Source organism: Ostrinia nubilalis, chromosome 11 (assembly GCF_963855985.1).
Source record: "Ostrinia nubilalis chromosome 11, ilOstNubi1.1, whole genome shotgun sequence".
In the NCBI taxonomy this organism is placed as follows: Eukaryota; Metazoa; Arthropoda; class Insecta; order Lepidoptera; family Crambidae; genus Ostrinia; species Ostrinia nubilalis.
Genome location: NC_087098.1, coordinates 6,234,338 through 6,306,426, shown reverse-complemented (window position 1 = coordinate 6,306,426; position 72,089 = coordinate 6,234,338). Strand labels below are relative to the sequence as shown.

General features: G+C 35.4%; 3 protein-coding genes across 3 annotated transcripts in view; all 3 read left to right on the top strand.

Annotated features, from left to right (window-relative positions):
• LOC135076136 (protein takeout-like) overlaps nucleotides 1-4,757 on the top strand; it is a 17,207-nt gene extending 12,450 nt beyond the window's left edge. The window contains exons 4-5 of the mRNA XM_063970605.1: nucleotides 419-574; nucleotides 3,726-4,757. Coding sequence (XP_063826675.1) covers nucleotides 419-574; nucleotides 3,726-3,892 — 323 coding nt within the window. The 3' untranslated portion in view covers nucleotides 3,893-4,757. The remainder of the gene's footprint in view (nucleotides 1-418; nucleotides 575-3,725) is intronic.
• A 5,098-nt stretch (nucleotides 4,758-9,855) lies between these two features.
• Nucleotides 9,856-17,870, top strand: LOC135075855 (circadian clock-controlled protein daywake-like). Its single transcript, XM_063970315.1, has 5 exons — nucleotides 9,856-10,079; nucleotides 12,482-12,701; nucleotides 14,698-14,828; nucleotides 15,290-15,445; nucleotides 17,641-17,870. Exons 1-5 carry the CDS (start codon nucleotides 10,001-10,003, stop codon nucleotides 17,802-17,804), a joined length of 750 nt encoding a protein of 249 aa, XP_063826385.1. The 5' UTR covers nucleotides 9,856-10,000; the 3' UTR covers nucleotides 17,805-17,870.
• Nucleotides 17,871-36,230: 18,360 nt separating this feature from the next.
• On the top strand, nucleotides 36,231-71,563 carry LOC135076106 (prominin-1-A). The gene is made up of 18 exons (XM_063970563.1): nucleotides 36,231-37,336; nucleotides 39,150-39,205; nucleotides 40,203-40,426; nucleotides 43,056-43,243; nucleotides 54,717-54,812; nucleotides 58,092-58,294; nucleotides 58,790-58,925; nucleotides 59,458-59,628; nucleotides 60,058-60,157; nucleotides 62,345-62,426; nucleotides 63,004-63,167; nucleotides 63,698-63,919; nucleotides 64,275-64,390; nucleotides 66,220-66,410; nucleotides 67,038-67,196; nucleotides 69,149-69,288; nucleotides 69,855-69,914; nucleotides 71,199-71,563. The coding sequence occupies exons 1-18, from the start codon at nucleotides 36,346-36,348 to the stop codon at nucleotides 71,230-71,232; spliced, it is 3,333 nt and encodes a 1,110-aa protein (XP_063826633.1). The 5' UTR covers nucleotides 36,231-36,345; the 3' UTR covers nucleotides 71,233-71,563.
• The last annotated feature ends 526 nt before the right edge of the window (nucleotides 71,564-72,089 follow it).

Below are 72,089 nucleotides of genomic sequence, written 5' to 3'. Positions count from 1 at the left end.
AATTCACCAAAATGTGCATCTACGATAAAGCGAGCTTGTCCAGATAACGTCTATCAGTAACTTGAAAGCCTTGGGGTTGCATGAATTCGAGAACACTTACGTGGGCAGGGAATTCCATTTCTTGGCTGCACGCATTTTAAATTATTTGGCTGAGCTCTTAGTATCTCCATAAATAAGAGCCCAGGTTTGTGTGATGGTGATAGTGTTTTCCAAGTAGAGTATAATATTAAAACAAATACCATTTTCTGGCGACGAGCTACTCGTAAACTGTTAAAGTTTAGAATCAACTATCATTTTCTCCCCAAAAGTTTTGAAGCAAAACTTTAAAATGAACAACCGCTCTATCTTAGAAACTTTAGTATTTTGGGTGAATTCTTAGGTAGCTGTTATTAAAATATGTGTCGTTTCCTTATTTCAGTAAACTCCGTCATCAAGATTAACATCAAAACGAAGTACTTCAAGGACAATAATGGCCGCGATCACTTCGGCATCAAGAGCTACAAGTACACCTTCGATTATGGAGAAAGAATATTCTATACCATTACCAACCTGTTCAAAGGAAATCCAGAATTAAGTAAGTAGAAACGAGAGAAAGAATTCACATAAATTTTAAGAAACCAATTGCGTGAATTATAAAAACGTTCCCTTCTAAGGAGAGTAGAATGTAAAGGTGCTGAGCCAAAATTCATGTAGTGGAATGGACCGAATTACGTGCCTCAAACAAGCGTTTTCGACTGTGCTTCGCATATTGTCGGTTTTTTGACGAACAGAATATTGCTTCGCGCTCTTCTGTGTTTGAGGAGAGAAGTCAGGACAAATCTTAAATGTTCTTTCGCTTCAATTAAAATATAAAGCAAAATAAGTACCTATCTACGGTACGTTTACGGTTCCAGTTTATCATTATTTGGCACCTCGTATTTAATCGTTTGTTCCTTTTCGGCTAAATTAAATATTACGACTACTTTGTAGTTTGAAAGAGGGTAAATGGACCCGATAGAGACGGCTAATAAGAAAATCCTCATAAATATAAGATACTTGTTAAAATCACTTTTTTTTTTAATTACATCTTTGATTTAAATAGCGTCTTAAATCCTCTTGAGTCTTGAGTCTTTTGTTAGTGATTGTACTGTTACTGGACGGACCAAAACATAATAATTTTCAATAACGCAAAAATTCCAATTAAATTTCTAATATTTTGTAGTTCGTACAAAAGTAATGCAATAAATAAATTAATTATACCAGTTTACACTTAAAACGTAACACGCCCTATTACACAAAAATATATTTTGTGCTCTATATCTCTTATCATCACAGCGAAATTACAATACAGATTTTCTAAAACTTTCCTAAATCACATCACAATTTTTGTGTTTTTGGAGGTGGGTGACCTGCGATAATGATTATTTTAAATAGTTTCCACCCGCATTATATTAATTGGGGTCGAAAATTTTGGTCGGGGTTGGTAACACAACAACATTCCTATAGAAAAGCTAGTATAGGCAATAATATGAAAGCAGAAGACCCGCATCATAGCTGGTATATACCTACCACATTCATGCTGGGATACCATTACAATAAGATATTCAAAACAATTTAAATTCCTCATTAAATATTGAAATGAAAATATTTGAAAAAAGCCTGATAGAGGTATTTAACTAACTCATTCGGTAACATTTCAAACAAACATGGAATTTTACTTAGATTTTTTTATGCGACGTTTAAATTATTTTGTATTGTAGGGTTTTGTTGTATCATTGCAAATTGATTATACCTCATTGAAGTAATATTACTAGCGTAATATTTACTCGTATTTAATTTAAGCTATCGTCTAGATCACCATAAAGTCTAAAATTTGATTAAGTAGGTACAGCATTATAAAAAAAATGGTTTTTAATTTGAATTGAGCGGTTATTTCAATTTAATTGAGCAGGTACGATCCGATCTATTGATATCCAAAACAATCGTAGTGATTGAAACTAGATGATATCAAATGATACGTTACAAATGTAATGAATCATGCATGTACGCATCATCAATCGATTAATTTTCTAATTGCTTGAAGTAATTGAATTACTACACTTTAATTTAAAAACTTAATTATTTATTTTTCATCTTTTATTTTCGTGATTAAGTCCATTGAAGTCGTCGGCTCATAAGAGCCTGGTACTCATTACACATAGACGGAACCAGAAAAGTATAATAACTATTGAATATACTCTTAGGCATGGCTGGTGAATTTCTTCATCAAAGTATTAGTTTGGGCATTTAGCCTTCTAGCTTTTACGATGTTGACTGTATTGGAAAATAGGTACTATACATTTCAAAATAGAAATATTATGTTGCACATCTAGGTATAATATCATTATCGTCTTTTTTTTTCAACTATCAGTCAAACGTCGAGTCTTTCGTCATCGTAGTGCGCACTCGCTAAAATAATGTTTTGTATATCTGAAAGTGTTGTGAATGCTTATACTAAAACGTTTGTTTTTATTTGTATAGAGAACAATAGTGTCTAGACAAACCTAAAGAGGATTTAGGACGCTATTTGGATCAAATATGTAATTGCTCAATAATGAATAATAAATAAATAAAAAATAAATAAATAATAAAACAATTTTAACGGTAGCAACTATTTCGTCACAGATTCGCGATCGTTGCAAACCTGTTTTCGTAGCAATCATCTGGGAGTCTATCTTGCAAAAACATTTCGATATATCATCTCAGCCTTTCTCTTTCACTCGTTAGACAAGTAAGAGACAGATGAAGTCGAAAATATCGAAGTTGTTTCGAGTAGTCGTTCTGTATAACTGCATTTTGCCTCACCAGAAACTGGTTGCTCGTTTGCCAACCTGACTTGCGCGTGCGCAACCAGCTGACCATGACATTTGTTTGCCGGCATGTAAACATTGCGTAAGATGCGCTGTATGAAAGTGAATTCAGATAACCGAAAAGCAAGTTTAAGTCAACAATGGAGTATCAAGGTCATTGTGGTTTAGATGAAAAAGAAAAAGATTTCTTTTTCTTGTATTTTTCTCTAAAATCGTATTGGCCCACACTTTGAAGAGGGCAATTAAACAGTATTGGCAAAAATACTGGAATTGGAATGGATGGAATTATGACATTATTTGGAAGGAAATAATAAAAGCATGAAGGACATACTTTTACAGTACCTATATCTGAACAAAAAAAAATTAAAAAATGCAGGTCTGAAACTGTACTTTGCTGTTTTAAAAAAAATGAAAGGTATTTTATTTAATTGGTTCCTTGCAACGCGTTTGCAATTATTCATGAACTTACTTAAAATTGTTGAGGTATCCATTCAATTGAATACATATTATACGGCAATTAATGCATTTACAAAACTTATGAATTATCAATTTTTCAGTATCCTAATACAAATCCATTACTCAATACTCGAGTTCGGCTACGTAAATGATTAAGTTAACACGGCACGGTACAGCACAATGTTTCTTTGGGATTCCTAATCAAGTTAAATTAATTCGCAGTGTTCTTCTGTAATGTTTCTTCAAGACCTCTCTTGACGTACCTTCCTCTCGCCCGTATTCACAAACGGTGCTTGCTTAAGCGAAGCAGCAAATCGAACGCACAGCGTTGAATAGAGCTCTGTGATTGGTTCGTGTGTCACGCTGTGCGTCCACGCGCACTGTGAGACCTCATAGTAATGTTTGTGATATCTTTATAAAAATACTTATTTCTTATTCCAGGTAACACAGTCTTGAACTTCCTAAACGAAAATTGGAGGATTGTGACTGAAGAGTTTGGCCAGCCTGTCGTGGACTACGCTTTGAACGTCACCATCAGTACTGCCAAGAAGTTCTTTGACGCGGTTCCATACGACGAACTATTATACGTACCCATTCCAAAATACTGACGAATGTCAACATAGATATTTACAGTACAATAGTTAATAGATATGATGAGAATTTGATGAGTGAACAGCATTTTCTTGGAAGATGTAGAGATGACAACGATGATACATAACATAAATAGCTTTTGCTGGATGTAATTTAAGGGACCTCAAACTGTATTCTACGAAACAAATAGCGATCTATCGCTACATTAACCAAATAAAACTGATACAAAAATATCTTTAAACAAAAGAGAATCAATATTTCAGATTCGAATTTGTTTTTGAACGATTTTTTTTTGTTATGAATCATTTTCGAAGTCGAATAATCCCTAAAATATAGACTTTACTTATACGGACTGCGCCTTCTTTTCATCGGAAGAAAGAGAAGATACTTTTTATTCTGATTTCTTATTTGAAGTGTTATGGTTTTTATTTTGTTTGTGTTTATTGGTTGAAGAGCTAAACTTTTTTAAGATTAGGTAATAAAGTATCATCCCAAAATAATTAAAGATAAACTTTTAAGTTTAATGGACAGTACAGATGATGCAAAAGAATTCTATGTAAGTAAGTAAAGTATAGATTTGTGTGGTTTTTGAAATGCTTTATTTTTTAGGTTATCTAGTAGGTGTGATTTCAAATTATTGTTGGTTAAGAGTAGTGTAGATAGATACAAGTACCTTATAATATTTTAATATTTTTTCTAGCTGCTGATGTTTTGTAATAAAAGTAAAAGAATTTGGTATAAAACATAGGTACCTCAAGGATCATTCTAGAGCTGTATTAAATATTATTCTTGTAACAGATCTCAAGAAAACCCTTTCAATACAGTTTCATTTCAGTAATTCCGTATATCGAGATGTTTACAAATAAAAATAGATTATTATTATTATTGTTTATTATTTCACCTTGCGTTTCGAAAAAATCTCATCTTCTACGTAGGAAATCGGAAACAGCAATTATTTTTTGTGTTTAATTCTCACTTAGATACCTACCTCATTTTATTCAGTCTGATCTCATCATACCTTGAAATTACAAAATTAAGGCAAAGTGGAAAAAAACATTTGTCTGTGTTTTTTTTATTCTCAATTCTAGAGTCGTTACACATCAGAAGCACTAAAAGTCACTTAAGGCTATTTTATGGGAAGTGAAGTTTCATTTCACAAAAAGGGCAAAGTCGCCAAGTTTCGGCCGCGTTTTCAACAATCGAACAATTACTTAGCTGGATTATTACGACCCACCTTTTTTACGGTTCAAGTAGTCCTTTTTAAAACTAACAGACCCGCTCCCTTGGGTCTGCTCGATAATGCTAAGCGAGCAATTCTTGTTGAAAGCCAAGCACAAGGGGGTAATGACCGTATTATATTTTTCTTTCTTCTTTCTTTTCGGCTGTGATCAAATCAGAGGCTATGCAGTTGGAAATACGCACACTTTTCGAGATTGGCCCTATTTCAATCAGCAGTTATTTTGCTTTGGTGAGTATCATTGCTAATTAAGTTTGGTAAGTAATAGATGCTGTTTTGTTACAAAAATAGTCTGATGTACTTTACTGTATTTTTACTAAATTTTAAAACGGCTATCTGAAAATACTCGACAAGGTTAATATACACGTTATTTCGAGTAACAGGCATTATTTCATACTTTGAGCAGTTTTATTAGTTACAGATAGATGTCGCTACCAATTAACTATTAGATATAGTAGAATCAGATTCAACAACAAATCGTTAGTGTTTTTCTGTATTTTTTTAATCTCTACTCTGGATTATAACATTGCGTAACATTTACCAGGCCATAAAAATATTTTTTCGAAATGTATACGCAACGTTTTATAATGTTTATATGCTTAACCCTGGACTTATTAATTAATAGTTGCTAAATACTAGCCTGATTTGTAATCAAAAATGGAAATTAAAGTTCATAGTAATAAAAGTAGAGACCTACAGCAGTATAGATGACGGGGGAGCGATGAGCGAATGGCAGAGCGTCGTATTGTAACTTGACAGATAGTTACCCGGAAATAAAAATGTAAATGTCACAGACCAAATGGAAGAATTCTGTGCACAGCTGATAATGCAATGGCTATAGATGCAACTATTTGTTTGTATGTTTTACTTTAAGGTTATGTTCCGTTTTTATTTTATTAATTTATTAATTTTGACATTTAATTTCAAATTTTATTTCATTATTATTAATTAATATTGTTTTAATTTAAATTGATTTAATTTTTTTTTTTTTTTTTTTTTTTTGTTTGTGACACTGACATTGAATCTTTATTGTTTATTATGTTGTACGCTTTGGAGCTCACTATTATTATTGTTTTATTTTATTTTTTATTTTTTTCGTTCTATTGATTAGTTTTATAACACAGCATGCCCATACGCCCAAGGCGTCCACTGAAAATCAGTGTCCAGCCATGCATTTAGCTGGCTGGATATACTGAGTGGGCGTCCTTTTTGGCACATCGCCTTTATATACATTTATAAGTATTATTATTGTTATTGTAATTTTTTTTTTTATTTCCATATTAATGTCCTGATTTATTGTTTCTTTTTTGTGTGCCAAATAAATCATTCTTTCTTTCTTTCTTTTCTTTCTTTCAGTAACCGCTGAGCATTTATTCGTTTTTATCGGGTAGGCGAATCATGATAACCGCATACGTTAATTACGATTGGCCTTCACCCAAAACACTTGAGGGGCTTCAGCGGTGAAACAACTCAAAACTTTTACCATTTAGGGCAATATTCGTCGGCAGGTTTCGTTGGTTTATTCCCGTGTCCCCCACCAGACTTGTGCCCAATGCTGGAAAATGAAATAATAATTAAAATTTAATGAAATAATAATAAAAACATCTTTTTTTTTCTATTTCTGTTGTCCCCATCAGCTGGAGGAGTGGCGACAACGTGAATAAAAAATATATTAAATTTTTATTATTTGATGAAAATCCCGTTGTCTTCACTAGTAGGGACAAGCCTGGTGGGGACAGTGGTAATAAACTGTTTGACTTTGACTCTTTTTTCTTCTATTGAGTAGCTTGTAATAAGTAAATCACATTACTGATGTTAATTTTTGAGTACCTAATCGTATGTGCTTGTCGTAGTCAGTATAATTCTATTTCTTATCAGATAATCATATTATTATTGATTCAGCCTTCGGCCTAATTAACTGTGCAAACAATTATGTGATGTTTTTGTTTGTGTTGCTAATCTGGGATTTGAAGCCTCGAGCATTGGGATCGAGAGAGACCAACTCTATCATTTCTTGTCATTTACACCTATTGGAGGATTCATGATAAGTAGTGGATAATATGCATTCATAATAAGGTCTATAGGAAAACGTAGTGTGGGACGTCCGCCCACTAGGTGGACTGATGACATCATAATGGTAGCAGGTAGGCGCTCTGGACGCAGGCCGCTACCAACTAGGCAACATGGAAAGCATTAGGGGAGGCCTATGTTCATCTCATCAGTGGACGTCCTATGACTGAGATGATGATGATGATAAATAAGCTCTACAATTTAACTCTTAATGAAACCCTACTAATGATGGTTCAAAAGTCCTGAAATAGCTAATCGTCCTGCAATCAGAATTAATGTATTTGATTGATGTAGTAAGAAATACACTCGCGAGCAAAAGTATGGAATCACTTACATGAAGTTGTTTCCACGCGATCTTGTGTACTAACGAATTTGTTAGGAACAAAAAAAGTGGCACCATTTTAAAGATTAAACTTTTATCTTTAAATTGATACCAAATTTATTTCAATCACACCAGTATTTAAAAAGATATCCCGGCTGATGTGAAGAAGTAACGAAAAAGACATATATGAACTGTTTGATACGTCGCGAGTTGCGGCCTATTTACCCCCTATAAAAGCACGCGTTTTCGGATTTTGCTTTCACACGTTGATTCATACACATCTCCGCTTCTTTTGACACTTTACCTGGGATGCTACACCTTCAGAAGCAGCACAAATCGTTGCACTATTGCAAGAAGGGCTCAGCCAGCGGGCTGTCGCACGTCAGCGCCACATAAGCCAGTCCGGGGTTTCGAAAGTTTTAAGACGCTTTCGGGAGACTGGTGGCTTTATCCCGAGACCAAGTTCTGAACAGCGCCGGCGCACATCGCAGAGAGAAGACCGTTTTTTCATGTCAACCTCTCTATGAAATCGTCATTTGACTGGAATCGACGTCCAGTAAGAGCTCAGAAATGTTCGTAGGATAGCTGTTAGCGAGTAGACAGTTTGTCTAAGACATAAGCAATATAATTTAACTCCAAAAAGGCCTGCCACAGGCTCGAAACTGACGGCAGGTCACCGATAAGCACGCTTTCAATTTGCTCGTACACATCTCGATGTTAAGTCGAGCAAGCCACCCCCATAAGCCACTGTTTCAGCGAACCAGCACTGCACAAATCGCTCCTCAGGCCGCCTATAAACCCGACCTCTTCGACTGCTGCCCTGCAAACACAGTTTGCATTCATCGGAGAACAGAACTCGCCTCCATTACTCGCCTTCCCATCGAAATGTGTACGAGCAAATTGAAAGGGTGCTTATCGGTGACCTGCCGTCAGTTTCGAGCCTGTGGCAGGCCTTTTTGGAGTCAAATTCTATTGCTTATATCTTAGACGAACTGTCCACTCGCTAACAGCTATCTTACGAACATTTCTGAGCTCTTGATGGACATCGATTCCAGTCAAATGACGATTTCATAGAGAGGTTGACATGAAATAACGGTCTTCCCTCTGCGATGTGCGCCGGCGCTGTTCAGAACTTGGTCTCAGGATAAAGCCACCAGTCTCCCGAAAGCGTCTTAAAACTTTCGAAACCCAGGACTGGCTTATGTGGCGCTGACGTGCGACAGCCCGCTGGCTGAGCCCTTCTTGCAATAGTGCAACGATTTGTGCTGCTTCTGAAGGTGTAGAATCCCAGGTAAGGTGTCAAAAGAAGCGGAGATGTGTATGAATCAACGTGTGAAAGCAAAAATCCGAAAACGCGTGCTTTTATAGGGGGTAAATAGGCCGCAACTCGCGACGTATCAAACAGTTCATACATGTCTTTTTCGTTACTTCTTCACATCAGCCGGGATATCTTTTTAAATACTGGTGTGATTTAAATAAATTTGGTATCAATTTAAAGATAAAAGTTTAATCTTTAAAATGGTGCCACTTTTTTTGTTACTAACAAATTCGTTAGTACACAAGTTCGCGTGGAAACAACTTCATGTAAGTGATTCCATAGTTTTGCTCGCGAGTGTATATAGCGGGGGAAAATCCTTTTCAGTAATCTGTCCTGTCCTTGACATGAGATTATAACTATGTACAATTTGACACAAGTTAAGTAGACCTTCTAATTTATTACGCGGGTATTACGGTAATCACCGGCAAGTAAAAGGAATAGCAAAATCACCGGATAGTTATAAAGTTTATCCGTTGCTCAGATCAGAAGACTGTCAGCTTAGCTTGTATTAACTAACTAGTGTTTATAAATATTATTAATGTCAATTGATTTTTTTATAATCAAAATTCATTGTTATTTATAGGGGATACTTAATGTAAACAAACAAACGGTACTATTCCCACCTCTCGTTCCCACCACTCTAACTCCTGTGTAGCCAGGATTTACAGCTTGACCGCCTTAAAAACCCAACGAATGAAGGTCAAGTTTGTCCCGGGGGAAAGTTAAACTGTCATTGGACCCGCAACGAAATTACATAAATAATCATAAACTATTTGTTTTTTTTTACAAATAATATAATTTTTATAAACTGATTTGTTGTTACAACATTTTTACACTTCAACCCTGATTATCACCTACAGACAGAGATGCCAAGAGCTTCCTCGTTGTTGATAAAAAAACAAACCCAACGTCAGTTTTCGGTACACCGGCGTTTCATTTCCGAAGTACAGTCGCACGCGCAGCAAATTTTCTCTGCTATGATAATCAGTATAATTGCCTTATATCCTCTGATCTACTCTACACACGAGCCATTCGCTTCTTAACCGATTGCTAAGTAACACCGTCCGTCCACGAAGGTCTAACATCGTCTTACCGTTTGTCGATATAAAGGAGCTGAGCTACTCAGTCGCCACAGTGGCGTAACTGACATTAATTGTTCAACTTGTCTTGTTTTTAATATGGAGTTACGATCTTTTTTGTGTTGTGCAGTTCTTTTGATCGTCTTCTGTTTCGGGAATGGACACGCTAAGCTTGCTCGTAAGTATTGAAAAATAATTAGACTCATATCTGACTCGATTAAGAATTTGATCATAATCGATTATAGATTCGATTTTAATCATCCAAAGGTAACCTAAATAAAGCCGGTGCGTTTTGATACTTTTAAATGGCTCTTAATTAGGAATGTAAATACAAAATGTTATATGATGACAATAATAACAAAATTAGTATAATCGCGCCGGCTGATTCTGGTGTTTAGCTTACCGGATTACGCCGGTTGGGGTTGCAGGTTAGATTCCTGTTGAGGATCCAATGATGGTGATAATCTTATTCATTTAAATCCGGCCTCATGCAAATGCTCGCTGTAATAAACAGCGTTGATTGAATAGAGTCATATCTAGAGTTTATTTGAAAGATTAAAGTTTGAACTTGGTTTTAAGGTAATATTCGGTGGATGAGCCTATAACATGTCAATAAGTACTGAAAATACATACTCGTAGGTATCTAATCTCACACTATACACATTAGTCACATTATTTTAGAAACGTGGGCAAATTAATTCTCAAATTAATCTTATTGAGATTTTTAGCTAAAAATGACAATACAGTAACGGGTTTATTTAACGAATAGACAATTTGTATTAACCGAAACAAAAAAAGATAAATTCAAAGACCAAGCAAAGGGTGTTTTGACACAGAAAAAATAAGAACATGGAAAAAACAAGACAGTTAACTCACTTGAAAAAACCTTTAACACAATCATGAAAATGTCAAGAATGTTGCATGTACTTGAAAAATAATGACATCTCCCAAGTAAGTACAGCAGTAAACCAAATTGTTTACCTTTTGTATTTCGTAATTTTACACTGGTTACACAACGAGTAAAATGCTGACCTTGTACTTGATACAGTGGTTAAGCTTAAAGAAATTTTAACTGTAGTATTATGAATGATAACAGTGATATACGTAGTAAGCCTATTTCACATAATTACTTGGCGTAACGGAATTGTCCATTCTAAAAATGTAAGCTATAATTATCAAACTACATTTTCCATTGCTTATGGGCAACTACCGGCCCATCAAAGTTACATATTGTTGCATCATTGCAGTTTGTAAATAGTAAAAACTATAATCTTGAGTCAGTAATTAATGAAATGTTCACGTGACGTGATTTTCAAACTATGAATCAAATAAGTTACTCAAGTAATTCATATAATGAAATCCACTTCCGCTATTTTTTTCACTAAGTCAAAAAGTAGCCTTGAATAGGTCATTTAAAGTGACAACAAAAAAAAAGAATCGCTGTCATTCTATTATCTCTCTCATGATAAGTTTGAATATTATTCGTAAATGAACCGAAAACAAATAAAACATTCATCGAATGCCATACCATGTCACATGTAGAGTCTCATAGAGTCAAATACCATAAAATTGCTATATCAAAAACCTACGTTACAGTGATCAAAGTTTTTAAACAGACTTATACGTGATTACATAAAAAAAATATCAGTGTCCTCGACATTGTCAAAACCTCAGTCTTATTTACTCTACCAATAAGTTGACGATAACATGTGAAGCAATGTTTATGTGCAAAATCAAATATTTTTATTGAACATTCCAATGCACAGAACAAAAGCTGCTACTAACATGTTAAAAGAAACCGGTAATAAGGAAAATACAACAAAGTTGTAAAAATCAACGTAAATTGATGGTTATGACTACACAAATTATTATTTTTCACTTCAACATTGTAAATAAATACATTGAGTCATTAAAAGCTAATTAATACTTAGCTGTGAACTTCGCACTGTGTTTATAATTATAAAATAAATAATACGTTCTTTCGGCATTGCTTAGCAGCTATAGTGCAAATGATTTGATGAACGAGACAAAATATAAACAGAAATTCAAAATAAACGTTAAAACTAGTTTTACCACTTTTGAATTTTTGGTGACCATGAAAGCCTATAAATAAAAGTTTAAGGAAGTTTACGTCATTCAAATCATGAATAAATTATAATATAAAGTTATATAATTATTGTTATCTATTATGCCTTTAGACTACCTATTATGATATATTTGCTACAATATAACCGAGACTAATGCCCGTTGTCACCGTAAATTTTTCAAAACAAAATTCCTGTTATTTGTTGCCATAGGGGTCACTTAAAAATTAAGGATTGATGGTGAAAACGGGCATTAATGGCTTACACTCTGTGTTTCTAAACATGCATTTCATTTGCTTTCATTGGCTATACTATCAGTCTAAATCTTATAACTAACATTTTCAATGTATCGCTGTTGGTTTCTATAAAATAAATAAATGCATCTTTTAAGTTACTCTGAAAACTTTTTCAACATGTCTAAATCACAAGCTATTTTTGTAAATCATGCAAAGTATTGCCTTACTTAGTATGCTTAAAAGGGCTTTTTTTTTCTCAGCTGACTACATCCACCCATGCAATGATACAACTAGCGAATGCCTTGTGAAAGCTACACAGTTTGCTCTCCCTGAATTTGTGAAGGGCATTCCAGAACTTGGAGTTCCGTCTTTGGACCCTTTTACGATAGACCAGCTGGCCATACCTCTGAGCGGGCTGAAGGTGACCTTTTATAAAGGGAAAGTTTCTGGTTTTAGAAAATGCATCGTCGACAACGTAATGTAAGTTGAAATTTTTTGCATGTTGGTTTCTTCCATCAGTTAGTTTGTAGTTGAAAATGTGGAGGAGAATCTAGTTTTGTGTGTAAACAGGTAGCAAGTACTTCAAAATGTTCAAAAAATACTGCCAAGCGGCTCCATATTGCTTGTATGTGTCATATGCACTACACCATAATAACAGTCAATTGGTGATATACTTTTAACATGAAATACTTATACTGCTCTGGTATTCGAAATGGATTCCTTATCAAATAGTTATGTCTATTATGTCCGCGAAATTTTAAGATACCTACGAAACCTAAAGGGTACAGGGTCGATATAAAAACTATAATTTAAGGTGAACGTTCTTACTGATATTGGACTTACGCAAAATCGGTGAAGGGAGCGGAAAATTTGCAAAAAATACCATCGATTGAGATAACAAAATTTTCGCGACTGTCGCCTGCATTGCGATGGAGATTACAATAAAAATTTTAAAGCTTCAGGCTCAAGATTTTGATGTAATCTTCATAACTTTGTTAACAATCTGATAAGTTATTTTGTGCTAAAAAAATAAAAGCTATAAATTGAATAAAAAGGCATCGGGTCAAGGCACTCAGCATTTCTGCATTCTACAATTTCAGACATGTTTTGGTAATCAATCGGATATTATGATCTGTATCTTACCCAACAATGGTAATGTGCATTATGCATGCAAGCCCCATCCATCACAGCTAGTTAACGTTTGCGAAACAGTCACCGAAAGAATAGATACGAATATCAGTACATCAAGCTTTTTGTCGGCCGATAGCATAGTTTATTCGGGCTGATAAGCAATATGGAAAGTATTGGTAATCAATCAAATTAGAATTAACTAAGCCCAATTATCAGCCCAATAGTACGCGGAACTGACGACCGATGGGGCAACGTACCTACCGGAAAACGCAGCGTGAGACGTCCACCCACAGGTGGACCGACGACATCATAAAGGTAGCAGGAAGGCGCTGGACGCAGGCCGCTACCAACCGGGCAACATGGAAAGCATTGGGGGAGGCCTATGTTCAACAGTAGATGTCCTATGGCTGAGATGATGATGATGAATTATCGGCCTACTTAAAGTCTGTAGTTTGCGAGGTGTCTGACCGTCCATTCATGGTGCTATATTGTGGTTGGTGTTGAATAAAATAATGATAATTAAATAAAATACTCAATAAGATGTGCCAAAATAGCTTATTGATTTTACTTACAATGATGGATGATATGAGATAATCAAGACCTTGATAGTTATAGCTAATAAGTTCTCAGGACGATTATTATCTCATAAACAATGTAACTATGTGACAAAAACCAGTAGGATGTTATCAGTTACTAAAGAATCATTGCATCTTGAATAAATTTCACATTCATTGTTACCTACCAAGAACTGAAAAATTATAGGTACATTTTTCAAATCCAGTCTCAGAATTAACTCGTATTAATAATATAATCCACGATATTGTCTGCCTAATTCAAAATGTCTAATGCAGAAATGAATAGGTATTTTAGTCAAGTCCACTTTTCTCCTGGAAATTATAATAAACCTAAAAATATTTATAATATAAAATCTTGACATGGGAAATATCATGTGATATTATTACAAAACACATGATCTGGATTCGATGTCTCCAATGATAATGGAGGTCGCAACGCATTTGCGTCAACGTTAAGTATTCCATCTAACTTAAGCTAGGCTGCACCATCTTACTTAACTATAACAAACATCAAGTTTGTCAAACTCCATACAAAAGACACCGATTATGGTTATAGTTACGGTTAAAGCTCAGCCTTACAATATTTTAAACGTACAAAGCTCCATCGAAAACAAACAATAGCGGAACACAATTTCTCTGAAACAAAAGAGGGCTCGTATTTTTTCCTAACAGTGAATTTGAACCGTCATATTATATTTAGGTCCTCTCTCTCTCTTTTTCTGCATCTGTCTCGTTATGCATCTCATTAATGTTACGTTTTGATTTTCCAGATCACAGTTAGAGAAACGCTACTTCGGTCTGGAGTTCCACTGTAACCTGACGATCAAAGGCCAATACGGGGCCGTTGGGAAAATATTGCTGTTTCCCATCAACGGGGAGGGGGACGCGAAGGTTAAATTGAGTGAGTATTTTTAATAAAGGATTATCGGCCAATTAAGGTGCAAAGTCGGGATTGCCGTGTGAATATTGGATTTTAATGCAATTTTCAGAGGCTTACTTTACATTAAGTTAAAAAAAAGGTATAAGCGATACGTATCCAAAAAAAATGCAAACACGACTACAATTAAGATAACCTACCTTAAATGTCTTTTGTGTATTTCTCTCTGCTCCTATTTTGTGTGGTGTAAAGTGTTTATCTATTTACCTACTACGAGGAATATCCTTTGAAACACATAAATGTAGATTATCCTTTATGATTTAACGGTCGTTAATAACATTTCTAAGGCAGATTTTTTAATTTTATTAAAGTTAAAGTAAGATGGTGCAATTCAGCCTTATTTGCAAACTTGGCAAAAGAAAAAAGCAAATATTTTGGCAATAAAATAAACACATTTCAATGAAACTTTTTTAAATTATTCACAGCAAACCTCCGAATGAAAGTGGACATCAACACGAAGTACGTGAAAGACGAGAACGCCGTGAACCACTTCGCCGTGAGAAACTACAAGTACTCCTTTGATTACGGTGACCGAGTGTCATTTGACCTGAAGAACCTATTCAAGGGCAGCAAGGAACTGAGTGAGATTGTTTTTCTGATTATAAACCTTTTTTACCGTCAAAAATGTTTAACTGTACAATCGGATTGTACTTTTGGAAAAAAATAATAATATTCATGACGGTTAGGTAAAAACAGTTTTAAGTTAAGTATGCAAACTTTGTTTAGGTCCTAAATCTAATTTTATTTATATTTCATTCATCTAATTTTCTGATCTTGTAAAATCAACAATTAATAATGTTCACTGTTACGTGATCGAATCAGAAATGAGGAGATCCGCAGGAGAACCAAAGTAACCGACATAGCTCGCAGAATTGCTAAAATCAAGTGGCAGTGGGCGGGGCACATAGCTCGTAGAGACGATGGCCGTTGGGGCAGGAAAGTTCTCGAGTGGCGACCACGGGCTGGAAGACGTAGCGTGGGCAGGCCTCCTACTAGGTGGACCGACGATCTGGTGAAGGTCGCGGGAAGAGCCTGGATGCGGGCAGCGCAGGACCGTTCATTGTGGAAAACCTTGGGGGAGGCCTTTGTCCAGCAGTGGACGTCATTTGGCTGAAAACGAACTGTTACGTTAATGTATGTGTCCCACGTGGATCATGAACAATCAATGATCTAGGTTGCCCAACTTCGTAACCACTAGGTCACAGTAACAGCTCACTCTATCTTTGAGTTACATTTAATTCAGAGCTGAGCGTCCGTCTATCACAAAAATTTCAGAAAAAATTATCTCGTATTCTTCAATATTTTAAAAATTTCATTAATTATAGCCAGAAGTGGTACTACCTATAAAGCTTCGAGAGGACATGCTTTCAGTAATGAAACCTCTTCTATTAAAAATATTTTGTGTTCCTTTTCTTTCTGTTATGTTATTTGTTTGGTGTGCAATAAAGTGTATTTATTATTATTATTTGTCAACCACAAGCGACTGAAAAATTGACTGTTTTAAATTGACCTTAAAATACATTGATCAAACGGAACTTATTTAAAAATCTTAATATCGTGACAACACGCACGCGATTCACCAAGGTGTGTGTATTGGCACCAATTGAATTTCAATTATAATTAGCAGGATATCCCTCTTAATTAGCAAAGCCTAAAAGGGACATAGGACAAGGCTACAAACCCAGTAATTTACCCAAATAAGACAGCATGGTTCATTTGTCATCCAAATTGATGCTGAATAAAGAACCTGATAATTATCAAATCATCGAGTTCCTTATCCGCAGGATATAGCTTCGTGCTCACGAGTTGTATATTATTACATCAGATTGCGTTAAAACAATTTGATTCAGTTAAAAGGAAACTCAAGGCACTCGTAAGAAAATCTCATTTGAAATACTGATTAGTGATTTCATTCAACAAGATTATTCAATGATTTTTGTCAGCCTTGTGCCTGTTATTACAATAGAAATGAACTGAATTAACTACATACATTAGTAAACCTTGAATTAATTGATCTTTGTTATCCTTATAGCTATGATTTCTAAGATTAAGACCCTGAGCGTTCCATACCTATATGACTACTATTAATAGTAGTCTACTTTTACAGTTATTATACCTACAGTATTGAAAAAGTATTTTCCTATGTGAATAGGAGTTGGAATCTACAGGCCTAGGATGCGCGCTGCGATAAGCGGTTATCGCGCCATTTTATCGATTTTACCCATACATTTGATTTTGATAAGAGTATACCACGGCGCGAATCCTAGCCCAGCTGGTGTTCCATAAGGAACTAAAATCGAAAACTTAAAAGAAGTACACTACAACAATTTTTATGGGGACAATTTTTAATGACGACCATGGGCAAATTGATAAGCAATTGATGTGTAATTGATTTAGACGTGTATCTTTCTTTCATATACATCCCTTATCCAGTCTCCAAGCTCAGCTTAGTTTGGACTAGGAACAGCTTATCTAATGAGTATGTCCGTGGTACATATTTTTTCATCAAGGTTATTAAACCTTTGTTTGTCACTTGTCATCAGCTTTGCAACGGAGGGAAGTCGATCCTTAACTTGGAACTCCTCCTATGTTCTCCTGATTAATTTGGTTGCGGGTCCAATGACAGTTTAACTTTTCCCCGGGACAAACTTGACCTTTACTGGTTGGGTTTTTATTGGCGGTCAAGCTGTAGATCCTGGCTACACAGGAGCTGCAGCAATGTGAACGAGAGGTGGGAACAGTCCCGTTTATAATGAGTATTTATGTCTTGTTTCAGGTGACACAGTACTAGCATTCCTGAATGACAACTGGAGGACGGTAGCCGAGGAGTTCGGGAAGCCGATCGTAGACTACGCTGTTGACCTGGCCATCAGAACCATCGAGAAGTTCTTCGAGAAGGTCCCGTACGAGGAGTTGGTCAACGTGCCAATCCCCCAATAAGTTGACTGTTAAGTTTTATGTATTAGGCTAAGTAGCACATTAAACAAATCGGTATTATTATTTTTATTTTAGCAGTGTTTGATTTGACTCTGACATCATCATATCCCCGATTGAAATACAATTTGATTGTGAGAAAAAATTTGCTTGGCCACTTGTATTAGGAGGAACTTTTATAATATAAGTGCCAACATCACAACATCTTCAGTCTTTAGAAGTTTTCATCGAGTGGTTTCCAAAACAATCAGCTAGGCTACATCTTTCAGGCAAGCAAATTGTAACAGTACATTGTTAACATTTTATTACAGTTACATTAAATGAAACATTATTCTAGTTTATAATTTTTCGTCACACTGTACAGTCCTATCAACTTAAGCTGAGAATTGCATTTGTGTGAGTAATCGCCAAAAGTACCGTTAGTAAGACACATACAAATAAAATTAATGTTTTATTAAAAGGAAGTCTATAAAACACTTGCTACCAATTGGGCCGATGTAACGACACTTGACACATCCTTTTTTTTTTAATAATAATAATAAAATTTATTCAATAAAACAAAATTAGCACAAACAAACTGGAAAACTTACAAGTAACATAACTTATCATTCAATGCTAAATTTGTATTACAATTCTAATAGAAATATAGATTTCTACACTAGGCAAAGCCTGTCCTGTAGACAATCTATTGGCAGAATTTGTCTCTTAAATAAATAAATAAATAAAAACAGGTCCTCGCTCAGCATATGCCAAGGCACGAAGTACCTCGACGCTGATATTCTGCGAGCACCGTTTATAGAGAGGGCGTCCAGCCAGCCTTACAAAATACAACAAAAAGACAAACTTTATAAAATTACAAAATAAAAACAGACTAAAAACTTTTCGTTCACACCTTTAAAATACGTATTCAATTTGCATAAAATTTCTTTCACTTGGCTGTTTAATGGATTTCGTACAGGAAATTCACTTACAGTAGGAGCCATTTCACTAATATTTGGAACACAATTACATAAAATTACACATATCTGCTACCAGTACAGGGGGTGAAGTGAAGTATAGTGAGCGGCAAGGAAGCGGTGCGTGGCGGACGCGCCGCGCTTCAGGCCGCTTGCTATAAATAAACCGGTTTAAACCATGCGCGGGACGCGCGCCGCGCTTCAAGCCGATTGCCACTCTACACTATCGGTGTGCACTCACACAAATGCAATTCTCAGCTTAAGTTGAGAGGACTGTAGTTTATTATTTTCTGTAATCGATAGGTCGTTAGATAAATTATGGTTATTAATTTAACACAATTGTATATTATTTTTCACTTTTTCTTTAGATTCAAGTAATGTTATTAATTATGTACTAGAACTTCTATTTTCTTTTCATGTAGGTAATCGATTTATAAATCTACTTTTCGGCAACACAATAGTGCGTCCCGCAAAAATATTTCACGTGACAAATACGACAAAATAATCCCTATTACGTGAAGACAAACGCTACGAAGACGGAGGGATATGTTTGTACCGCTATTCATTTGTCTTGGTTAGACCAGAATCCAGTTACGCCCTTCCCGCGTCTCGTCACTGTGACAAGATCGGAACACTATTACTAGTGACAAGTGATTTTTTGCGTCACATTATATTACATTACTTCGTATTCGGGTTTCGGCATGCGTTGTCTGGTATTCATGAGACATTTTGCCTTGAAATCGAAGAAAGATAATATGGAAGCAATATAGAACCCAATATTCTGATTGCGTATATTTCAGTCCTTTCTGAAGTTTGTTTGTGACCATTACATGTCCACCAAAATTTTGGGAATTGGACATGAATAATACTCGTACAATAATCCGTACGTGCAATAATACTCGTATTTATAAACTGAACCTTTTGTTATAGTTCGTGGAATTTGCAACGATAGACCCTTCAAATAAAATGTCTGTTAGAGAATCTATATTGGATTACCTAAGCCTAAGAAATAGGTATACCTATGAGATATTGTTATTAGATTCAGCTTCTTATTTATTATTATCTTCAAATTAATAAGCTCTACGGTATGTCAATTTAAAACTAAACTATGCCATAGTCCAGTATACTATTCGTTTTGAAAAGTATCTTCACCGATACAGTAAAAGTTGTCGATCCCCCAAAACAAATTTAACCCCTTAAAGTTTGTATATTTCCTGCCAGTCGTATTTTAAATTTCACCCGGGCCAGCCGGAGGGCCATCAAAATCCTCATTTTGCCGTATTCACGTAGCTCGTAGGTGTTACAAGCATTTTCTCCTCAATACTGTAACGTTAAATGCCTCTGAAATTTTTAAACGCGCGAAATGTATCCCGTTTTTTGTAAACACTTTACTGCTTCGCAGGCTCTACAATTAAATTAAATACACATTTTGTAATGTTTGCAAAACATTTATCTTGTAGAGATATATTAAGAATCGAAAAATTGAATCTCCAGTTTTCATTCAATCAAAAATCAAAATCAAAAGTATTTATTCAGTTTAGACCACAAGTGGCACTTATGAACGTCAAAATATTATTATAGAAAAAAATAAAAAAAGAAAAGGTAGCCCTTATGGGGCACTTTACATGTCTCCTTATCTTTTGGGCCCTACCTATTAAGTAACCTAAAAGTAATTAATCACAGTTTTTTTTCTAATATGTAACGCAGTAGAAATAATAATGTTCTTTAACTCTTCATTATAGAATAAGAGAGCTAACAAAGAGTCAGGGGAAACAAACAAAGACACAAATCTTTTAATTAAAACAAGCACTTAGTAAAGATGCAAACTCCAATGAAACGCAGTCAAGTAGCCAAGTCTACACGGACAATGCCGGACGGCGCCGGACGAGTCACCCGTCCGAGTTAGCAACTAGTTGTGACAAGTACAACGGACTTGTCCGTAACTGTTTGCAACTTTAACCCCTCACGCGCTCTGCGGCGGGAAGGCGCTACTGTGTCAAGTGCCCCCCACTTCCCGCGGGAAAAAAAAAAAAATTTCCCGTTGCGCATTTTCCCTAAAATAGCTTATCATTATTACCGTTACATACTATCGAGTCACATTTTTGGAATCTGGATAAAATTACCCGTCTTTTGGTGTAACTTTTAAGGCTAACAAATATATATTTTAGGTACAACACTTACTTGAAAAAACAGATTCGTCATTTTTGTCACTTTTTGTGATTGCACTTGATTCACCTTCAAAATTAGAAGCAATGTTATATATTAACACTTATTTCCAAAGTTAATCACATTATACACGTTTTTTATAAAGAAAAACACACTTCCAAAGCATCTAAACGATAAAAAACATCCATCTTTTTCACTACCCAGACGGGCACCGCGGATCGCGTCATCTTCAAACACAGACTGAGAAAAATTTGGTTGAAAAGCAACCATAGTGCCTAGAAAATATAGCTATCACATTCATACTTAAGCATTATTACTTTCGAGCGAAAGAAACAGAACTATATTTTTTAAATGACAAGGTCCCGAACTTGGACAAGTGATTTGCGTCTGCTCCCGCCGCATAGCACTTTAGAGCTTAGTGATGTGCGTCTGCTCCCGCCGCATGTCGCTTGAGAGGACAGATTATGGAAAGTAGGTACATTCAAGTGCAGTTAGCTTAAAAAAGCGTTTGTTTGTGTAATATTTTTCTGTTAACACAAGTATCCATTACGTTGGAAAAATCGGTATACTCAGTATTTGCATTACGAGAACGACTAGTTTATAGTAATTAGTATTCAAACGAATTTTATGTATAAATTTTTGACAGGGGGGCGCTACAATCGTTCAACTATCTGTTTCATGGCAAAAATCGGAACCAGCGATCCGGTATTGACGGTGGCGCCCCGCTGTCAATGTCATGGATAGGACAGTTCAGTATATTGGAACTATACCATGAGTTTACATTTTAAGGCAGATTGTAAAGCGCCCTTAGCGGTTAATTTCAAGACCTAAAATCTTCATAGGTTTTTGACGGACTCGCTAACGATGACGTTTAACGCAAACTCATTGTAAATCTATTGTTTTTTTTTCTGCAATAGTTTATTGTACAAATAAATAGTTTACATCCCTCAACTAGAACAAGCACTTGGTAAAGGCGTAAACTCTTAATGAAATGGCGGTCCCTTATAGTCGAGTAGTCAAGTCTATTAGCCAACAATGCCGGACGGTGCCGGACGAAACCGTCCGAGTTGTCAACTAGTTGTAACAAAAACAACTTGTATATTCAAACGCAACCGAGGGGTTAACTTGCTACTGATGTTAAAATGCAAAAATACTCCTTGAAGTACATACATATTTTATTGTATAAAAATAAGCATATTTATAGCTAATTTAATTACGATAGTTAAAAGTGTATTTGCCGTACAGATCTTAATATTATGATCTACTTACTTCATATTCTTTCATTATCTCGGAGTGCTTTTTTATGTTTTTCGACTCCATTTGTGATAACTATTAGCGTTGCGTATGTTACTGTGTAGCCAAATATCTGACATAGTTTACATATTTTAATATCATTAAAGAGACTTGTCACAGCGAAACTTGAACCGACAGCGCTATTCTAACCAAAGTTTCAATTCAAACTAATAACTTGAATCCCGCTTAGATCCCCCGCCAATTTCTTCGCGATTGTGTACTGTGTGGGGAACTCAATTACGACATTAACGTTGAGTCAGGTCCGAAACTTTCAATTTGATTAGTTGCCATATGAGCAAACGCGGGAGTACCGCGAAAATAGGTCAACAAAATCAGCCATACCATACAATTATAGCTGTCAACGCAAAATTGTGAACTCCGTCAGTTTATAATATAACACAGTGGGTTAAGTTAGGTTATTTAACTACGTCAGATTGTAATCTGACGGAATTCACAATATTACGGCGACATAGCTATACAACTGTCCTCTGCCTAGGTTTTTTGGAAGAGATTACTTCATGGCGGTAAGACCGCCTGAATTGTGCCATATTTTTACCATTACTTACTGAATTCAGTCCATTATTTTCTGTTTTTTCCAAATTTAATATTTCTGTTACGATTTAGTGTAACATCATTAGGCAACATAAGACTAGCTCTACCTTAGTATCCATATGCTATCAAAATAAACTAAATAAACTTATTTATACGATTTCTAGCTTAGTTAGGTTTAATGTAGAAATGCAATTATTATAGGTACTTAACTACTGATGTAATGTAAGTCATACAGTAACTTAACTAAAAAGAACTCTACGTACTCACACAATGATTTTTTTTCGTGTAACTCAATCATAATTTTTTCAATGGCCTTTCTCTCTTAGCTACAAAACAAATATAATATGTAAACCTTTAGGCATCTAGTAAACACTAAAAGCCTTAACAAGTCTGAAGAACAAATGTGCTGATCTAACCTAATAAGATTATGAAGGATTACCTTAATTTGATGAGTAAATAGTATTTTACACGCATGCAGCGTATTTAACTTGAATAACTGTGACAATTAAGCCTGTGGTATTTTGTGTTGATTGTGTATTTAGCGATAAGTTAGTTAATGAGTAAATACCTTGTGGTAATAGATATTCGCGGTTGAGTAAATCAGAGTAGGTATATGTAAGTCAACGAAATTGTCGCATTACATCCTCTACTTAATTAACAGTCTTCAATTCTTCATTCACTGAGACTAAATAGAGAGAAAAAAACCTGTAACATTTAAGTTTAAGGGTAGTAAGTAGGTACTAAAATGTTGTTTTCGTTCGTTCGTTTCAGCCGAAAGACGTCCACTGCTGGACAAAGGCCAAAATGTTGTTTTATTTGTTACCTACCAAATTTTTTTTAATAATCGTAATAATAAACATAAAAATACAATTGAGTTCAAAAATGCACCAAATTATACCTTAAACTTTGAATGCATTGTTTATTACCGTTGTGGTAATTTATATTGATGTTTTTGAATGAAAATAATAAATTCGGGCTATTCTCAAATCTAAGCAAACAGTTGAGCAAGAACTCGATTTATTCGGACTCTGATTATTACGATATTAATCGATAAAAGTTTCTTTGCAACCCTGTAGGTAACTCAATAGTAAATGAAATACATGCAAATTTTACGATGTTTTAGTTGAATGTGTTGGCAATCGTAGATAAATTGATTTGAAAATATTTAGTAACTTATTTTAGTAATGCAAATCTTTATTTATTTCAAAATTTACCAACAGCTTTATTAAGTTTAGTTAAGTAAATGGTAAATCCTTGAATTTCACCACTATCCATTAGGTAAGATTCAGGCCAAGAGCTTCCTTAAAAAAACATTTATCTCAAATTTTTTTTCAACAAATTCGTCGTAGAACATATCAGAGCATCTTTCAAATCACGACCAACCGAGACCGATTACCAAAGCATCGAGTACCGGCATCGATTGCCAAACTGTACCGGTATCGGTTGACTTATGATATTCCCGCTCTGTCAACGTCACCCCTAATGAGAATCATACGTGAACCAATCTGAAGGGTTTCGACATAGTATACGTGAAAGCAGTAACTTGATCTTGCTTAAAATGTGACGCCATGTGATATTGATAATAGAGGCTTCATTTTGAATTTGTGTTTAAAAAATCACCGACAATTTAATAAAATTAAATTATTTTTTAGAAAATTTCATAAATATCAAAGAACATTTTCGTTCAAAGGACATTGGCAATTCTTATATCTTAATTTAAATGGTCACGAATAAGAGCGAAGGATGATCTAAAAATTTTAACTTTATCGTGCCACACGGACTTTTGTGATATTTTTTACTTTAATTGGTGATGGTAAGAAAAAATAAACAGTTAAAAAAATTTTGCTAGACAAGGATTTTATTATATTGAATAATTTAAAATATTAAGAAAAAACACAGATCTCGTATATCAAAAGCTTATTTTTAAGATTTTCTTGATATATTTAGCTTCTGGTTGGTCCCTTTTAATTGTCCAGCAGTAATCTGCGAACATAATTGGGCTCCATATGCCCTGGTACCGCTTTTCCATATTAGAAATGACCTGATGAACCTCTCACCGTGCTCGTCGCTGACAGCCCCTAAATTGTCAGAAAAATATCCAGGTACGAGTCTAAAAAATGGATCTGAAGTGACATGTTGCAATCCAACGCTTGATATGACAATACTAGCTCGCTAACCAACTCTCTGTAGCTGTCACTCTTGTGGTTACCCAAAAAATGTACAACAACATTTTTAAAAGCCTTCCCTATGCAGATTTTTCTAAATCGCTTAATTTTTCTTCAAATCTTGAATCATTCATTAACTCCCTAATTTGAGGGCCAACAAAATTACCCTCTTTTATCTTTGCATCAATTTTTAGAGACAACAGATTAACCTGAAGTGGACGGTTGTGAATTGTCGTTCTCAACAGAGACGTAGTTGCAACTGGTATTAGTTCTGGCAATTTTTTACAATGAGAGACTGGTCTTAAATCCGAAGATAAGTTAGGGTAAATAACTGTGTTTTTTTTCTTGTAATTTATACCTTTTATGTCAGTGAGACAAAAATAGCAATCAGAAACGTGATCTCGCTGTTCAGTCCATATCATTAAGTCAGCAAACGGCATAGATCGTGCACCTTTGTTCAAGACATGAGGGGATATTATGCAACAGACATGAGGGGCCCAGGATTTGTCTTGATAACTACAGAAAAACCAAAACATTGGTGATAACACTCCAACACAAGATTCGTAAAATTTCGTCTTTGTTTTTTGAATGTAAGTTCTCCGTAAACATAACAAAAAGAGTTAGGATCATTATTACACTTCCTCGACATGTTCACAGGGTTAATAAATCCAAAAAAGTGTTCAAATTCAACGACAATTTTTTTTATAACGATTTACTTGTAAGCGTTTCTGTTAATTTACTGCCGTAGTGCTAGTTATGAGTATTACCGTATCACAACAAAGATGAGGCTAATTGACATATGACAACTGTGTTTTAATAATGAGGGTAGACTGATAAAACAAAATTAGCTATCAAAGTTCGTGTGGCAAAACCAGTGTTGACCAGTGTAATTGGATGTCTTGTCTAGGCGTCACAAAACTGAAAAAGATACTTCTTTTATAAAAAAGTAAAGTGGAAGTCAATAGACATTTTACAAAAACTGATATAATGCAAGCAGTACAATACTGATTTCACTTTATACTGTGGCTTTCTGAAACGAAAAACCCAATTTCTCACTGAAAACCGAGAAGTGGTCATCTTTTGTCCGCGATCCTAACGTAAACCGTAACAATAACGTTGACATTTGACATATTATTCAGAGAAAGTTCCTTGCTGATCAAAAAAATCTATACAACAAGTAAATAATATTACGAATCACGTTCATATTAAGAAAATAACGTTTTAAAACTCTTTGGATTAAAGCGTAAGGTATTGTTACAAAAAACGAAACAGACGTTGAACACGGTGTTTTAAAAATGTCATTCCCATACTATAATGTCGATTTAAACAAGTGTTCAACGTCCGTTTAACTTTATGTACTAAGCCCCTATGCATTTAAAATTAACATAATAATATCTTATTTGTGCTCTCTGTAAGTTTCTTTCTGAAGCCTCACTTTGAAAATCAAAACAAACAAAAAACTAAAAAAATAACATAGAACCATATTAAAATCTATTTCCCTACCTGCCAGGTTTATAATTATAGCACTAGATGTCCCACACTATAGTTAAGGGTCACAGTGCAAGGCTGCTTATGTCATAGATTTAGAACAGTCTTTCCTCGACATAATAATATGCCAGCGCAGATATATCTCGCAGCGTGTGCAAAAGACACCTCCCGATGTTCGAACTGGGAGAGAAGACTAGATATTAGAATATCAGTTCATATGAAGGATGTTTAGAATTGTGAATAGGATAAACTTAGGAAGTTGTATTTGACTGATAACTTATTATTCAAGTTATCAGTCTACGAAAAAAATTTCGTCGTAGATTCAAAACTAAGTCATCATCATCATCATCATTTCAGCCACAGGACGTCCACTGCTGAACATAGGCCTCCCCCAATGCTTTCCATGTTGATCGATTGGTAGCGGCCTGCGTCCAGCGCTTCCCTGCTACCTTTACGATGTCGTCGGTCCACCTTGTAGGTGGACGTCCCACGCTGCGTTTCCCGGTACGCGGCCTCCATTCCAGAACCTTTCTGCCCCATCGGCCGTCAGTTCTGCGTACTATGTGCCCTGCCCATTGCCACTTCAGCTTGCTAATACGTCGGGCTATGTCAGCGACTTTGGTTCGTTTACAGATCTCCTCATTTCTGATTCGATCTCGCAAAGAAACACCAAGCATAGCCCTCTCCATAGCACGCTGTGCAACTTTGAGCTTCTGTATAAGGCCTATAGTGAAACTAAGTAGTATATGTATATTACTTTAGTTTCTTTTATTAGAGTTTTGCTGCATTATCTTATGATAAGTGATGTTGTAAGTTTGTTTTCTTGAACATTGTAAGGTTATCTAATTTGGTATAATTAACTCGATTTAATCACTCTAATTTAATAGAATAAGGCTAAATTGCACATTACAGGAAAAAATACATCATGTTACACTTGCAAAGTAAAATTATAAGTTGGTACTTGAGGCATGCTGGAACAACATGATACTTACATAATAATAAGTAATTTCATAACTGTAGGAATTAATCTGAAGAATTTCCATGCTTACTGTTATGTTACTGGGTCCATATACCAATTCAACAGTTTCTATAATAATACTACTGACTTAGTGGGATTGGCAGAAAAAGTTCTGGTCAGATTTATTTTTATCTTAATTATTTTCTGTTCGTATTTTCCTGACAGTAAAGTTGCAAATAGTAATTTAAGCCTGCAAGTGGTTATAGTTCGGAGAGCTACTATATTTCGTAAGAGACATGTATTCCGTATCCCTAGCACTGGATTTGTTTCAATAAATTGTCTGTGCGGCAGAATTGAATGAAAGTTCTCCAATGTTTCAGAGGTGAATAGAACTGGTAGACTTAGAGCTATAGTCCTGCGCACTCACTATAAGATAGCCAAGATTAATTAATATAATTTACTAGTTTCAACCATAGAGCCATTGTTTTTTCTAACTTTGATATTGCACTCATGTTCTATCATTTTTTCAGTAAATAAACATTCATAATCTAGATACCAGTTCAACAGTTTCAGCCAGTGTCCAGTGTACGAGTAGCAGTTAGCAGAAACTATTCCATATAAAACAAAACAACACATCAAAAAGTTTAAACTCACTCTTGAATTAACGACTCGTTTAACTGCCTGCGTATAAAAATACCACTCGCACGCAAGTAATCAACAACGTAACAAATGTAAATTGTGTGGAGTGATGGCCCCGCGCCTACGAGAGAGAAATAATGGAATTGGCGGGCGGTTGGACGCTCGCGCGCAAAATTTTACAATCGTGTTACAAGTTCATTCCGACGAAATTTTCCATGCCCCGTGAAGAATTAAGGGTAAATTATTCTGGAATGCCGGATTTGAGTTTAAATGTTAGTGAACGAGTTTTGTTTCAGGTAATTAAATAGGCTTCAGCTCGGAGTAGTTGGAAATATAGAGCGGTTTGTTTTTTCCCTAAAGAAGACGTTGAAGATGAGCAACTGAAAATTTCTACAGCGTAAAAAGATACATCACGATATGTACATCACATAAAGAATCACTAGCTGATTTTCTTTAATGCCTAGATTCATATTATACCTATCTACATATTTTAATGTCATTTTAAAGAGCTTCTAAACATCACCAAACTGCGTTCTAAAATAGTTTTACTGAAAAATATTTGAGAAAAAGCTTAAACAAACCTAAGAATGGGTACTTACAAACACTTATATTCATGCTAATAGACATAATAATGAGCTTCCTTACTTTATAAAATCAATGGAAGTCGCAATTACGTTAAATAACTGTTCAAAATTTTTATACCCGAAACATTTAACTCAATGATCGCAGAGGTATGGAAGTAAATGGTACAACAATACAAGGTGCCAAACTGCCAGAGGATTGAACCAAACACGCTTGTGTATTTCCACTTAACTTTATTCCCGAGCACGGAACCTTTATCCCCTGCGGAACGAACAAGGAACAACTCTGTGGATCTCACAGTATTGTTTGTTCCGTGTAATCCAATTATAGGTAAATGTATACCCTCACCTGGCGACCAGAGCGGTTGGAATGCAATGTCGCGGCTCTCAAACATTGCTCGTAGAGTGAAAACAGGGGTTGATAGATGTGGTGATACGATTTGCAATTTAACTGAGAATCAAGTTGAGAGTGAGTAGAGAGATACAGATTAAGTACAGGGCAGTTATTTTTTTTATTTATTTATTATTCATTATTGAGCAATTACATATTTGATCCAAATAGCGTCCTAAATCCTCTTTAGGTTTGTCTAGACGCTATTGTTCTCTATACAAATAAAAACAAACGTTTTAGTATAAGCATTATTTATCGCGCATTGTTTAACTTTGTGGATGCTTGAATTGTCTTTTATTGTTTAAAGAACAAATTAAGTGTTTTAATAAGTTAATTAAATAATAAAAAACTCCTATACTGCATCTCACTTATTTAACATGTGTGACTACTGTCAAATACATACCTGCCTTGTTTTATATAAAAAACAATTCGAATGAATAAAGCTTACTAGTCTTGATTTGAACTCTACTTATTATTACAGAATTTTCCAATATTGAAACAATAGAGAGGACTTAAATTAATTTTACTTAATCAAATATCGTCTTTGTTGAGCAGTTTGTAACAAAGATTAATTTGGGCTTTCTTGACTAAACGCCGTAAATTTTGTGACAAAAATAAGACTGGAATGTTTTGAGCTACCTGCAAAATATCTCAGTACCTATTACAATGTGGAAATTCAAGTCTATCAAACAAAGATTAGTGGGTCTAGACAAATTGCAAATTATAATCGCAAACCAGTCGAAAAGTGGTCGAAAAGCCCCTTTTTTGTATGGAGTTTTGACGGATTCGATTTTCGATTCGATCAAAAAGTGCGTTTTGTCTAGGGGGGTGGGTAATCAAATATCTGCCACCATAAATCTAATATCTGTCATCAATTCGAACGTCGAGTTAATTCCTTTCGGCTTAAAGATATTACCGGAAATTGCCCATAAATCTCTGGTCATTTCGGCAAGTTAAGCTTCGGCCAAACCGACGCGTGCAGCTCGAGTCGACGCGACGATGGCGATGGCGATCACTGCGCGTGCATAGATCGCCGCGACCAATGACAGGACGCGTTGATGTGAACTCATCGCTACAAATTCATACGCGAAATTAGGCCTAGGATAGGATGCGCGCGGCGATAAGCGGTTGTCATGCCGTTTTATAGATTTTGCCCATACATTTTGACGTCGTTAAAGTATATCACTGCGCACATTCTAGCCTGGCATTGCCATCTACATCGTTATCGCGCACGCTGGCTGCACGCGTTGATTTTGCCGAACTTAGGTCTCAACTGCCCGCTCTAATAATTTCCATAACTTTGGGTACTAAAGTCTTCTCACCCAAACCAAGAGGGTAAGTTTTAAGCGTTATTAATTTTTAAGTGAAGTTAAACAAAGTGGTTATTACGCCGTGGTTAAATTAAGTTCGGTGTTTGAACAAGAACAAATAACGAGATTGGTTTGATAAGTTTAAAATTGAAAATGGAAACTTTATTTTTCTTGTAATAGTACTTTATTTCCATTCTCAAAACTTCGTCACCTGCCCAGTGTTTGGTTATCCAGTCCACTGTAACTGATCATGATGCAGTCCTTCTCGCTATTCAGTCCAAAATCGGAAACCCTGGCACCATCAAAATTAAAAAAGTTAATTACCCTGAAACTTGTGAATCAATAAAAAACATTGATTTTTCGCCCATTCTTCAGCTTTCTGACCCTAATATTGCTACTAATCTCCTAATATCCAAACTTCAAATTGCTATTGCACAGCACACTCGAGCTCTTACTGTCCCTCGACGTCGTAGAATCCTTAAACCCTGGATCACCCCAGGTCTATTGAGGTGTATCCAAAACAGGGATAACATGCACAAAAGACTCAGAAATGATCCTAACAATGAAATCCTTCGTAAGTCCTATATTCGCTACCGTAACTTTTGTAACTCTTTACTTAAAAAAAATCAAAATTGCACATGACAGGAATCTCATTGTTAAGGCGGGTTCTAATAACAAAAGACTATGGAACGCCATCAAAGAAGTTTCTAATATCAAAAAAACAAACTCAAGTTCTACCGACCTCCTTTCTTGTATGCCCACTCCAAATCAAGCTGTTGAGCACGTTAACTCTTTCTTCGCAGGCGTTGGTAGGTCCCTCGCCGAAGAAATTCTCTCAAATAATTCCGGTCCTCCCTCCTCTTCTCCTACACCTCCTGTTTCTTCTTCGTCTTCTGCCTGTCAATCTTTCGTTCTCCTGAGTGCCTCTACCGCAGAGGTTGAAACCCTTCTATTATCCCTCAGGGAGGAGTGCGCAGTTGGTTGGGATAATATCCCTACCACCCTCTTGAGGCGCTGTAAAGACCAGCTAGTCCCTCCTATTGCACACATCTGCAACCTCTGCCTTTCCTTAGGTTGCTTTCCGGATGCTTTTAAAAAGGCACTAGTTCACCCAATCTACAAGTCTGGGGATCGAAACCGTGTCAATAACTACCGTCCTATATCGGTTCTGCCAGCCTTGTCGAAAATCTTAGAGCGGTTAATAAACAACAGACTGATCAAATTCATTGAAGAGCGGGATTTCTTGTCTCCTGGTCAACACGGCTTTAGACAGGGTAAATCTACAGCTGATGCGGTTCATGAACTTACCGACCACGTCTCTAGAAATCTGGACAGGGGCAAGAAATGTCTTTCGATCTTCCTAGACCTGGCCAAGGCTTTTGACACGGTTTCCATCCCCATCCTGCTGGCCAAATTGGAGGCGATAGGTGTTAGAGGCAACCAGCTTTCTCTATTCCGCAGTTACTTTACAGGTCGCTCTCAGTCGGTCGTAATAGACGGAAATGTGAGTTCTGAGGTCCCTATAGAGTACGGTGTTCCCCAGGGAAGCATTCTCGGCCCCACGCTTTTCCTGGTGTACATCAACGATCTCTGCTCCCTTCCCATCCCAAACTGTAAAATTATTTCCTTTGCCGATGACACAGCCCTCGTATTTGCAGCCGACTCATGGGGTGACACTTTCCGGCGAGCACAGTCTGGATTTCACCAGGTCTCCTTATGGTTACAAAAAAACCTTCTAACGCTCAACGTAAAAAAAACCCATTATATGACGTTCTCTATTAACAAAATCCCAACAAATACCCTTAGTGGTCTTCGATTAATTGCCCATACTCACCCCCTTCTATCTGACCTACCTTGTAACTGTTCACCACTGTCTTCGACTGATGAAATTAAATATCTAGGCATAACTATAGATTCGAGACTAACTTTTAAATCCCATATCGTAGCTACAGCCGGGAGACTCCGCAAGCTTATGTTTGTCTTTCGTAGGCTTCGCCACGTAGCAGACCCCAGCCTTGTCAGGACAGTCTATGTAGCCCTCTGCCAGTCACTTTTGATTTATTGCATAACCTCTTGGGGAGGTGCCTGCAAGACTGTCCTGATAAAGCTGGAACGAGCTCAAAGGGCCATCCTTAAAATTTGCACCTTCAAACCGCTGCTTTTCCCTACGTATGAGCTCTTCCAATACTGCCAAGTTTTAACCGTCCGCCAACTCTTCATCTTGTATATTGTCTTAAAACAACACCATCTAGCAAATTTCGATCCCTCTGTTGTCCGACGTAATCACCTGGTAGTTCCCTCTTCTTCTTTTAAAACTTACTTCTCTCATCGCTTCTACTGTTTCTTGGGTCCTTTTTTGTATAATGCTCTTCACCATAATTTAGATCTCCACTCCTTGCCCAAATTTCATTGTAAGTACAAGGTCTCAAATTACTTGCAATCCTTGACGTATGCTGAAACGGAAAACCTGCTTCAACCAATTAGGTAACTTTAATACGGGCAGATGGTTCATTACTAACACACACGCACACTCACTCACATACACCTACACTCACATACACTCACACTTACATACACCTACACTCACATACACTCTCACTCTCATTACACTCACTCTCACATCACTTACACTTCACCTTTTACACACTCTCTTTCAATACTCGTCTAGTTTTTGTCTAGTTTTAAAATAACTTTATTAAATTCTATGTGCTCCGGCCATTATCGAGAGAGGAGAGTACTGGCGTTCTGTAGTACAGGCTTCTCGCCTAGTTCAGACTCCAGTTCTCTCACAATCTTACCCTGTTCAATTAGTACATAGCAATTTGTGTTTCACTGTAATAATGGATTGTGAAAGAAAGAAATAAATGCTTTTTATTATTATTATTATTATTATTTATATTAATATCAGAGATTTTACAAGTGCTGCTGCTAACTAATGTAAACATTGGCAAGTTTTTTAATTTAATTTAATTGAAAATAAGTTTAACAGCGACTACTATTTACATTATCAAGTCTATTGTGTCTATATTATTAGTATAGAGAGCAAAAGGATTTTTAGCTCCTACAAACGTGCATATTCGTAGTTTGTGAGCGAGTAAACATTATTAAAACTTTACTTGTAAGATGTATCGAAATTTAGTTAAGGCTCATAAGCGGTCTAGATTGAAATAGGGCTAGGAAAGTGAAGGTAACTGGCTGGGTGGCCACCCCGAAGATGAGCCGCGCTCCACTTCGCGTGGTAATTAATGGAATATCTGCCAGGGTCGGACCGTATGGCCTCAAATTCCTTAAAAAAGCAATAAAATATTTATGCAAGGTTATGTAATATTACACATTCAAAAATATTCTTGTCATGACATGAAATGAAGCTAACAATCTCTAGGCAGCTCTATTTTCACCAGATCAGGAACCATCAACACATTTTGTGTTTATGAGGACTTTTTGACCAGATGATGACCCAGGTGTTTTGATTGATCGATTCAGGTCTAAACAAATTAGAATACCATAGATTTTATAATCGAACCAAAGACTTGGGTTGAGTGAGAGATAGTTCAAAAAAGTATCTGACTTTTGCGCTCATCAAAATACAAAACAAAGCATTGGATTTAATTATAATAATTGATTGATAATGAATGATTCGAATTGCTCTTAATGTATGCTTTGCATTACTAGCAATTCAAAACATTCATCATTATTAGTTAATAATTACTGCAAGAAATCCTTGCCATCCATTAAACAAACCAACAAAAATATTTGTGAAATTATAACCTTCGCACCTGTAACATAAAAAATGCAATTTCAATAGAATACATGAGCATCCCAAATACAAACTGGCGCTTCATTAAAATTTCAGCCGAAATCCGTCCCTGGTGACACATGAACATGACATGGCTGAGACCCGCTGACCTGCTTCCCTTCAGGCACCTGCTACTAGTCAATTTACCTTTAAAAAAAATCTCGGAAAACCTCGGCCGAAAGAAAAGACCTATGTTGACACAACACACATATAACCCCGCGCCCTCGTTTCCCTGCCACGCGAAAATCTCGCGTGAACTCTTTCACATCTTTGCTTTTACTGGCCATATTTCTGTGAATGGACCGCCGGCTGTTCAGACCTTCTTGGCAGTTTGGAGAATGCTTAGGAATGGTTGAGACCTGCCGCGTGTTTACGGTATTCAAATTGCTGTCACATGTCGTACACAAGGTTTATGCATGCAGCTGCTATTGTGAGATTTAATAAAAAAAGTATTTCATTCATGAGTTCGTCTGAGTTCGCGGATCAAGCACGTTTTGCCGTCAGTTTATGACGACCTTTTTCAGCAAGTACTAAGCAAAAGGGTTAGCTAGCAATGAAACATTAGTAATGCAGCTGACACTTGAAAAATATTATGGATTAATAATGCATATAATGTTATTTTCAGTGTCAACTCAACCACAATTATTATTACCTCTACTACTAAAATCAGACACAATGATTGCCTTCTTTTTAATTTGAATAAAATGAAAAAAGAAACCAGCTACCTCTTTACTTACATAATTTTGCAGCGCGTCTTGCACAGGCATATTATTATGTGGATTTCAAAGTTGCATTGGTATTTTTTTCTACATCATTCTATCGCATACTTATTCTAAGATAAACGTTATGCACCTTAACAAAGGGCAGATCTTCTCCAACACGTTCTCGTAAAATGTGCAAAATCAACAGAAAACTGATTTACGCAAAGCGCCGGGCGCAAAGTCGTAAATAATGCAAGATTGCATCGCAAATGCGATCCGTCTGCGTAGCGAGAGATGAATAATTCAGACAAGTCCTAGGTACTAGATTGAGGAAATCCGATCGGTAACTGCTTGAAAACTTGTCTTTGCACGCGTATGCAGAGGTTGGCTGGAAAAAGTGCAGGTTCAATAAACAGACTTACGGTGGATCGCAGGTGGAAATCCCGAACGGAACACTTTTAAGACTAATATTGTGACTGTTTCTCTTTTTGAACAAACCGTATATTTTTGAACAAAACATTTTCAAAATACAGACTCAACCTCATGTCAAGGTTTACTCGTAAGTATATATTATGTCGATTATACACTTTTACGAATCATTCACTTTAAACACACTATATCAAATTGTGATCGACATATTTAAATTCCATAGTTGCCAATTTCCATTCAAGCGTTTTTTCCAAAAAAAAAACAAATAACATTTGAAAATGTTTGTGCTTGTATTATAATGCCTATCATATAATCGTTCGTTCGTTTCAGCCAAATGACATCCACTGCTGGACAAAGCCCTCCCTCAAGGTTTTCCATAATGAACGGATTCGGTCCTGCGCTGCCCGCTATCATATAATGCTACAATTAAAACAATTTATCACATCAAAACAATAGCTGCTAACATGCTGTGTTGAAACCATAAAAGTGATAATAATTTTCAACGACACGCATATGGTTAAGTATTGTAATACTTCCTGGCGTTTTCTGAGCATGTAACAAATGCTTGTCACTTAATAGACCCTGGATTATCTACTTCAAATTCCCTTAATCCCGTAAATCCAAGGGAACGGCTCGGTTACCAACTCCACAGGGATCATCCTATCTACCGCATGTTTAATTTTGACGAGCGGTTAACATACAAGAACGTTCCAGAAAAAATAAATTTTAAATAAATTGTTTTCATATAATTTTACCCTTGAGGACTGAGTTATTGTTTACCAATGTTTTTAAATAAGTTTATGGGAAAAAGTAAAAAAAATGCATATGCCTACTTGAAACCTTAAAGTGACTAATGGTAATTAATTAATTTAATACTTATCGCATTAATAAGATCACTCATAATTATGTTTACAATTAAACGTTATATAAAAATACTGGCACGCATACATGTAGTCCTATTACCTACTCATATAATCCAGTAAAGGCACGACGTAGCCGTGATACTATTGTGCAACGTAGCAGGGCAGACTACTAAGTGCCACAAATCCTCTGGCCGACGCTCCGGCCAGTCCGCAGTCGATAATATCGGTCACCACACGCCTTATAAAATATGTTTACAATATGGCCGCGATTTTAACTTCCGTGATTTTGCTAGCTTACTTAACTCAGCCAAGTGTCGGCGCAAACTCAAGCGCCTTAACTGCATTACCAGAAGTCTTCACAGAAGCGCTTTTTGCCTTGCAAATCCGACAAATAAAGACGTCGTCAGATCCGGAGCCGACGGCCGTCCCCGGAAACAATCTAAACGACATTGGCAGCACCAATCCGGACGAAGATGTACCCGAAGAAAATTCTCAAGCAATCTCAACAATTTACTCTATCAAAGATAAAAAACGTAACGACGATGAACGAGGAAACGTTGAATTACTTCCATTTGATGGCAAAGACGAGAAAAATAACGATGGAAATGGCACAAAAAGTTTAGCTGAGGACGTTATTGAGGAAGCATTGCCTTTAGTTTGGGATTCGTGTTTGGAGACTACTTATAGGGATAACCAAAAAAATGTAGTGAAAGCTTCTAATGACATGGAAGTAGCTAATAGTGATTTTCAGGCAGAACCAGAAGAAAATGTGGAATTCAGTGGATTTTTTAACAAAAGAGACACGGAAGGTACCAACTTTACCGTGTCTATGAAGCCTTGGCTGGCCAAGTTGAACAGTCTAAAGAGTGTTAGAAGTGAAGAAAGACGGCAATTAAAAGAATCGATTTTCATTAAGAAAATTACTGATGAACCTACAAGTACAACTACAACTGAACCGATTGCTTCGACTATGTCAACCGTTAGAATAATTCCAATAACGAGAGAGATCTTCAAAGATTTAGAGGGGTCTCTGAACGCAACACAAAAGCCAGTTGTAACGGAAATTAGTATAAAAGCGAGTTACACCGAAGATTGGTTCGAAGCGAAGGACAGGGGTAAAATAAGATTTAGCGGCCTCCCTCAGAGAGAAACCTATTTGATTCCGGCGCTTAAGCTAGAGGAAGGCTTCCATCCGTTCGCCTTTATGTCGGAGTTTTTCACGGTGATCTACCCTTTTGACTTCCCTGTAGGTGAGTGAACTTTCAGTTTAATTTCGATGTATGTTAATGGCATTAATGCTTAACCTCAATGTATGAAAACGGTTTAAACCTAAAAGTTGAATAAAAACAGGTACCTACTGAACATCGGAGCGATTTAATTGATTTTCTATATAATTTAATTCAATTCTCGGAATTTGTCGCAAAATAATTACAATTATCTCTCCTAAATTATGTTATGTTTTATAAATTATGATTTAAAGTTTCTCTTGGCATAACTTAAGGCATAGTATTCAGTTATTAATCACAATCAGCCACTAACAGCTTTTAACAACATATTATACCTACTTAATACTACTGAAAATGGCTATTAATTTTGCACTGAAATACTAGGTTCGATCCCTAGATATTAGTGGTTTAGTTAGTACTTGAATTTCACTATTTCCGAGAAATGTATTAATATAGCCACAATACCTACTCGTATTACTTACTAAGCCAAAAGCAGTATGTTACCTATTGTTCTATAATATTTAGATGCCATATTTAATAAATTATTTATTTTATTTTAAACCTTTTTGAACATTAAATAGGTGTACAAAAGGCAAACTTAATTATTCTCTACATTATGTGACATACGGTTACGATTTCTATGGAATTATGCGAAACAAGTTGTGTAATAGCTTCATGGAATTTAAATCAGAAGCTAAGTTAGGTACTTACTACTTAAACTCGTACATTTAGGCTGAGTTGCACCATCTTATTTTACCTTTAAAGGGTTAACAAACGTCAAAAATATGTCAAATTTCATACGCACACCATTGATTTTTCGTCGGCCGATAGTTTAGTCGGGCAGTTGATCAGTATGGGCATGTATGGGAGTGCACACACTACGCCGATTCGATTTGGCCGATTCTTCATACAAATTAAAATCGGGCACAACTATCGGCCAACTAAAAATCAACGGTGTGCGCCTACTCTTATAGTTACGGTTAAAGTATGTTGGTGCAACTCAGCCTTTAATATAGATCTTGTACCTATTGGCAAAAAGTCGCCGTGCGTAGTCTATACGGCTACAGGAAATACAGTGGCATCTTATGGAGCTGTAATAGGAGCGATTTTCCAACAAAAAGTATGGTATGACGTACTGACGAAAGGCAGTACAAATTAAGCTGAGTTTATGCCCATGCCTGCACCGCAAAGCAGTAATGAATTCAGAGAATCGGCTTTGAAATCTGCAATGCAATAGCGACCTGCTTTTGATACGGCTGATTTGATTTTTCCTCCGTAATCCAATCATCTGCAATTTAAATTACTTTTGTGCATTTTTCTTGAGTTTATTTCAATACCAGCTTTTGCCCACGGCTTTGCCCTCGTGAAATTAAATTTTTCACAGATCATAAATTATCCCATATTTATTTATATTATTATGTTATTCTGATGTATAAACAACAATACTGTAAAGTTTCATCAAAATCCGTTCAGTAGCTTTTGCGTGAAAGAGTAACAAACATACAACCTTACAAACTTTCACATTTATAATATTAACAGGATTTTATTTGAGTCCAGGATGTAATTTATTATAGAGTAGGTATTCTTATCTTGCATTTATCGTTGAACAAAAAAGTAATCTTTGATTTTAATTGTAAACGTATGCAATGTAAACATAAGAAAGGTATTCTCTTTCAATCAACCTTTGAGTCATATAGAAAATTAGAGTAGGCAGTGCATAAGTATTGACGTTGGAAAAATAGTAGGTCAAACGTAAATACGTACCTACTTCGGACTTATTTTTATTTTATTTATTTTTACTTATAAATTGTAAACTGTATTATTCCTCCATTTATAGGTCTTATCAAGGATATTGTTTGGGGAAAGTTCACTTTTCCCTATTCCTTTATTCAGGTAATAGTGTGATTTCTTGTTAATTAGTTTAGTAGTTGCTAATTTAGATCGCTCTTGCATGATTTTAAGATTAGTATCAATAAATATATATGTAAATGACTTAAGTAAATAAATTATTAAAGATAAATGACGTTATAGGTATGTAACTTGACTCACAGCTGGTCATTCTAGCCTAAAATAAGCTACCCATTACAATTTTCACCATAGTTTTCTAGCACTAAAGAGATTGTTTGCCAAAAACCACATTCAAACCCCAAGATCCACTTGTCTGTCGGATAAACCAACGGGCATTGACGTTTTAAAAGAATCACTTCCTTGTAACTCGATAATGTTCACGCATTAGACCACAGAATTCACCTGTCATCCTTACAGCTAAGCATTTAGAATTCAAAGTCGAATAGCTCGAGAAAACGCAGAAGACATACATAACAAAACGTCTAGGAACGTTAGTGAGCCAGCCATTTAACACTTGCTTGCTTTTCTTCTTAAAAATCACATAACTGAATTTCTACAAAGTACTTATTTCACATTTTCCTAGAATTTGTTTTTCTAAGGTTTGCTTTACCAGTGCATGTCATATTAAAAACAGTTATTATTAACTTTACGTAATTATGTTTTTTTCTTCGATGATACTGGCCACTTCACTATGGTTGCGAGTGCTAAGCAATTTATTACGACTGGCCATTTACACAAATTATGTTGTGTTTTGAAAAAAGAACGCTCCTTCATTTGTTAAATTGGCGCGTTATTTCACAATATTTTTTAAATCTTTGTGTATTTGTAATTAAAGGGAACATTGTTTGTGACAGAGTAAATTGTTAGATTATTTATAAATTAAAACATGTGAATATAACAATCAACATAAACTTCAAAAGCTTTAAGTGTCACAGACACCGGTCTTAACAAAAAATAAATGTGAAACCGATGATTAATTACAAAAAATATTGTAATGTATTTTTACTCGTATACTGAATAAAAAGATATTGTATTGTTTCAGTCAATAAAAGTGGAATCCACATTCCTGGCTTTCATAATAGCATTTGCCTGCATAGCCCTTGTGATACCATCGTATCTTTTCATCCTTGGAATATTGTCACTTTTCTCCCGATCCCGATGCGACGATGAAACTGAAACTGGAGCTTTATTTCCTGATGCTGAAGATTCGGATTGCAACGACAGGGTGCTCGTGGTCATGACGCTGTTCGTAGTGCTGCTTTGTTGGTAAGTGTTAAATGCGATTTCTTCTAAGTGAACTGAACGTTTCGTTGGTTACCTATGCGGGCTATGCGGCCGTTTTGGTTTTTACGCTGTGAAGGAACTAACGCTCGTATTCACAAACGATGCTTGCTTAAGTGAAGTAGAGCTCATTAATTGGTTCATGTGTCACCCTGTGCGTCCACGCGCACTGTAAGACCTCATAGTAATGTTTGTGCATACGGGCGTAAGTTAGTAACTAATTTGTTTGTTAATCCTCTTAGATTATTATTTGGTATTGCGATGTTTGTCTTTGAATGCCAAATCTTCATCGTAACTTATAATTTTTTATGCAAGACAAGGCAGTTTCTTATCATAATCGACTTTTTAAGGTGTGATTCGAACCGTATACATAGGTACTTTTACGAATTCTACTTACTATGACAACAGATAATAATAATACTAGTTATTACTACGAATTTGAATAACCTACAAACATCAAAATTTTAATTACATAGTGAAACTTATTCTTTCCATCCTAAATATACCGGTAAGTTAGATATAACTGGATCTATGCTACCTCACAAAGTATCTAAAATAATCTAAATGTCCTAAATAGATAAATAGATATTATAATAAAACTGTGATCACAATTACTTCATGAGCAACACTCAAACAACCATCATAAACTATGTTCCCAGTAATAAAAGGTTTCCACTGCAGAGACATCGTTGTAATTAATTTTAAAACAACACAACTTGGTATTACGAAGTTTCTCATGTGGCGGAGTTAGGAAAACTCTATTTAAGTGCTGCGACACAACTTCATGTTAGTTCCTCTTGGGCACTTTGACACGGAGCCTTAATTAATTGTGATTTCTTAGTTTTCTCGTTATAAATATTACTTTTAAGCTGTGTATTTACAGCGGTCTTGTAGTATTTATAATTTAGCAGTGATTTAAAAAGATGTGATATAAGAGTTCTTCCGTGCTTTAGAGGAAATTTTCCAAACACATATTGTGATAGATTAAACTGATTTAGTCTGAGGAGGAGAAGAGGAAAAAGTACGTAATACACAGTTATGAACGTAGAAAGGTAGTAAGGTACCTTTCTACATTTATGTCAACTGTGTATGACCATAATTATAAGCCTCTGCATTATTTTAAGAGTCCACATTTCGTCCTAATCTATCATACAATTTGAGACAATTATTTAGCTAATCATAGTTCGAAGAATAATTAATTATGAATAGAATTAAATTATCTTAACTAACAGGACTTCTGGGAACTGAGAGAATTGTTAGAATTAATATCGCAAATAGATTTTCGTTTTTAGGACTCTTAAAGATAAGTTCTTAATACCTAAAGAACTTGAGTATTTAGTCGACACAAACAAGTAAGAGTTCAAACAATTTATATTTTCTCAAGGTTTATATATTGGTTTTCGAGCAAACTGATTCATAGACAAAGCGATGGAATCACAAAAGCATAACAGATTCAAAGATTCATCCTGTTAACTGTAAAAAATAAATTGTTTGCCCAGTGAGATTAGATCGTAAACAAACTCCAATGAAAGTAATTTTGTGAAAATATCTAGAAGGCAAAAGGTACAGCGATGTTTATCGTTCCAAGGGTGAATAATTTTGTAGGTGTACTTATTAAGTAATTTTCTTTTACGCCGAAACTCTTGAAAGTTGATTGGGGTTTATTGGATCATCGTCGGAAGAAATTAACAAATCATGTAAGTACTGACTACATAGTACATCCCTCCCTCATTATATTTTTTTTCATAGAAGTGTGGCTTCAAGGTACTGTAAAAATCATTTTTGTACCTTTCACAAAAATGTTGACCAGTAAAATCGATATCTACTATACAGGGTGTTAGGTAAATGGGTATATGAGCCGACACTAGCCCATGTTAACATGGTCATATAAATGGTATGGTGAAGTCAGATTTGATATCATCATTTTAATTTTATTCATTTTCATACAAAATAAATTTTATAAAATCCGATTTGTATGAAAATTAAAATAATTAAAATGAAGATATCAATTTTCTGACTTCACCATACCATTTATATGACCGTGTTAACATGGGCTAGTGTCGGCTCATATACCCATTTACCTAACAGCCTGTATACATAACAAAACAAGAGAAAATGTAACGCATTATGATTTTCCTAATATGATGTTATGTTAGTGAAACCTCCTTTATTTTATTTACGTACGTAGGTACAGCTTTTTAAATCTGCTTGAAGCCTAATGAGGACTGTAAGCTGAATTTTCACACACGTTCTTAGTAGGTACTTTGGTGAATTGACTCGAAGTGATAAATCTGCGAAATTGGCTATATATTGACTGGGATTAGGTACTCAGTCTGGAAAAACTTTTTTCCTATCCTAAACGATTTTTCTTCGCAGGTGAAATGTGATTTACTTATGATCTTAACCTGATTGAATTTATAGTGTTTATTAAGTGATATAACAATTGAAATGTAGAAAGAGTCATATATTTTTATAATATCTAAGATATGCAGCGCAGGATCGTTCATTGTGGAAAACCTTGGATGAGGCCTTGGTCCAGAAGTGGACGTGATTTGGCTGAAACGGACGAAGATTTACGCTACATTCTGTAAACAATTCGTCTTATTATTTCCAGTGTCCTAATATCAGGCATGGCGGTCAGTAATGAACAAGCACACTCAGCAGCTGTAGAGAGCAGCAACGTGTTACAATGCGCGTGCGCCGACGTGTCATCTTGGCTCGTGGCGGCTGCGCGGGAGTTGCACCACAGCCTTGCACCACCCGTCGATTTATTGCTGCACGCATTTAGGGAAGACTTGAAAAGTAAGCTCTAACACAAAGATAATAAGGTCTAGTCACAATGATAACAAGTCACCAAAAAAAGTCAAATTACTATTCTTAACAAATAATATTACATCCAAAAAAATATAATAAACGCACGTGCGGAAGGTACTCGACCATCCCTTTACCCCATTCACCGAAACTAGCGGTGCAAAGAAAACCCTCAGGCCGCATATCAAAGTGGTTTGATTTTCCACCTATGTTGAACTAACGAGCTCGTCCCCAGTACCCTGGTAAGTGGTATGCCCTCTACTTAGGGCTAGCCAGTGTCCGTATTTTACAAAAAAAGTTGTACCTACTTATTCAACATGCGTAAAAAGGTAAGCGTCTTTGTGTGAACAATTTCAGGAAAATACAATTCTACCAAAACATTTTCATGTAATTTTTAATATCCATAGTTAAAACGAAACTAGGTATAATGCGGATTGTGGAATGTTATCAGATCTTTTGTAGAGACAAGCTTCTAACTCTACAAGCCCTAACTAAACAAACTATACACGTTAGCCAAATTATGTTCTATAACTAAATATGTATGTTCACTAAGATATAGAGAACTAGTTGTAAAGTTAGAGCGCGATTCCATTCCAGATTCCAGGTGCGATGCCCAATTTAAAACTTTAATGGACGATTTCTGCTACAAATTACTTTTCAAAATTACGCTCTGTCAGCCCTACAAAGGCAGAGCATTGTCATAATACTCGTACCTCAAGCCCCAGTATCCGAGCAAACACATTGATGGAACACGGTATTGTGTTATCGAGCACATAAATAATGGTCAAGCTCTTGCTAGACCTTCCAAGAAGTTTCCTTTTTGGTATTATTGCAGACAGTATTTTTGTCACAATGTCAAAAAGAATTTCTAAGAGTTTCGCTCTACTTCAAAAAACGAATTATCCATAATATCCAGATAGATAAGTATTGTAGTAATCCAAATAAGATGACTACGATTTCAGCAAAAGATCAGTAATGGTTGTTGTCATATTTTGATAAAAATAAACCAGAAGAATTTATTATTATTACTTTCTATATAGCACTGAAGTAATGTGAGAACTCTTAGTCTCACAAAGTTTTATTTGATAAAAGTCGTATTATATCTTCAATAGCGTATACTGTTAAGGCCGGGTAGCAGAGAAAATGGCGAAAATGAGGTTTTCATTTTTCATTTTTGAGGTACTAAACAGTAAAATTAAAGGCTAAGATTTTTATTGGGCATAGTTGAGGATATTTTCTAGGGCTATTAACGGATGGAAACACGATTTGATGAAGTTGACTCGATAGAATATATTCCCAAAGTTACCTCTATTCGTTTTCTATTTATGGTTTTATTTTTAAAATAAGCGATTTGAAATTCTGAATCTTTTACTAAACTAAAGTTCAGAAATAACTTGAGGGCTTTTAACGGATGAAATTTTTATATTGCGTCTTATTTAGTTACTATGTTAAAAAATGTGGAAAAAATCGTCGATGACGGCTTGGACAATCTCAATCAGTCGCGCGGTGGCGCTTACGGAGGACGGACGCGTGCCAGTTTTTTGGCCGTGACAGTTCGCGATTTGTCAATATTTTTGACAATGATGACTTTGATGAGTCACAGTATAATAATATCGGCCATTCTCAGATGAGCTAGTTTTTGCGTGTCCGGGCTGTTAAATCGTTAAAAATGACAAATTAGAGACATGCAATTATTTTTATATGTTACTTAACAACCCCATCCAGTTGTGCATTAAATCATAGGCCTCTATTTTAAGTATTTGTGACTTAATTAATTTCATGAACCTCTGTTCTCTAATTACCGTTACGCGTCCGCACACCGACTTAATGTTAAAACTTGGCTGTAATTTTTATGTCGTATAGATTTGGTTTACTCCATTCAACATTTTAAAGAGTACAAAAGATTGTCTTACGCATAGCAAAATATCTATTCAATAGAACCATTCTGTAAATAATTAGAATTAAAAAACTGCTTGTCCGAGCGAAAGTCCTAATTCCCGTGACGTTTTCTGTTTTTGGGCACACAAGCCTAAATAATAATATTTGACACATCATTTACGCGCGCGGCGCGAGCCCTTAGTTAGTTCTAAGACCTGTTAGCAAGTAGACGTCTATTGCGTTGGCGTACCGTCGATGAATTGCGTAAGAGTATAATTACCATAATCTTTGGTTTTCAATTTTTCTATTTACCATGTCCTTATTTTTATACTCGATTTTTGAACGTAGATCCACGTTGTTAATTTAAATAGATTCAGTACTTTGGCCTTCATACGTTGTAGTAAGACAGTATTTGCATACGCTGAAGATTTTGGAGATTTTGAAGAAAAACTATCGTTTTATAATTTCCATGTACTAATTACCGTATATTTATAATCACCGTTGTATGAAATTATTACCTACAAATTGCACTCACGATTGAATAAGTATGATGATAAAATATGAAATATACCAAGACTTTCGCATAACAACTGTACGGACTTTTCTTCCAATCTGACAATCAAAATTTTAAAACACTTTCGTTAGAGTAACCTCGAAATAGATTCGATTTCATGACAAATGTTCAGCTTCAGTTGCTGCATGGTTGTTGGATTTAACCCTTAATTAGTCGCATGGGGTCAAAGCATTTTCGGATTCAAAAATGAAGCACTTGGCGCGGCCCGATTTCCTCCGCGCCCCCGGTAGCTTCATAAAACACGTCTTAGTTTGTATTTTGATAGCGACTAATTCACGGGAGTGGAAGGATGCGTCGCTGCGCTCTTGAGTGGTGACCCCATGCGAGTAATTACGTAACTTTTTTGGAAGAGGTAAGTTTTTTGTTTTATGTATTTATTTTGTGTATCGACACCTTCAGGTTCAATTGTCGTATAAACCATTTTGGCCAAATTGAGTTATATATACCATTTTAATCAGAATTTTTTTCTCTATCGAGCTGTATATTCGATATATTGAAATTCGGTAAAAAAATGTTTATACGCCCCAAAAAACTATAGCCTAAAAGATAAATAAATACCTTATAAACGATGTAAAAACCGAATGCTTGTATTTGGTATTTTTGCTAAGATGTATCAACCATACATTTTTTTAAGCCAGGATGTAAAACTCTCTCGTAATTGAAAATGGTTTTTACGCCCAAAGACATATGGCCAGATATTTGGATCCAACGTCGTAAGTCCACGTATTCAATATGGTAATTATCTGTTTCATATTCATATTCATTTGTTTATTGCATCACATATGTATGTATGGACAGTAAGTAAGTTTTTCTTAATTAAAAAGTTAAATAAAGTTGATTGTTTCTACTTTTAAAGATAATAACTAGATAGGTAGGTATATAAGGTTGCTTTCCAGGTCCAGTACATTCATGAATTGATCTCGACTAAATGTGATGAATTCAAGACTTTTAAACAAAGCAAACAAGCCATAGTGTGCTCATGAAGGCTATTTATACCCTTTTGATATGCTCTGTAATAATTTATTACTTTACAAGTACTATTAGGGATGATGACTAGGTAATGAAATCGAAATTAGAAAATATTACTCATATTTTTTTTCCATAATCGAATAATTACAGTGTTATATTGAGTTGAAATGTCGCGTGACGTCACTTTTGAGTAAAAATTCTACTCTAGCGTGACGTATCGCGCCATTTCAACTCGATGTAGCACTGTTATTATTTAATTATGAAAGAAAATAAAAAATATGAGTCTAATATTTTCTAATTATCTGTCTGACGGACAAATAATTGAAATTTTGTCATCTAGCCTTTACTTTTAGCTGTACTTTAAATTTGGGTTTCTTGTAAAGATATAAATTCCTTAGAGAAATTCTCAAAAAATTACAAATCCTTCTCCTGAGCATACTGGGGCTCTTCTCTTTATGCAAAATTTATCATAACCAAACGAATTCAATATGAGTCAGCAGAGAACCAGGAAAGCTGTCTTCATGTTTTGCTGTAATTGTATTTTTTTGTTCAAAATTTATGGTGATTAGTTTTGTTTAAAATTATTAGTTTTTCCATAATTTTCCTGCAAAATTGTAAAAAAAAAACAATAAACTTGTTATTTTTCGTATGCAAGCAAATTTATTATTTCTACCTCAACCAAATATAGTTTTTACACTGTTAAATATCTTTGTGCAAATTCTCTAAACAACAAAAGCCTGGAAATAGTAAACAATACATTATTTACATGTATAGTTTTAATAATACATTTGAATAAATCACTTTATCAATGGGTATATAAACCAAAAAAATTACATCTAATGGTCTTTAAGCCATCAATTTCAGTCTCGTGTTTACTAAAAAATCAAATACGACGTAAAGAGTTATTTTTAGGTCCAATATAATGGGTCGTATAAACCACCGAGTGCCTTTTTTAAGGACGTAACTCCAAGCTAACTTTAAAACTACTGAAGATACCCATTTTTTAAATATCTAGACTTTTTCATCGCAAGAATTGAAAAATGTTTTCTCTTGGTCATTTTTTTATAACTTCTCAAATAAAAAAGTTACGATTTTTTTATTAAAAAAAAAAACGTTTTTTGGCTCTCCTGAAAAGTAGCGTTTTGGTTTATACGACAATTGAACCTGAAGGTATCGGTATTATGAATAATATTTGTGTTATTGTATATTCAGTGAATAAATGTTTGTTATAAATGTGTTTTTACAGCTCTAAACAATAAAAATATTGATAAATTCAGTTTTACTACTACTTTGTCTTTTTTTTTCAGAGTTAGTAGAGATAGGAAAAAATAGCAAATTGTGCAATGGTTGGAAGATGTTTCTGATGAAGAAGAAGTTGGAGGGTCGAGTTCTGAGCCAGAGTTAGATGAAATAACAAAAAGTGATCATGATAGCGCTAATGAGATCGAACAATCCTCCGCACAATCAAGTGAATCGAAAATGTAAGAAATGTACAAGATTTGTGTGCAATGATCACTCTGAAATATACTGTCAACAGTGTAACAAGAATGATTCGGAGAGTTCCTAAAAAAATACTAGTATTACCTTTGATCTCAGTATACCTAAGTACAAATTGTTAATTATTGACAATTATTTTAATTTAGCTTGTTTTTGTATAATTAGTAAGAAATTCATGTTATTACCCATAGATATTATAGAATAAATAAAGCATTTTTATAATAATATAGTTTCATTTACTTATAAATTTCAGTATGTATTAAAAACTACTCACACAATTTGGGGTCATCTGTGACCCCATGCGAGCAGTTATGTAAGATTCTTTATGCGAGTAATTAAGGGTTAAGAGTATATTTTAACCCCTAAGGTGAACCCACAAAAAGAAGTTACCTGGAGTGAAATCGGGGCTTTCTGATGGCCAGGAGATGTCACCCCTTCATGAAACATGTCTCGTACCAGATATTTATTTTTACTATTAGTATAATTGATATTAACATCTTAAATCATTAATTAATTCTAATATAATACCATTAACATCTATCCATAATACCTTTGCCCTAAGAAGATGAGATTTTCCAACAGTGACACTTACCTGGCGTGATCACATTAAGAACAAAAGAGAACAAATCAACAGACAATGGGACTTTTCAAGGCAAGAGTGTATAGGCACTTTGTACCATCCTAAACAGCATCCTACCTGCTTTGTTATGCATAGAAAAAACTTCGTGATATGCAATGGGTACTGGACAGAAGAAGCTTGGAGAACAAACTAATACAAATGGATCCTAAAACCTATGTAGACATGGCATCGACTTAGCCTCGCAAATGTAGAAATACTTTAACGTTTTCAAAATAAAGTTTTAAAAATCTTGAGCTGTGCACCTTGGTTTACAAAGTCCACTGAAGTGATACCAAACGTCAAAGAGGGTGTGTAAAATCCTGTAAAGCTTACAACCAAAGACTAGACCTTCATGCAATCTATTTGCTGCATCCCTTCTAAATTCTAAGAATTCTGCATTTAATCTCAGGAGAAAGCGAATAGCATCAATCTGAAAACTTATTGTAAAAGAATCGAGGTGACAAATCATGGGATATGCTGAGCTGGAACTGTCATTATTACAAATTCAATTTAATCTGATAATGGGTGATGGCTGATCGCAGATAGATTAAAAAGAGGAAATCACTTAAATCATTAATTAATTTTTCGATATATGCATATCCGAAAATTCAAATTTGTGAGATCTCCTGATCCATTATCTGTACGTTAAATCGTTTGTACCACATTGAAATCAAATAAATGATGATTAAGATTCTGATGAAAAAATGTGACACGTAGCCCCTTCTGGCCGAAACTAAGTGTTCCTGTTATAGCCTCGATTATTGCAGTATACTGAAAATATCTTGATACAATAAATAATAGAAATGAGTGTTTTCCTTTTTTCAAAGGGTTATTAAGTGTACCTACAGCGTTTTTTATGACGCTATATATTTATATACAAAAGACAATGCCGGAAATTGGCGTCTTTTTTTTTTCGCGCGGCCATTGACCAAACCTTGTTTTTTTATTACAAAATAGTATAATAAACCAAACTTACTATGACATGTATACCTCTAAACTCAGTCTGAACTGAGTTACGAGCATTAGAAGTTTGATGATTTTCATACTAAATTTGCTTTTTGCGCGCAAGTTTTGTAAGAAATTGCAACAAAATAGTGACATTGTATGTGTAAACAAACAATATCATCCATTAAAGGCTCCAGACATCAGTATGCAGCAGAATCGGCGCAATAAAAAAATAGCGCAATATTTTGTTGCAATTTCTTACAAAACTTGCGCGCAAAAAGCAAATCTAGTATGAAAATCATCAAACTTCTAATGCTCGTAACTCAGTTCAGACTGAGTTTAGAGGTATACATGCCATAGTAAGTTTGGTTTATTACACTATTTTGTAATCAAAAAACAAAGTTTGGTCGATGGCCGCGCGAAAAAAAAAGACGCCACCTTCCATACAAAATCTGGCATTGCCATTTATCAATACAAGATATTGTTTTCTTGCTATTTTACATATTTTTTCTAATTACCGTTAGATTAAGTATTAGCCTTATCTAATTACCGTGACCATAAAATTTTTGGGTCTCATTTACGCGAAAACCGCTTTGAATAATTTGACGCCTTAACGATTGTTAAATTCGTACTTTTCATGTGTTTCATATTTAAATGCGTTTAAGTCAATTAAGCCAAATTTCAAAAAGGATATGGTAATTAGGCTGAGAACGCCTAATCGTGAGAATGACCGATATCAGTGTTACTGGAGAAAGCTTAAATTTTTGATAATTAAGAATATTATCAATTTTGTCTACCTATTGAAATTTAAATCGTTCGCATCCTTTTAAACGAAGACTCTACTCATGATACATAGTACATTCCTCAAATATGAGACAAAACCAATGAGTTAAAATTACATTTTAATAGTACCTACATACAATCGTCTTACACTCTTTAGAAGAGCACACTGACACAAATAAATAATAAAAAATACTGTCTAAGGTCTGTAGCTAAAGGTCTAAGCTGTAAGATAGAAGAATCTTCTAGCCAAAAAGATGGCAGATGCAGCAGATGTCAACGGATTTAAAACTGGAGTTCATATGACTCCTTGTAGACTTGAGTGTCTAGAGCGTCCCTTCCTCCACCATGCGTAAGAATTTTCAAAAAAATACTGTCTAAGGTCTGTAGCTAAAGGTCTACGCTGCAAGATGGAAGAATCTTCTACCCAAAAAGATGGCAGATGCAGTAGATGTCAACGGATTTAAAACTGGAGTTGATGTGACTCCTTGTAGACTTGAGTGTCTAGAGCGTCCCTTCCTCCACCATGCGTAAGAATTTTCACAAAAATACTGTCTAAGGTCTGTAGCTAAAGGTCTAAGCCGTAAGATAGAAGAATCTTATAGCCAAAAACATGGCAGATGCAGCAGATATCAACGGATTTAAAACTGGAGTTCATGTGTATCCTTGTAGTTTTGAGTCTCTAGAGCAGTGGTTCTTAACCTTTAAGTCATGAGGGACCATTTTACCAAATTTCTGTCTTGTCAGGGACCACCTCATAATCGGTCAAAACCAGTTTGACTGCAAAAATCAGTTAAAAGTGGTTTTGACCAAGGTGTGCAAGTGCACATCGTGGACCACTTGGAATGCCTCCAGGGACCACCAGTGGTCCGCGGACCACCGGTTAAGAACCACTGCTCTAGAGCGTCCCTTCCTCCACCATGCGTAAGAATGTTTCAAAAATACTGTCTAAGGTCTGTAGCTAAAGGTCTAAGCTGCAAGATAAAAGAATCTTCTAGCCAATAACTTTAAAACTATAATTTGAACGAATTTTGCTATTAGTGGACAAATTTCCGCTCACGATGGACTAATTATCTGCTATACTCTCGACTCTCTAAAGCACAACATTTATAAAAATTTTGCTGCGGTAATGCACTCCAGGTAACAGTGTGTGATGCTCATTGCTCATAGTGATTTTCGATACAGAGCCCCGTACATACGTTATACATAAATTATGGAAAGAAAACACCCAGACCAATACAATCAAATATGTATGCAATTTTAGTATGATATTTTTATTTATTAATAAACAAAAAGACTGAACAAAATTGATGCGTGTACTGATTAATGTAATTAACCACATGCAAAGCTTTGTGAATTGCAACAACTATAATTTATTATCCAAGCTCTAAATAATCGCTACTACGAGTAACTGATCATAAAATGTTTTTCCAATCGCTCAAGCTCCCGGGGATCTACCGATAGGTCGGGTGACGTAATCTTAAAATTCTTTTAGCCGGCGCGGAACTTCCGGAAGGTCGGGTGACGCCACGCCTCTTTGAACCGTGTTTACTTTGGCAGTTATATTCTATATTTATTCGATTCTAAAATATATTCCCAAAAATTTTGAAAGTTGTTTTAATTTCTATCACTTGGATATGATTTGTATTAGAAAATGCTGTGAGTGTGACGCTTGAACGGAAGGAAGTCAACCTAACCTAACCAACTGCGTATTTCTAAACTGCGTATTTCTATACTGTGTAGCCGCGAGAGCTCTTTGGCGCGCTGTCTTCGGCGAAGTATTGCGCGCGCAGATTTTGACAGCGCGAAATACCTACTTTAGCAGAAATACCAAGCCTTAAGGCCGGGTAGCAGAGAAAATGGCGAAAATGAGGTTTTCATTTTTCATTTTTGAGGTACTAAACAGTAAAATTAAAGGCTAAGATTTTTATTGGGCATAGTTGAGGATATTTTCTAGGGCTATTAACGGATGGAAACACGATTTGATGAAGTTGACTCGATAGAATAAATTCCCAAAGTTACCTCTATTCGTTTTCTATTTATGGTTTTATTTTTAAAATAAGCGATTTGAGATTCTAAATCTTTTACTAAACTAAAGTTCAGAAATAACTTGAGGGCTTTTAACGGATGAAATTTTTATATTGCGTCTTATTTAGTTACTATGTTAAAAAATGTGGAAAAAATCGTCCATGACGGCTTGGACAATCTCAATCAGTCGCGCGGTGGCGCTTACGGAGGACGGACGCGTGCCAGTTTTTTGGCCGTGACAGTTCGCGATTTGTCAATATTTTTGACAATGATGACTTTGATGAGTCACAGTATAATAATATCAGTGTTACTGGAGAAAGCTTAAATTTTTGATAATTAAGAATTATCAATTTTGTCTACCTATTGAAATTTAAATCGTTCGCATCCTTTTAAACGAAGACTCTACTCATGATACATAGTACATTCCTCAAATATGAGACAAAACCAATGAGTTAAATTACATTTTAATAGTACCTACATACAATCGTCTTACACTCTTTAGAAGAGCACACTGACACAAATAAATAATAAAAAATACTGTCTAAGGTCTGTAATAAAAGTCTAAGCTGCAAGACAGAAGAATCTTTTAGCCAAAAACATGGCAGATGCAGCATATATCAACGGATTTAAGACAGGGAACCGCGTATTCGGCCAATCGTTAAAATAAATTAGATTTCTTGAAATCTCTCTTTTGCGCAAAGCCACATCATTTATATTTACTGTGGTTATAAAGGTGTACCAAGGGTACATGCTACACCTTTTTATTCGATTGTAAGAGTACTGGTTTACTCAAAAATCCGTTTTATCTGATTTTCGAAATCTTTTAATTACACTGGTGTTTATCATTCAAATCAATGACTAATGTTTGAACTAATTTGGACATATCAAGGTCTATCATTGGTATTTTTTTCAAACTTCTGCGTTGAGCCATTTACGAGATCTGGGACATCACAAAACATTACCCCAGCAAAATTCTAAATAACTTGAGAACCGGAACACGAATAAATTTTCCTATTCGTGGACAAATTACTACGCAACAAGAGCTATCTATCCATGTATTTGGTTCCGGAATAGAACGACTTTCAAAAAAAAATTTTGCCAGGGTAATGTTTGAAACGTTACCCCAGCAAAATCTGTTTTTTCCTAATAACTTTAAAACTATAATTTGAACGAATTTTGCTATTAGTGGACAAATTTCTGCTCACGATGGACTAATTATCTGCTATAATCTCGACTCTCTAAAGCACAATATTTATAAAAATTTTGCTGCGGTAATGCACTCCAGGTAACCGTGTGTGATGCTCATTGCTCATAGTGATTTTCGATACAGAGCCCCGTACATACGTTATACATAAATTATGGAAAGAAAACACCCAGACCAATACAAACAAATATGTATGCAATTTTAGTATGATATTTTTATTTATTAATAAACAAAAAGACTGAACAAAATTGATGCGTGTACTGATTAATGTAATTAACCTCATTCAAAGTTTCGTGAATTAATTTATTATCCAAGCTCTAAATAATCGCCACTACGAGTAACTGATCATAAAATGTTTTTCCAATCGCTCAAGCTCCCGAGGATCTACCGATAGGTCGGGTGACGTAATCTTGAAATTCTTTTAGCCGGCGCGGAACTCCCGGAAGGTCGGTGACGCCACGCCTCTTTGAACCGTGTTTACTTTGGCAGTTATATTCTATATTTATTCGATTCTAAAATATATTCCCAAAAATTTTGAAAGTTGTTTTAATTTGTATCACTTGGATATGATTTGTATTAGAAAGTGTTGTGAGTGTGACGCTTGAACGGAAGGAAGTCAACCTAACCTAACCAACTGCGTATTTCTAAACTGCGTATTTCTATACTGTGTAGCCGCGAGAGCTCTTTGGCGCGCTGTCTTCGGCGAAGTATTGCGCGCGCAGATTTTGACAGCGCGAAATACCTACTTTAGCAGAAATACCAAGCCTTAAGTTTGTACAAGTCCTATCATTTCCTGAATGATTTCATTCCATGAATCAAAACAGATGATTAAATAAGGTTTACACTTCCTAAACTAAACAAACAACCGCAACATCTCAAAATGTCTAGAGTTCGAGATGGAATAATAAATTTTCTAATTATCTGATTCATGATTCATTGTTGATTTATGATTCTGTTCGTTCGTTTGCAGACGCCGAGGTTCTGTTGGGCGAGCCTATACAGCAAGCGATATCGTCGGAGAGCGGCATCGAATTGGTTTTTGATTCTCTGGCTGATATTATATCAGGTAATTTCTGCAGCACAATAGCAAGTTCCTGTAGAATTTTTCTATTACAATGTAAAAACTTTAAGATTCAATATATTGTCTTTGTATGCCTTAATTGACAAGTAAAAATACAAAATTATGTAGGTAAGAGTAACTCTAAAACCGTTAACTTTCTGAACTCGAATGCGAGTATGATGAAATTATAAAAAAAAAAGCTCCAGAAATACGCAGGTATACTTACGAGTACCTAACCATTTCTTTACTTAAAATATTGGGTCTCAAAAACTCACTCAAATACTTAATTATATTTTGCTTAAAATATAGACACTAAAAATATACTAGTTAAGCTTCAACCACACCAACGCGTGCAGATCGCCATAGCTGGCACAATGACAGGTCGTGCGACCAATGACAGGTTCGCGACATGATCGCGCCGGCAATGGCAATCTGCACGTGTTGGTGTGATTGAAGCTTTAGTTATCTAACTGCTGAAATCCTCCAACCCAAAAACACTGCTACATCACTCGAATTACTAATTCCTATAAACCATTTATACCTATTGTTCTAGACCCCGCCATTATACGCCGCTAAGCGAATTCCAAAGTAATTAAAGTCTGAAATAACAACGCAAACATTAAACAAACGCTTTCACTAAGCTCATAATAACGATTTGAATGTCAAGAAATTGAAATCCTCTAGGCTGTTTCATAACAATTAAACTAGATCTTGCTATCGCGACCTCTGAAGAAAGACTAGGACAATAGCAAATATCATTGTACTAAAATTAAAGTTTAATCCAAGGATAGAAGATTTAGCACCAATCTCGGGTCTTATAAGCAGAATTGTATTTATTTTTAATTATTTTTCTGAGTGTGAAATGCTTGCCTAATAAGTAATTCCTAATTATAACGCTACACATTTTTTTTTATAAAGTCCTGTTTGGTACCTTGTGGTAAGCTAATTTTTTTAGGGTTCCGTAGCCAAATGGCAAAAAACGAAATCCTTATAGATTCGTCATATTGTTTTTATTATGCTTGTGTAACGAGTGGGTTCACCACAAATACCACAATAGTACAGCGGCGGCGGGAATAATAAAAAATAAATAAACAATTAGATAATAATTATCTAATTTATTGTTTATTTACATAATATGTAATTGTTTATTGCTGATCAAGTTATTCGAGTATTACATACAACTGTCATACTCGTATTAAAAAACTTAGGCATATTTTTCATTTAGGCATGTCGACATAAGGCTAAATTATAAGAAGGATCACTTACTTAATTTAAGTTCATAATATTCCTTGAATATTAACCATTATATTTGCCCTCGTAAAACAACTCCTATTATTAACTCTTGGAAATTAATTACGACAGAAGTGTTGATGAGGGCGTCAATTTTCAAAGAGTGCCTCAAATGTTGCGTGATATACTCAAACAGAACTCATGTTTGACTCAACAAGTTCTCTTCATCTTATTTTCTTTGAAGCTGTATTACACGAGTAAGTTTGTTGAAACAACAAAAGTTGAAGCGCCTTCAAATTAAGAAATGTGTGGGAGGAAAAGTTCTTAGACAATAATTTATGCCAATATCTGACACGATCAGCCTTTTTGTTATAAAACATAAATGTAATTAGCTATAACTAAAATTGCTAATTTGGTAAGTAATCTACACTAAAGAAATTCTTGAATCTGACTAAGCTCACTGAGTCTAAATAAATGTTTTTGTACATTGATATTTTACCCTTAAAAGTGTTCTAATGACAAAATAAGACTCGATTGCGGACTTTGTATACCTGTCGCAGTCGGATTGTATAATCCGCCGTTTTACATTACCACTAGGCATTTTACATTACAGCTCTGTTTTGTAATACGGCGGTTCAACGTTTAGGCGGATTGTCATTGCGATACGTTCTTCAATACGGCGGCCCACGTTTAGCCGCATCGTACTACTATTTAGATTGTAGGGTGACCATACTTACAAAATAAAACAATGTTTAATGAAAATAAATTTTAATTTTAATAAGACAGATTTCTTCTCACGATATTCCTTAGTAATTAAGTAACAATTATTATCTTCGTTACTGTAAGTAAGTAAATTATATATTTGGCTTTAGTCATTTAAACTTTTTTTGAAAATTAATCGTACTTCGTACTAATATTATAAATGCGAAAGTTTGGATGTCATGATGTCTGGATGTTTGTTACTCTTTGACGCAAAAACTGCTGAACGGATTTTGTTGAAACTCTACAGTATTATTGTCTAACCCAGATTAACATATAGGCTATAATTTAAGACGATATGTGACCAACCAAATTTCAATAAATAAATAAATAAGACGTTGGTAAAAAGCGCAATCTATCGTCATTGGTTAAAATATTCTCGCGCTGGACAAAACATTTTGACGTTCGTAAATTATTCATGCGGGGAAGCCGTGAAACGCCATCTATCAACATCATTAGTAATTAAACGAGGTCCACGCGTTCGTACGCGTGGACCTCGTTTAATTAGTCGCGGGCGAACGCTAGTAATGTAATAAAATATTTGGCTTTAGTAATTTTTAAACATAATGAGTAATCACAAGGTACAAACATCTTGAAATAAAAGAATCTCAAAACAATTAAACTTTTCTAAACATTTTAAGAAATGATAATATCTGGCTTGTCTTTTTGCACCAATAATATTTAGTAGGATTCCGCCGAACACCAGAATCCATAGCCACTTTAGCGGTTTTGATAACCTCCAAAACTCGGTCCCTTGTCCACGGTTTTCTGACTGTTCCACATTGTGAAGAATATAAATTATTCAATTGCAAGTTAAAATTGTTCTTAAACTCACTGTCGACACACATATTTATAACGTTTTCTTTATTAGATTCAGAAATAACTCCGTAATTCAGCAACACATTTTCTGCATCCGACGCCATTGTTGTTGTTATGTCAGGCAGCGCCACGTTATTGAAAATGGGAACTAAAAACTGTCAAAGCGGCGGGTAATGACACGCTGTTTTACATTGCGGCTAGCCGTATTGAAGAACGTTTAGCGCCGAATACATTCCGGCGGATTTTCATTCAGCCGTATTCAATCCGCCTAAACGTTATGCCGCCGTATTACAAAACAGAGCTGTAATGTAAAATGCCTAGTGGTAATGTAAAACGGCGGATTATACAATCCGACTGCGACATACCCATTAAATTTCAATTTTAAATTAACTGCAGTTAAATCAGCTTCTCTTCAACCAAAATTATTAAAACAAGCAACACACACCTTAAACTATTTATATCCTTACGTCATTCCAGAAAGCGAAGATATCTCCTCAAAAATATCATCGCTGCGTGACGTCAGCATGAAGGCCGGTGCCTTGACCGCTGCAGCATCAGACAGGATCAACGACTTGGCTCGCCAACTGGACAACCTGAAGAAATTCTGCAATCTTAAAGATATGCCGCTGTGTGACACCGTCAATACTAATTCTTTGGAGATGAAAATGAAGTTCGAACTAGTAAGTATCTATCAATTGAGAGGAGTTTTCTAATTGCTTTACTCAGGATGATTAGCTTGGTCAGCTTTGTCAAAAGTACTAAGGTTTATTTAAAGTTTACCTACCTAAACGCTTGCCTTACAGTTTACAGTATTAACGCCTAAAGGAATTTGATCCCGTCAAAATCTTTCAGGCGTTTAAAACTAACTAAGTTTAGTTCTTACCCTCAAAAATATAATTTGTACAAACTGCTACATACGAGTTTCACATTGGACTAGTTTTCATAAAAAAATCTCACTAATTTCCCATCAAATACTTCAAAGCTTCCAGTAAAATTAAAGCCCACAGCTCACCATACCTATCTTTATGCCCGTTTTCACCATCAATCCCTAATTTTAAGTGACCCCTATTAGACAAAATTCCTGTTATTTGTTAACATAGGGGTCACTTTAAATTTAGGGATTGATGGTGATGATAGTGAAAACGGGCATTAATCTCTCATTAATTTCCACACAGATACTTCGCGAGAAGCAATTATTGGATCTACGGACACTAGGGGTCCATAATCTGACCCAGGCCATATCCACCGCTCGCCAGGAGTTCAAAACTTTGCCCGCCGCTATTGCAACTCAGACCGTCCAGGCTAGGAAAGGTAAGCTTGTTTAAAGTACGTAAATGATCACATTAATAATCAAAGGTTAACCTTTTCTGAAAAAGGATAGATTTTTGTTGAAAATAGAAAATCCTTAAGTCTAAATAGTTACCAAACTTCAAAGATACGATTTTACGCAGATATTTAGTATTATTTTAAAATTTACGGCAACCAGGTCGAAAGAAGCTAATTTATAGTAATTTAAGATGCCTTGAAAAAAATGCCAAAGTCTTCGGAATCTTCACTAGATATCGTAATTAATTACTCTTTGAAATCAGAAATATTAATTATTTGCTTTTAACATGGTATTACGCAGATATTTTTACTGAGTCACAAAATCAAGTATTTTATTCTTTTGATTTGTATTTTGTACTGTTGTACTGCTGAATTAAATCAGTAACAAGCGTTTTTAGAGGCTTTATAAGTTAAATAAATTCCAGTATCTTATACAAAATTGAAACCAATTTTTCCATGATTCTAATGTGAACTTCAAATCTCTTGAGCCTTCTTCAATTAATTTAATACATTTCAGATATCCTCAATGACATAGAAACTCGACGTCAATCAGTCCACGAATCTTCAAACGTTTTGAACGATATAGTACGCCATCTCACAGCAGGTTTGCATTCTGTGTCAAGGCGCATAGAGTCGGGTTTGGAACGAGTGCAGAAATACGATTTTTGGAGATGGGCACTTATGTTGGGTAAGTCAAATAATGATACTCTTTTATTGACAGATACCTATGTATGTAAAACCTACCAGTTATGTTATAGCAGAGTTTTATCAGAGAGATTCGTTGTCTTGAGGTACTAAGTAGGGAAAACATATCATGAAACGATGGACTAAAACTTAGTTACCTGACTTGTTCCCTAAAAAAGAAAAGAAAAAAGTGTCAATTTTATGTATAAATTAATGCAAACATAATTATTAAAAAAAAGTGTTTAACTTTTTTACTTGCGAATATTGAACAACGCAAAAAAGAAAATTAAATGACAGTTGGTCTCTATTTTCAAATCTGTGACGTCACTATCAATTTTTTAAACTTGGAACGCACACAAATGACGTCTCCATTTTCAAATCCCTGACTGTTAGAATTTTTTTTAAATTAAAACGAAAACATTTTTTTTTTCAGCTTGTGTGGTAATATTTGCTTTCATCATGCTCCTCGTAATATTCGCCATGATGTGTGGCTGCGGCCACGCCAAAGACCACGGCAAGCGTACTCTACAAGTGTGAGTATTTACTACTAATATAAATATGAAAGTTTGTAAATATGTTTGTTACTATATCACGCAATTTAAACTACTAAACGTATTTTGATGAAACTTCACAGTGTTAACTAACCCCCGGTTTCTTTACCCAAATGTGAAAAGTATTTACTTAAGTAGAAAATGAAAATGAGTACGCTTAAGCTAAAATTCTCAATTCAGAATTATAAGAATGGACTATTATTACTATCTGTTTCAAACTGAATTTCACGCGGGTGAAGCTGCAGGCTAAAACTAGTGTTACACTATACGCATAGCTTTTAGTACACTATACGCACCTTTCTATATCAAAGGTTGTAACCTTCAAACATCCCAAATTAAGTTACATAAGCTCTTTGGGGTTGTTTCTCACTCCGCTAAGTTTGACAACAAGGTTTTTCTGCTTTCTACCCACGTCCCACTCAGAGATAACCTACCGGGAATCCAGCTGTAGGTGTTCGACAAACAAGATTTTATTTATACAGGGTGTTCCAGAATGGGTGAATCAAACTGATAGGGGAGGTAGCTCTACTAATGGATTATCCCAAAAAAATATGAAAAAAAATGTTTGGGTTCGGTTTTTTTTTTTTAATAAAGTGCTCTAAACTTGAAATCTCGTCATTATTTTCAAAAGTTTGTTTACAGATAAACCAAGCGATCATGTACAATTAATATTAGTAAGAAAAAACTACAAATAAACTCCAAACGCAGCAATTATAGCCAGATACTTAGGGAAAGCTGATTTATTTTCACTTTTTCAAAAAAATGTTATTTTGTTTCCTAATGCGCTTTATTTTTTTTTTCATATTTTTTTTGGATAGTACATTAGTAGAGCTACCTCCCCTATCAGTTTGATTCACCCATTCTGGGACACCCTGTATATTAATACAATTGAAATCCTTCGGGAAAAGTCTATTTTTCAATACCTGTATTGTAGTGTAGATGTCGCAGTCAGATTGTATAATCCGCCGTTTTACATTACAGCTAGGCATTTTGCATTACAGCTCTGTTTTGTAATACGGCGGATTAACGTTTAGCCGGATTGAATACGGCTGAATGAAAATCCGCCGGAATGTATTCGGCGCCAAACGTTCTTCAATACGGCTAGCCGTAATGTAAAACAGCGTGTCATTACCCGCCGCTTTGACAGTTTTTAGTTCCTATTTTCAATACCGTGGCGCTGCCGGACAAAGTGGCTATGGATTCTGGTGTTCGGCGGAATCCTACACAATATTATTAGTGTAAAAATATGAAATCATGGCAGTGGCCGGTGAAGATAATTTTATCTTAAAGAAAAATAACCCAGAAAAAATGACTAAAACTTTATTGTTTTGAGTTACCTGTTCCCTTTGATCATTTTTAATGTCTAAAAAAGACTAAAGCCAAATATCTAATTAATTCTTAAAATGTTTAGAAAAGTCTAATTGTTTTGAGTTACTTTTTTTTAGATGGCTATCCCTTGTGATTTATAAATAAGTAAAAAAAAAGTACTGAAGCCAAATATATTATTTAGTATACAGTAACGAAGGTAATAATTCTTAAAATCTGTCTTATTAAAATTTATTTTCATTAAACATTGTTTTATTTTGTAAGTATGGTCACCCTACAATCTATAGAAGTACGATGCGGCTAAACGTGGGCCGCCGTATTGAAGAACGTATCGCAATGACAATCCGCCTAAACGTTGAACCGCCGTATTACAAAACAGAGCTGTAATGTAAAATGCCTAGTGGTAATGTAAAACGGCGGATTATACAATCCGACTGCGACATAGATACTACATTGCTTATTAAAAACTTGTAGCGTTAAAAGTCGCATCTTGTAAGTAAGAGAAGTCGCCTGGCAAGCGAAAAGTCGTCGGTTTGATTCCCACCTTAGACAATTCCAATTTTTTAAGTTTATTATTTCCAAATACAAATGCGTTGGTCTATATGGACAAGCCCGTAGCACCATAACACTGTGATATAGTAGCCGTTTAAGTATTAGTTAGTACTTAAAGGGGATGTTTTCCTAAGAATAATAGTAGGTACTCTATCAATGCCGTAGGAAAAGCTATAATTAGTAGAAACAACCATTCCGTACCTATCACAAAAAGTTAAATAAATCTAATTTCGAATTTTCTAGATTTTCCTAAAATAGATCCAGTAGGTCAAATTCCACGTTTTATTCCAGGTCTGCAGTCTGGCTGTGTTTCTCATCCCTTATTTTATGGGGCATGATATCAGCTATTTTCCTTATCACAGGACACGCAGAGGTGAGTGCTATTACGTTCACAAACAACGAACGGTTTTACGGTGTTGGCATTTTGCTTATGTTTTCCTTTTAGGCGTTCAACCTCAATACATTTGTTTAATTTGTTCTATACATAACGTATTGTAAATACGTTTGGATACGAAAAGGAAATTAAGATTGGTTTATGTCTTAAAACGGCTTAATTCAGATCATTTTCCTACTAATAGCGTACTAATAAGAATAGTTCTGTGATAATCATTTTACCTACTATTAATGCATTCAAGTGAAAAATAAAATTGAGGCTAAGGCTGTACACTGTACACACGGCCTCATCAAATGGCGATTCTTTGCGATAGAACGAGACGACATGACAGGCAATGGATAGTTAACTCTGTTGCCGATGGTACATCACATAATATTTATGGTGGTATGTATTAACCATTCGGAATAGACCACATGCATGCGATCAATCTTATAGTGACCATCATTATCCTCAAGTGTTTAGATTTTCGCCATAGCTATTTTCTCCAATCTATCTTAGCTTCCATAGACACTCTTAAACTGTCAGCTCGTTTATTAAATCATTATTATTTAATCAGGTTTACGTCTGCCACCCTCTGTGGGACAAGCCCCAATACGAGACATTGACTGCCCTCCTGGACAGGCCCTCTCCTTTGCTCCACAAGGACGAGGGAATCTTTGATGCACTCTTCAGGGACCTTGACAACGTCACCATTGATGTCTCTGTTAAGGATTTTTTGAGGTATTTTTGGACATTTTTTACCTTTTAATGACGGGCCGTAATGCCTAAAGAAGCTACGAATCACGATACAAGGAATTTGTACATTACATAGAGAGATATTGTTAAGTTTAAGACCTATCCTATAAGAAGCTTTTGATATAAATAAAGTAAGGAATAATAATTATAATATCAGTAAGGTCTTTAGCAGTGCAAGTGACATAGATTTTTCTAAAATATTCCTAGCAACATTAACCACACACAAAACACTTTGAGGCCACTCCTGATAATGGTCACTATTAATATCTGTGACTTCGGAAATGAATTTTCTGGGATAAACTGTTATCTAAGTACCAAGAAAATTAACTAACTTCCTAGATGAAGCCATGATAAAAATTAAATGTCAAAAAATAAAGTACATTCAACAAAAAATACTATTATCTCATCGGACGCCTGAAATTATAGAAATAAGTTTGCCTGTATTCTTTCACATTATCTGTAGTTTGTGCAAATCTATGTTACTAAAAAGTACATAAATTAATATTTTTTTTTAGGGATTGTGAAAAAGACCGTCCAGCCTACATCGTGTTCCAGTTAGACAAAGTATTGGATGTCAACAAAGAGACTTCCTATTTTGAATGGGAGGAGCTGCAAGCGGATTTGGGAAGACTGGCTTCTTCCATTGATGTCGGTCTTCTGAAAACCATATCTTTGAACTTTAATAGACTATTGACTCGGATGCTTGTGGTCTCGGATGTTAACTTAGCAAAGTATAGGTGAGTGTTTTAGTGTAATAAATAATAACTATTAGCAATCTTACTACGAGTACCTAATTCCTTATAAATGTGATATCCTCTGGTTTCTGCATTGAGAAACTGGAGGTATTCCTTAAATGTGTAAATGTTTCTAATTGTTGAGCATTCTCAAGCCTAAAATCTCAAATCAATAACCGAGGATAAGTTCTCTATATCCGTTTGCATATTTAATCACTATAACGATGTCTCAAAAATATTACCAGCGAATTGGTACTGGCACATCTTGTTCAGAGAAGCTATTTTGAATTAGGTTGGTTATTTATAGCCTTACACTTTAACCTTTTGAAATTGAACAAACGTGATAATCTCTTTCAAGGATGGATTACAACGGACCGATAGTCGGAAGGGATTTGCCGTCTTTAGTGGACCAACTTCAAAACGTGGCCGCCCAGGTTTCCGACCTGACGACCGCCGGCCGCCTGGAGACGATGGGTAATATCCGATTATACTAATGCTCTACAGACAAACTAGTTCTATAGATTGCCTGACAAATCTTATGGTGCAAGTACACTGAATGAATGAGCCGAACAGATTCAACAAATGCTGGATTTGACTTATACTCCACCCGCTGGCCAGATGGGTTGGGAAGGCCTGATGTTCTAAAATTAACTTGCATAAACAACTGAAGCTTCTTTTTCAAGAAATCTACATCGAAAGACTTTCTAGAACTAATGGCGCAAGTACACTATGCGGGAAATTGAGAGACGTATAGTGTAAACAGGCGCTTTGGTTATATTTACCACTAGCTTTTGCCCGCGGCTTCGTTTGTCACAGATCGTCATAAATTATAGCCTATATGTTATTATAAACAATAATACTGTAAAGTTTCATCAAAATCCGTTCTGTAGTTTTTGCGTGAAAGAGAAACAAACATCCAAACTTTCGCATTTATAATATTAGTAGGATGTGTCGCCCATACTTCGGTGTGCGGGCTCACGCTTCCTCTGGGTCAATTTCCTGCATAGTAAATATCTTTGGACAAATATCTTTGGACAATCTCACACAGCGCCATCTAGCCCCAAAGTAAGCAATTAAAATGCTTGTGTTATGGGTGCTAGCTTAACGGATATACTACTTATATACTTTTTTATTTAAATACATACATATTATACATAGTAACACCCAGACCCGTCACAGAAATTAAAATTCATCATTTCAATTTCTGCCCGGCCGGGAATCGAACCCGGGACCTCTCGGCATAGTAGTCCGTTCTGAACCACTACACCAAACGGCCGACAATAGTATACTTGCGCTATTAGTTTTAGACTGTCTTTCGATGTAGATTTCTTGAAGAGGAATCTTCAGTTGTTTATGCATGGTAATTTTAGAACACGAAGCCTTCCCAACCCATATGACCAGCGTGAGGATTGTAAGCCGGATCCACCATTTGCTTCTAATAAATTAGAGAGGGGAAATTGGGGGAGGCCTATGTTCAGCAGTTGACGTCCTATGGCTGAAATGATGATGATGAAATTAGAGAGAGCCTTATAGCGACGAAACCGGCTATACTGCATAATACAAATAATAAATCAATCTAAAGAAATAGATCTCGGTAGGTATAATCAAGAAAACTTAATGTAGAGCCACCCACATTTGAGAATTTATTTTTATACCCTGTCTGCAGCTGCACCATTTTTAGCAAAGTCTAGTTTCTATACTTAGTAAGTTGTCTGCATAGTATTCTCAAAACTCGACCTTTAAATTTCAAAGAGGATCACGTGTGCTTCTTTGAAGTTCAGACTTGCTAAGTAAGGATTTGTAACTATTGATTTGCGTTCATGTTTTCTAAGATTGAATAAAGTCAATAATATTGTACTTTTTACATCTTTTTAGATAGTTTGTTTTATATCTTCATCTTTGACGTCTACAAATCTACTCATAGTATTGTGATAGTCAATAACTGACTCTAGGTAATTTATATCCAAAGGTTTCATAATCGTTACTAGGTCATTTACAAAATAGGTTGCTACTACCTCCATCAAAAAAAAATGTTACCTAAGATGTTAGGTTATTCTTAGATCACCGAAAGATGTGCAGATAAACCGTATGCCAATAAATCAAAAGACAATATCGTTCATTCGTTCGTTCGTTCATTTCAGCCAAATGACGTCCACTGCTGGAAAAAGGCCTCCCTTAAGGATCTTCACAACGACCGGTCCTTCGCTGCCCTCATCCAGGCTCTTTCTGCGACCTTCACCAGATCGTCGGTCCACTTAATGGGGGCCTATAATTATTTTATTTTATTTGTTTTCCTAATCTAGCCACTCGCACCAGAAGAGTGTACATGACGAGCATAAAGCCGTTAGAACAAGTGAGAGCAGACGTTGTGTACAAACTCACAGAGTTGGAACTACAGCTGATGCCGTTTAGAAGAAAACTGAACATTTCTCTGAGCCACATATACACAGCTCAGTATTATATTGACAACCAAGGAGATGTGATAGCGCAGAAGGTAAGAATTTGATCTTAATTTGGTATTTTATGCTATAGTTATTCGATGCATGGTCGTCATAGGTACACTGACTCCTTCATTCCTTTATCCACATTCCACCAACAATATCGAAAATACAATGTTTGGTATTTTAAAGAAAGAATATGATTAACTGTGGAAACAATGGCCCCAATTTAGTGCTCCAGACTGCACCACTATTGCTCATTAGATGTTACCGAAACACAAAATTTCACGTGTTACCGATTACTCCTCATTATATTTCAAGAGGATTAACATCATCACCTCAACATGATCTTAGTAAGGATCATAGTGAAATGAAAAAACAATTTTGTCATTTAACTTTTCTGACCGAATAATAACAGTTACATTGATGATTTTTAAACCAAATTATGTTAGTTGCCAGGAGTACTATAAGATTTTAACTTACGCGTTCCATTTCAACAAAAATAGAGGAAAAACGATTCTCAACACGACATTTTATAAACTGTGGTCTCAAGCAGTCTGCTGTAGCAAAACAATCGGAACTGTGAATTTTTTTCCCGATTTTAGCCAAGATTCCTACTTTAAAACCATAAAGTTACACTTAAGATTTTTAATTAATACCTAATCAATAGTTTTTCTTACCAGAAAGTATCAATGTACGTGTCCCGGCTGATATCGCATGCAGCGGCCTGGAGGACCCACGTGCTTATGTCGGTGGGCAAGCACGCTGCGAGGTGTAAACCCTTGTTCGCCGTCTACTCTGCCTTGCGGACTTTGTTGTGCTCTAAGTACATCTCTTCTTTGGTAAGAACCTTTAGTTACCCATAACAATACTTATGTCAGAAAAGGTTACTCTAATAGAGTCAGCTGATCATCTACATAAATTGACTGATGGTAGTGGTAAATAATGCCGTATACTCTGCCTTGCGGACTTTATTTTGCTCTAAGTACATCTCTTCTTTGGTAAGTAGCTTGGGTGACATGCTTATTAATTTGAAAATATTATTCAAAAAGGTAGTAGAAAGGCGCTGGATGCAGGCCGCTACCAACCGGTCATTATGGAAAACATTGGGGGAGGTTCAGCAGACGTCCTGTGGCTGAAACTATGGTGATGATATCAGAAAAGGTCATATGCTCATGAGAAGCGGTTATCATCGACGCATCCATCATCAACAGCCCTTTACAGCCTATGGACTGTATTGGACTATGAGCCTCCTCCACTTTAGTGAAGGGTTTTGCCATAATTTCCACGCTTGGCAGTCGGATTAGAGATCGCAGTTTAAAAGATTAATGTTTATCAGACATCGCTGCTGCCCGTTTTCTGTTTAATGTGTAGTCCATAAGTCGCCTCTTACGACACCCAAGGGAAGAGTAGGGGTTGGTGACAAATGTATTCTACTCTGTCGTCACCACACGGCGTATCCCGATACTAAGCATTGATGATTCAACATTATATTATATGATCCCTCAGCGTGATCCCATTCGTAATATTCCAGAACACGAAGTACTCGAATCAGGCCAGACAAGCGATAATAATTACCTCAAAGTCATTCTCGAATGCAAACAACTGCAATTTGAATCAATAACCAACCAACTTTAATATTATTCTCTGAAAAACATTTGCGAATGCAATTTTTCATTCAAACTAACGCCCTTATCGCGAGCATGCACTCGGCCCTCGACACAAAAGGGACTGCACGATTAGGTGTCAATGACCTACGCTAACTTCATGAGATTTTTATGCATTTCGATTCAGTTAACGCAAATAGAATTCCCTATTATCTCCCGAACCAAAAAGCCATTCAGTGTTTGCCGGGAATCACTTTTGGGAGCACTCTTCCCAATTTATTTACCCCAAAATTCAATAAAGCAAAGACTTTTCGACTTCATTTGGTTTTCTTTATTTAGTTAATTTTTAATGGAACTAGAAATTCTGTTAAAATACTTTTAATATTAAATATTAGTATGGATTTAACGTTTTACATTTTCAAACCACCTGGGTCAGGGTTTTCTTTTTCTCAATCTTTGCTAAATATTTTATGTACCCTCTTTGGGAGATTACCAATCTAAAAATGATTGCTTTTATCTTATAAACATAAAGATCAAATCAGGGTCCTTAAATAATATTTTTCTGAAACGCTTCGAACGTGTAATGACTGTGACATTTAGAAAATAATATAAAAACCTTATCGTGGTCCTTTTTGAGTTTTTCACCTACGCAAAAGCTGGAAATATCATTCGCACAATGTTTGTTTACGATATGATGCAGATTATTGTCAAATTAAAATGTCTGCATGCTACAAAGCGTTAATTCTAGAATTTATTCGTTCAATGAATTTAACGTACAGGTCATTCGCATTAGTTTTATCGTTTGTTTCTCTAAAAAAACTATAGCATTGACACGTGTTTATGGACTAAATATTTACCCCCTTACTAATAAAAAATTACACAGTTGTTGAACACTGTTTTAAAATGACATTTCCATACTAAACGTCACTTTAAATCACTGTTCAAGGAGCGTTTAAGTTTTATTAGTGAGGGTGTTAGTATAAAATATAAAATAGCCATAGATGGTGTTAAATTTACTACTGATAAGATGGTAGTGGTAGTAAATCAAACATCCAAAACCCATATCCAAAATTTAATCACATCTAGTATGACAAGGGTTCAATGTTTGGGTCGTTTATGCATAAGTTAACTTTAAAGAGGACTTTTTAATACTGAAGTGTCATACTAAATAGATTTGAATTCCACAGCATGGCTGGTGGTTCTGTGGTGTCCTCCTCGGGCTCTTATGGTGTTCTGCACTCACTCCATTGTGCGTCAGGCTATGGCGCACCTATGGGTGGAAGATCCGAGCTCACGAGACTATGACGCTCACCAATCTTGGATCAGGGTATGTTATGTATGTCTGAAATAAAACTAATGCAAAAACATTATGTATTTTATATGAGAAAGTGATCGCTACATTATGTGGCGTAGCATGCTTATCAATCTCTTTAAGCATTTACTACCTGCACTCGAACTATTTAAAGTGTCTAACGCTTGGCTAGTAAATAAACATACTTAGGCTGGGTTGCACCATCTTATTTTAACTAAAAATCTGTCAAACTCCATATAAAAAACACCGGTTATCGTTATAGTTACGGTCAAAGTTAGGTGGTGCAACTCAGCCTTAATGAATAATGGCCATAGTCACAGAGCATGAAATCGTCGCGCGCCGCCCGCGATTCCATGCTCTGTGGTCATAGTAGTGACAGACTGATCGGGACCTATGTAATAACTTGACTGACAGATTTTAGTTGCAAACAGCTTACCGATGTGGCTTTGGATGCTTAAGCTATTTTACTTGTTTTACTTACTCTATTTAATACTATAAGTAGTCATGCTTAGTCAAAAACATGCATTTATCAAGCGTTATAAAGACACAATAATGTTGTTAATAGAGTATTCCATCAACAGACATCAAGAAAGTACCCCAACCACGGCGATGTGCGACGGCAGTAATTGGAATACCCCAGGGTTGGTAACTTCTGAATGTTCATAATGTAATTATTAGTCAGGGGCTCACAACATTTATTGTCTGTATCAGACGGTAGGATAAAATGTACTCGTATTTAATACATAGATCAGTGTATGATAAAGCGAATGATAAAACGTTTTTATTACATTTTCTGAAAATTCATAACAATGTCAAACATCTCAAATTTACAGTATGAATAATTTACAGTATACTTCTTGCAACTCACGAAGGCGAGTGAGCTTTACTTGTGTGTGTACGTGTACCTATATGCACATAACGATAGTGTATTGTCTGTCAAAACTTTTGAAAAACAATCAGTAGCGAGCCACCACACATGTAAAGCTCACTCGCCTTATCTGTATAAACCTGTATTCTAAACTGATACAAAATGTTTAGAGCCTCTGTCCGTATATTTAGACAAAATGAGTACGCTTAGGTTAGTACTATTTAAACGAATTAGTGGAACCTCGCCTGAGGTGTTCGGGAAAGTACTTTGGCCCTCCAGTGGGACGTTAATCGACTAAGAGTGGGATGATTGTTCCCAGCAGTATTGACTAATTGATACAATTGCACTGCCATTGTTCGTAGGTTAAACTTAAGCAGAGGTTAACTAAATGAATGCACGTACATTTACGGGTCCGTGGCCGAGTCCCCCAGTTTTCGACGCACCCGTGGTCGACGCCCCCGGTCAGTTAAATTCGATTTGAAGCAATTTTTAATCAAATGTACAGTCAGGCACAAAAATGTTTATAAACGAATAAATATTTATTAGGCCAGTAGAATTAAACACAAAAATGAATCTAATGAAATTAAAATAATTCCTACAAAAGTTTTTGGTTTCTTACTACTGCTGGTTTTGGGTTAAAATTTTGCTCCCAGATTGCATAAATAGCGTCAAACATGCATAGTTTAGTATAATAATTAGCTTGTGAAACTTTTTTCGTTGACTGTACTTAGTGCAAAAGCCGAAAAAAATATGATATTAAATTTATTTAAATCGGGGGCGTCCACCACGGGTGCGTCAAATACTGGGGGACTCGGCCACGGACCCACATTTACAATTACAGCTTGCTTATAGAAAGAAATAAAATTCAGGAAATCTAACTTGACCTTCATTGGTTGGGTTTTTATTAGATACTGGCTACATAGGAGTTACAGTGATGGGTACGAGAGGTGTGAAGATAAATATACGCACATACCTATTATTTGCTACTATGCTATTTGTGTTACCTCTAACCTATTGAGTACCTATGTTCGCTTTAAAAAAATGTTTACATTTTCAGACCACCGCCAGCACCCAGAAGTGACAGTTGGTGAAACAGAATGCAACATTCTAACTACTAATGTTACCAGCACAAAATATCCTATTCGGGATATTAAGATCTTTATCAACATTATTCTTGATTGAAACATATTCTTATCAGAATCTATGAATAAATGTACTAGAGGTTTAAAATTAACAATGTATGTAAATATTATTTGTTGTTATATTCATTATAAACTTTTCGATTGATTAATTAACTCCAAAGTTAGGCTGAACTATTAATAGCAAATCACAGTAAAATTCCGGTTAACTGTTCTTTCTATTTAGCGTCTAGCTTTAACTCAGGGTAAGTGTTAAACAAGTATAAATATTAACTTTACTTAGTCGGTATATAAATAAATATAGGTAATATTGTTTTGGTTTACAAGATAATTATATGATTAGATAAGATATTAGTAACCAAAATAAATTATAGATGTCAAACAAATAAACCCTTCTTTGTTTTTATTGTACTTGCACTGAGTTCAAAGTAGTTAATACAATTGCATTGTGTCACAATTACTTCCAGGTTAGTTTTTGCAACAAACATAATTTAATATTACATTGAAAATAATACCTACACTGCACTAAGGATCAAATAATTCAGCTCTCGATTACTTTGCGTTAACTGCTTAATCACTTATGTGACCTACAAACCGCTGATTTAAATAGTCCTGCATGGTTACAGCTCTCATATAATGAATATTAATTGGTTTGTATACAATGAATGTAAAGTCCAGTTTTCAGTTATGACATTAGACCTAAACATTAAGACTGAGTTGCACCACCAAACTTTGACCGTAACTATAACGATAACCGGTGCTTTTTGTATGGAGTTTGACAGATTTTTGACATTTTGTCAAAGTTAAAG

Coding starts and splice junctions, on each gene's coding strand:
- LOC135076106 (XM_063970563.1), top strand. CDS start 36,346: ATGGCCGCGATTTTAACTTCCGTGATTTTGCTAGCTTACTTAACTCAG. Junction 37,337..39,149: donor CCCTTTTGACTTCCCTGTAG/GTGAGTGAACTT, acceptor CTCCATTTATAG/GTCTTATCAAGGATATTGTT. Junction 67,197..69,148: donor CTAAGTACATCTCTTCTTTG/GTAAGAACCTTT, acceptor TGAATTCCACAG/CATGGCTGGTGGTTCTGTGG.
- LOC135075855 (XM_063970315.1), top strand. CDS start 10,001: ATGGAGTTACGATCTTTTTTGTGTTGTGCAGTTCTTTTGATCGTCTTC. Junction 12,702..14,697: donor TGCATCGTCGACAACGTAAT/GTAAGTTGAAAT, acceptor TTGATTTTCCAG/ATCACAGTTAGAGAAACGCT. Junction 15,446..17,640: donor CAAGGGCAGCAAGGAACTGA/GTGAGATTGTTT, acceptor GTCTTGTTTCAG/GTGACACAGTACTAGCATTC.